The sequence below is a fragment of the Microtus oregoni genome, unplaced genomic scaffold (genome assembly GCF_018167655.1).
Source record: "Microtus oregoni isolate MIOR12 unplaced genomic scaffold, Mior012 000020F_ref0000438, whole genome shotgun sequence".
Taxonomy (NCBI): domain Eukaryota; kingdom Metazoa; phylum Chordata; class Mammalia; order Rodentia; family Cricetidae; genus Microtus; species Microtus oregoni.
In genome coordinates, this window is record NW_024543079.1 from 23478778 (window position 1) to 23550866 (window position 72089).

Here is a 72089-nt window from a genome sequence, read left to right on the forward strand (position 1 = left end):
GTGGTTATTTCGAATCTGAGCTGCCAGGAATGAATGAGCAGCCTCCACCAACAGATTGGTGCCCAACATGATCAACTATATCCATGGAAAACCTGGGAAAACTTAAAAAGAAATTCTAGACACAAAAGAACAGAGATGAACATGGCTGATTGGTAGCAGCATTTTCTCAGGTGGGCTCTGTTTGCTAGACACAAGCAGAGGCACAATTCTTTTAAGAGAAGTCTTCCTGACTCAGCGGTAGCAGCAAAAACTATGTGACTCCTTTAAAAACTCTTCCTGGTTCATACTAGTTGCACAAACAACTCTGATTCTTTCGGGAGGTCCTGATACAGAGCGTTTAATTCAGGTTTTGAGTAGCATGTTACAAACTGCTTAATGGTGTGGCATAGATCTGCTGCATACCTGGAACTAGGGTGGTCTGCATGGCTCACAGAGGCGGTGAACAGACCTCTGCCATGTTGGACTGGGCGGAGCCAAAAGGCAAAGCAGTCTTAGTCCTGGTCACACCACACAGCATTTGAAGAAGCCATCCTGAACAGAAAAGGATTACAGATACACAATAAAGACAAATTCAGATGAAAAATACCTCTAAATGGGTCACAGTGTGTTTTTAAAATGTATGTAGGCTTGGGAGAGAGAAGAAAAAGAGTAAAGAAAGTTATAAAAAGAAGTAAATGGCTTTTTCAAAAATAGAATAAAGTCTTTAAATAGAGTAAACTTGTAGAAAAGGTAATAGAATAACAAAAATAAGCCACATAAAGATAGAAAATACATAGAAAGTCTTTATTATGTATATTATTGTGTTAAATTTGAATTTTTTGACTGTGAATGAACTAAGTACAGAGAGACATTTTATTGTGTGGGCTACTAAGCTAAACCAACATATATATTAAAGGTATCTTAACTTCAAAATTTGTTGCTTTGGAAAAGAGGCTCTTCTTTTGTTTCCACAGAGGATGAGAACTTATGGATTCCTTCCAGACTAATGTAGTTTTTTGATGGACCAAGACTCCCCCCAAAGTTTGCTGTGAACACCCCCAAAAATTACGTTATCCAACAAAAAGCAGGAAGCAGTTTGAAGAGAACTAGGCCCAAATTCCCAAATATTGTTTTTAAATGTTTGTTTACATTTAAAAGAGGATATGCTATGAGATTTACATTGGTATGGATCTTGGTTTATTGATACAAATTTAAGGTCAATTTTATATGGCTTATTATATATATGCTCTTGATTAAGGCATTGTGTTTGTGCAGCTTATTTTAAAATGTAATGTATAATTTAAAAATATAGGTCAATATATCATTATCTATAATAGTCAAGTTTATAGTCATGTTAGGTTTTCTAGATGTGTATTACTCATTTAATCTATGGCTGTCTGTACTCTGTCTCTTTAAAGACGTTGTTTTATTTTTAAAGCATGTACTTCCCTTTATAACTCTCTGTATTCTTTTTCTTCCCTCTCCCAAGCCTATGTACATTTATTCAACACTGTGACACATTCAGAGTTCTTTTCCACCTGAATTTGTCTTTATAGCTATAATCCTTTTCTGACCAGGACAACTTCTTAAAATGCTAAACAGCATGGCTAGGACTAAGGCTGCTTTGCCTTTTGGCTCCACCCAGTCCAACATGGCAGAGGTACATTCAGCACCAGCTCCGCAAACCATACTCACAGCCCCATTTTTAGGCACACAATGGATCTATGTTGCCATTAAGAAAGTTGTAGCACTCTGCTCACAAACCCCATTTAAGTGCTTGGTCTCCTGAAAGAGTCAAGAACAGTTCACAAAGTTTTTGCTGCTACTGCTCAGTCAGGAAGACTTCTTAAAGGAGTCGAGGCACCCCTGCTTGCCACCAGCAAACAGAACCTATCTGAAAATATGTGGCTACCAAGAAGCTATGCTTAACTCTGTTCTTTTAAGTCTAGAATTTCTTCCCAAGCTCTCTTGGGTTTTATTTGTATGTAGTCAGCTCACATGCAGCACCATTCTGTAAGCGGAGGCTGCTCATTCATTTCCCAGCCACCTAGACCTGAAATAATCACACAGAAACTGCATTAATTAAAACACTGCTCAGCCTATTAGCTCAGGCTTTTTGTTAAATAACTCTTACACCTTAAATTAGCTCATTTCTATTATTTTGTATTTTACCACAGGGCTCATAGTTTGCTGGTAAGGTTATGTCCAGCATCTTTTCTCCTTTGGTTGCTACATGGTGTCTCTCTGACTCTTTTCTCCTCTATCTCTACTTGGAATTCCTACCTTGCTCTATTCTACACTGCAATAGGCCCAATGCAGCTTCTTTATTAACCAATGATAATAAAAACACATTCACAACATACAAAGGGGAATCCCACATCACAGAAATACTGTGAAATATCCTGTTTCTAGTCAATAGTGCCAAGGACTGTTGGCTTGGACTCAAAAAAAAAAAAACCTTCAATAATGAAAAATTAAGATTAGCAAGTTTCATTTTTCACCAAGATATCCCCTTCCTCTGTAGTTCTCTCTCCTTTGCTGCTCTAAGAAATGTTTATAAATAGTGTCTTATCTGGGGTCATGGTTTATAGGGTGGCTGTATATTTCATCCACCAAGAACTCTTCGTAGCTCAAAGCAAAATTTGCTGGTAAACAACTGAAGGAGACAGCAACTTTTTTCCAGATTGCCACTGTGGTAAATCTGCTTTGGATTTTGCAACCCGTAAGTTATCTAATAAAAAGTAAGAAAACTGTGGCGTGAAGACATGGAGGTGTTTCAATGCTTCAAAGGTATTTTCATGTGTTTTGTTACTCTAGCAACAATGTAGAACTATTTATAAAAAAAATTAGTATTTTCCTGTCTTAGGACTTTTGGCTTGCCTCCAAACCTCCCCAAGTCTTCTTCAGAGTCACTGAAACTTCTGTAGTTAATACAGTCAGGGAAATCAAAACAAATCAGAGGTTTTTTTTCTATAGACAAGAACCCAGACAGTTATGCTGATAGGCATGATGGTTTGTCTCAGTTTATACACATCTTTGGTGCCCAGCACAGCCCCCAAATCTCTGTCCTCTCCATTTTGAGTAGTATTCTTTCCATGTGGTACCTTAGCCTGATTTCAGATATTTGATATGAGATCATGCATTTTCTGAAACAGAAGTTGGTTTGGTTTTCACTTATGGAGTCAGGAAGTCCAAGAGCATGGTGCTTGTGTCTGGTTGGTATGGGGTGAGGACAATCTTCCTACATCAAAACACAGTGGGAGATCAAATGACATGCATGCCACAGCTAGTTCAGTTCTCTTGATCTTATAAAGCCATCATAAAAGGCTACTTCATCCAATCAGAAATGCTTCCTAAAGGACTTCCAGATGCATTAACATATTAATATGAGAATTAAGTTTCCCAAGTATGAACTTCTGAGGGACAAAGTCAAACTGTATTAAATGGATAGTAAAGCTGTCGCTTTGGTCTACAACTATCAATAAGTTACTGTCAATGTGGGTCCATCAAGCCAAAGCTAGTCACTAGCCTCTCATAACCCACTGTGGATTCTTTAGCAAAGCATCTGTCCTGAACACCACAACCCACATCTGCTGGTGTGGGTAATTGATGGAGGAAGGTCATTGGCTAATAAAAACACTGCCCTGGCCCATTTTATTGGTTAGAGGATAGGTGGGAGGAGTAAACAGAACAAAATGCTGGGAGGAAGAGGAAGTGAGCTGAGAGACTACTTGACAGCTCTCCTCTAGGGAGCAGATGCCTGAGAGAGACGCCATGTCCCGCTCCCGGCATGAAGCTCCGACCCAGGATGGACTAGGCTAGAATCTTCCCGGTAAGACCGGTTCTCACAGATTATTAGAGATGGGTTGATCGGGATGTGAGAATTAGCCTGTAAGTGCTAGAGCTAAAGGGCCAAGCAGTGCTTAAATGAATACAGTTTGTGTGTTGTTATTTCGGAGCATAAGCTAGCCAGGCAGGCGGCCGGGGTGCTGGGAACGCAGCCCCGCCACCCTTATTACTACATATGGCGCCCCAACGTGATGGACTAAACCCACTTAAAAAACCCGAGAAGGCTTAAAAATAAGGGAGAGAGAGTTTAACACAGATTTTGTTTGTTGGTGGCGTGCTGTAGAGAGATTCCCTGATTCGGCAACAGTAGCAGAAAAAACGCTGTGTCATATTAAAGCGTGACTTCCTGGGGCTGTGTCGCCATTGAGATCTCTGTCTGGCTCCTGCGGGAGACAGAGCTTTTGACTAGAGCATTTGGAGTAAAGTGCTACGATTTGTTTGATGGCATCTAGACTCGCTGTGTTCTCGGGTCTGCTCTGCTTGTTAGAGGCAAGCAAGCGCCTCATCTAAGAGAAGCTTCCTGACTCAGCTTCAGCTGCAAAACCCTGCAGCTCATTAAGAGTTCCTGCCACGAAACACTTAAATGGCGTTGACGAAAAGCTGAACGCATGCTTTTCGGTTTTCAGTAGTAGCAGGAAAAAACTGCGCCATTTAAAAATGCCGGCTTTCTGGGCTGTCCTGCCAGGACAAACTCTGACTCTTTTATGCAGGCGGTTTGTGCGGTTTACAAGCACAGGCTGCTGAAGCTCGCTTGCTGGCTACAGCCAGTACCTCAGCCATGAGGCTGGAAAGCTAAGGAATGGGCTGGATCCAGCTGGCAAAGCCACGCCTTTAATCCTACTGATATTGCTTGGTAAATTAAAGACTCATGTGGTCAGAAAAAGAGAGATATACAGTAAAGAGAGATTCAAAGACAAAGAAAATTTCTAAATGGTTTGAATTGTGTTAAAAATATATGCAGACTAAAATTTAAAGTTCTTAAAGTAAAAAAAAAAAGGAAGAGAGTTGTTGTGTGTGGTAACACATACCTTTAATCCCAGTGCCTAGAAGGCAGAGACAAACAGATCTCTGTGAGTTCAAGGTGTAGTAGTGTACACCTTTAATCCCGAATGCCTGGGAGGCAGAGACAGGCGGATCTCTGAGAGTTCAAAGACAGCCTGGTCTACAGAGTTACTTCAGGTCAAAGATACAGAGAACCTGTCTCAAAAAGCAAAGAGTTAAAAGTAAAAATAAATGAAATAGAGATTAAAACAAAGCTGTACAAAGATGGAAAATAGACAGAGAATTTTGACACTGTATGCTATTATGCTCTCTTTGAATTATTTGAATGCTGAGGAAGGAGCAACAGCTGCTAAAAGATATTTGTTTATAAATGCTGCTGAACTAATCCAACATAGATATTTTGAATTTGTATCTAAGGATATGATACTTTGGAAAAGAGATTCTTATTTGGTTTTCACAGAGGATGAGACGCTGTTCACTTATTCTATTCCGATGTGGTATGATAGACCACGTCCTCCTGAATGGTTCCTGTGCACGCCTTCAAAAAATTGCGTCGCTCAACTGCCAACTGAGATGAAACTAGCACACAGGTTATACCATGAAAGACCTAATTAACGACGCTCCCATTCAGCAGGAAGCAGTTTGGAGAGAAAAAACTGCGCCCATGTTCCCAAATATGGTTTATAAACGTTCTTTTACATTTAAAGGGGGATATGATATAGATATGAATAATTTGCATTAGTATAGATTTTGCTTTATTGATAGAGATTTAAGGTCAATTTTGTTATATATATAAGTGTTTCTGATTTTGATTAAGGTATTGTGATTGTGTAGTTCATTTAAATATGTACTGTATAATTAAGAAATATAGGTTGTTAATGGATAATCATCGATAATAGTAAAGCTTGTAGTCATGTTAGTTAGATTTTCTAGATATATAGAGATATATTTTAGATAGACATTCTTCATGTCTTTCAAAGATTACAGAATAGGACATTTAATGTTTTAATAACTGAGGACTTTTCATGACAATGAGACACTCTGCTCCTGGCAGCACCAATCTACTTCAAGAGGAAGATGGGCATCGAAGAGGCTCGTTATGGAGTTTGATAGCCATTTGGGCAAGAAACTGCTCTTGCCTGGACTATTGCATAAACTGGACACAGAGAACCCGCAGAGAGAGGACTACTGAACTTGCCTAAGGTGAGATGATCTTTCGGGGTTCCTGATTCATGAAAGAGTCTGCATGACATTCTGCAGGACACAACAGATAGTGACTGAACTGACTTTGAATTTTCCTGCTTTATGGAAATGTCTGCTGGATACCATGGGCCTGAAGGCTGAAGATGGATGCCCCAACGGTACAAAAGAACTTTGGGTGTCTGTCCAGGCAGCGAGATGTCTCTGTCATTTCTAGAGTTTTAAAAGTTGCTTTTTTCTTGCTTACTTAGGTAATATTATATCTTTCTGGAGTCGTTGATGGAGTTAAGAATAGTTAGTTATAGTTATAGTTTTCCTTAGTTATGATAAAGATTATTGTAACTTTTACTTGATAACTGTTTTGTTATATGTAATTTTGCTATGTTAAAGCCTTTTTTTTTTTTTGTTTAAACCGAAAAAGGGGAAATGATGGAGGAAGGTCATTGGCTAATAAAGGCACTGCCCTGGCCCATTTTATTGGTTAGAGGATAGGTGGGAGGAGTAAACAGAACAAAATGCTGGGAGGAAGAGGAAGTGAGCTCAGAGACTTGACAGCTCTCCTCTAGGGAGCAGACGCCTGAGAGAGACGCCATGCCCCGCTCCCGGCATGAAGCTCCGACCCAGGATGGACTAGGCTAGAATCTTCCCGGTAAGACCGGTTCTCACAGATTATTAGAGATGGGTTGATCGGGATGTGAGAATTAGCCTGTAAGTGCTAGAGCTAAAGGGCCAAGCAGTGCTTAAATGAATACATTTTGTGTGTTGTTATTTCGGAGCATAAGCTAGCCAGGCAGGCGGCCGGGGTGCTGGGAACGCAGCCCCGCCACCCTTATTACTACAGGTAATAAGCCATTCTCTGGAGAGAATTAAGCTAATGCATTGTCTTATATTCATAGCTATCCCTCGAACTATATATGGCACTGTTTCCACAATATTAATTGCCCTAACCTTCTGCAAACATAAAACAAATTAAAGTTTTCCCCACTGAGTGGCTATAAAGGCAAAATTTGTTCAGTTGAAATCCGTTTAATTGAGGTGCAGGAATAAAAGCTATGAGAACTTTTAACAAAATTGTTTATTAATTTAAATGCATTACATATATAAATATATATTCCTAAATATATAAATGCAATCTGCTCAGTCCATATAATATTACTGCATATGTATGATTTCAGGGTGATCATGTAGCAGGCTTTTCCCCAGGGAAGATTTTCTCCTGCTCTATTCTTTTACTACATACAATGAAGAACACGGGTTACAAGTAAGCTTTTCCAGAGTTTGGGGAGGTTGACTTTGTGGTAAAACACAGTCCCGAAAACTGTGGCATCACCTGCATTTCAGCTAAATATGAGTTTGCTCTCATTGCAATTTGGTTCATTTGAATTAGGGCGTCATCCCTGGGGTCAGCCATCCAAAGACAGGAGCTAAAGAGCTTCTGTCCTCTGTCTCCTAAATGTAATCACTTGGCTTTGATTAGTATGAAACTCACTTACAGAGCCTCCAGTACTTTAGGAGATACAAAGGTATCTTATAGAATCACATAAAAGCTATGGTTTCCAGTCCAAGTAAAATGCATATGCATGGAGACACTAAATTACAATTTTAGGAGCTCCATGGATCCTGGTAATATCTAAATACATACTATCCAACATCCGTTCACAGTCTACCATAACAGCAATCCAGGGACTAAGGCAAGTGAATTCTCTACAAAATATCCCACATAAAGACTATTTTTTCTTTCTTAAATCTCAATTAAAACATAATTATATTGCTATCACTTTCCTTCCTTTAAGCTCTTCAATGTCCATCCTCATTCTTTCTCAAATTGATAACCCCTTTTCTTTTTTTTTATTTTTTTTTAATAATTTTTTTATTAAGAAAAGAAGAAAAAAAACATAAACAAAAAACAAGTTTCCACCTCCTCCCAGCCTCCCATTTCCCTCCCCCTCCTCCCACCCTTCTCCCCCTCCTCCCACCCTTCTACCCCTCCCCCCACTCCTCTCCCCCTCCCTCTCCAGTCCACAGAGCAGTCCAGGTTCCCTGCCCTGTGGTAAGTCCTAGGTCCTCCCCCCTCCGTCCATATCTAGGAAGGTGAACATCCAAACTGGCTAGGCTTCCACAAAGCCAGCACATTAAGTAGGATCAAAACCCCGTGCCATTGTCCTTGGCGTCTCATCAGCCCTCATTGTTCGCCATGTTCAGAGAGTCCGGTTTTATCCCATGCTTTTTCGGTCACAGTCCAGCTGGCCTTGGTGAGCTCCCAGTAGATCAGCTCCACTGTCTCAGTGGGTGGGTGCACGCCTCGTGGTCCCGACTTCTTTGCTCATGTTCTCCCTCCTTCTGCTCCTCATTGGGACCTTGGGAGCTCAGTCCAGTGCTCCAGTGTGGGTCTCTGTCTCTGTCTCCATCCATCACCAGATGAAGGTTCTATGATGATATGCAAGATATTCGTCAGTATTGCTCTCGGATAGGGTCATTTCAGGTTCCCAATCCTCAGCTACCCAAGGAACTAACTGGGAACCTCATGTTGGGCACTTGGGAGCCCCTCTAGGGTCAAATCTCTTGCTCACCCTAAAGTGGTTCCCTTAACTAAGAATTGTGGTTCCGTGCTCCCCTATCCACCTTTCCTTTATCCCAATTCTCCTGATTCCCCAAATCCCCCCTCCTTCCCTTCTACCTTTTCTCTCCCCATCTCCCCTTACCCCCATCCCACCCCATCCCCAAGATCCTAATTTTCTCCCTGGCAATTGGGTCTACTTCCCTTAGCCAAGAGGATAACTATATGTTTTTCCTTGGGTTCACCTTCTTACTTAGCTTCTTTAGGTTCACCTATTGTAGACTCCGTGGCCCTAATTTATGGCTAGAAACCAATTATGAGCGAGTACATCCCATGTTCATCTTTTTGGGTCTGGGACACCTCACTCAGGATAGTGTTTTCTATTTCCATCCATTTGCCTGCAAAATTCGAGAAGTCATTGTTTTTTACCGCAGCGTAGTACTCTAGCGTGTATATATTCCATACAAGATCAACTCCAAAAAATCAGTCGCCCTCTTATACACAAAGGATATGGAAGCAGAGAGGGAAATCAGAGAAGCTTCACCATTCACAATAGCCAAAAACAGCATAAAATATCTTGGGGTACATCTAACCAAGGAAGTGAAAGATCTATTTGACAAGAACTTTAAGGCATTGAAGAAAGAAATTGAAGAGGATACCAAAAAATGGATGGACCTCCCTTGCTCTTGGATTGGGAGGATCAACATAGTAAAAATGGCAATTCTACCAAAGGCTATTTATAGATTCAATGCAATCCCCATCAAGATCCCATCAAAATTCTTCACAGATCTGGAGAGGACAATAATCAACTTTATATGGAAAAACAAAAAACCCAGGATAGCCAAAACAATCCTATACAATAAAGGATCTTCTGGAGGCATTACCATCCCTGACTTCAAACTCTATTACAGAGCTACAGTAATGAAAACAGTGTGGTACTGGCATAAAAACAGAGAAGTCGACCAATGGAATCGTATAGAAGACCCGGATTTTATCCCACAAACCTATGAACACCTGATTTTCGATAAAGGAGCTAAAAGTATAAAATGGAAGAAAGAAAGCATCTTCAACAAATGGTGCTGGCACAACTGGATGTCATCTTGTAGAAGAATGAAAATAGACCCTTATCTATCACCGTGCACAAAACTCAAGTCCAAATGGATTAAAGACCTCAATATCAGCCCGAACACACTGAACCTGATAGAAGAGAAAGTGGGAAGTACCCTACAGGAGCTGGGCACAGGAGATCGCTTCCTATGTATAACCCCAGAAGCACAGACATTAAGGGCAACATTGAATAAATGGGACCTACTTAAACTGAGAAGCTTCTGTAAAGCAAAGGACATAGTCAATAAGACACAAAGGCAACCTACTGATTGGGAGAAGATCTTCACCAACCCCACAACAGACAAAGGTCTGATCTCCAAAATATATAAAGAACTCAAGAAACTAGACTTTAAAATGCTAATTAACCCAATTAAAAAATGGGGCACTGAACTGAACAGAGAATTCTCAGCAGAGGAAGTTCAAATGGCCAAAAGACACTTAAAGTCGTGCTCAACTTCCTTAGCAATCAGGGAAATGCAAATCAAAACAACTTTGAGATATCATCTTACACCTGTCAGAATGGCTAAAGTCAAAAACACCAAGGATAACCTTTGCTGGAGAGGCTGTGGAGGAACGGGTACCCTCATCCATTGCTGGTGGGAATGCCATCTTGTGCAACCACTGTGGAAGTCAGTGTTTCGGTTTCTCAGGAAATTCGGGATCAACTTACCCCTGGACCCAGCAATACCACTCCTGGGAATATACCCAAGAGATGCTCTATCATATGACAAAAGCATTTGTTCAACTATGTTCATAGCAGTATTATTTGTAATAGCCAGAACCTGGAAACAACCTAGATGCCCTTCAATGGAAGAATGGATGAAGAAAGTATGGAATATATACCCCTTTTCTTTATTATTGTTACATATATGGAACACACACACACAATCTGCTGAATCCGTTTAGTGTTGCTATGTGTATATGATTTCTGAGTTGAACAATTTGTATTGGATAACCAAGTAGAGAGGTCATCCTTGGGATAGACTAACTTTCCCGCCTCAGAAGACTCATGATCTGTAATACTTTGTCTAGGGATAGGACCCCATGAGATTATTTCCCCTTCTTTGTTAGCCTATGCATTGCTATTGTCATTGTTCAGGTCTTGTTTAGACAGCCATATTGTTCATTTTGTAGCTTCCCTGTCATTTACAGGGTACATAATCTCATAGAAGACTTACAAGTTGTCTGGCTCTTATAATCTTTCTGCCCCCTGCCCCATGATGTTCCCTGAGTTTTGGTGCAGAAGTTGTATAATGGATATATGTATCTATTGGGGCTGAGTACCCCACAATCAATTGATCTCTACCTTATGATCAGTTTTGGTTTTCTGTACTGATCTCTGCTGTGAAAAGGATTTGCTTTGATATAGAGTGATAGCTTCGCTTATTTGTGGCTATAAAGATAAATGAAGTTATGTCACTTGGGCTGACAATGCTTCCTACAAGAGTCATAGATTATCTAACAAAAACTCCAATACAAAGCATGAGACATCTCCAAGTTTTTGCTCAGGGTAGTCCAAGTGACTCCTGAGACACTCTAAGCTATTGCTGTTGTCTCTGGATGCCTCTAGGGAACTGTGGAAGGCATTAAACAATTTAGACATGGGACTCAGAAGATTCAAACTGAATCTAACCTGAAATCCCCCTTCCTGCAGTCTAGCTAGCTCTCTTAGTGCCAGAAGGTACTATGAAAGTTGCCCAAGGAGGGAAGCAATCAATAGCCCTATCTAGCTGTGACTCCTATAAATCACACCAATGATCAGTATGACAGGACATCCCTAAGGTGAAATTATGGCACTCCTATCTTGGCAGTAGCCAAGTCAAATTGGACTTAAGTTCTGCTCAATAGGAGGGAAATCATGCCTAGTACTAGAAATCTAATCAACCATCAGAGGTTGGTGGGATCATGGATCTTCAAGGAGAATCTACCACTGCCCCTTTACTGGACCAGCAAAACTCCTAACTGAAAGAACAAGTTTAAAAAAAAACAGCTTTTGCCTTAAAATCTAATTAATTCATGGTATTTTCAGAATATATTTCCATCTTAAACTCCAGATAGCGTTGGGTAAGTTTTGGATATCTGTCTTTTCTCAGTCACACTACTCAGGAGAGGGCTTCTTCTCCCTTCAGGTTAGGAACCAGGAAGTTGTTTTTCTTATCTGTCTCCATATTACTTTTAGAATGCATAAATGAACAGAAAAATAGTTTCTCACACTCTGCCTCCCCCAGATACAACACACTTTGCTTGCTATTATACCTTTCTTGTCATTATTTTCTGCACTTGAACTCAGCTGAGATAAAATCATAGATGCCAGTCCTTATCCTGTGTGCTTTTATGAAGGAATTTTTCTGTGTCATTAAAAATACAACATAAATATTATTCTTACATATCACAAAATATTCCTCTATATGAATGCTGTGTGATTTATTTACCTATAAAGGCTTATATTTAAATTGTCAACTTTCTGCCTTTATAAATAACTTTGAAACAGCCTTTAGATAGTAGGTCATAAATCTAGACTCTGTTTAGGATTATTTTTTTATATATACTGGAGATAAAACCCTGGGCCTCACGCATACTGGGGCAGGTATCATACCACCGAGCTATACCCCAGTCAAAGATTCTATCTCTAGGAGAGAGTCTTAGGAGATTGTTGCAAAGAGGGGTCGCTTGTTTGTCCCAGCCACCTAGAACAAAAATAACCACACAGAAACTATATTAATTAAAACACTGCTTGTCCCATTAGCTCTAGCTTTTTATTGGATTACTTGCATATTAATTTAACCCATTTCTATTAATCTGTATATGGCCACTTGGCAGTGGCTTACTGGCAGAGATTTGGCATGTCAGCTCCATGGCTTCTCACCAACTCTGCCTTCTTCCTTCCAGCATTCAGTTCCATCTTCCCCACCTACCTAAGTTCTGTCCTATCAACAGGCCAAGGCAGTTTTTTTGTTCATTAATGCTAATCACAGCACACAGAGGGGACTGCCACATCAGGAGATTTATAAGGTCAAAGAAAATTGACATGTTAAAGTCCCCTAATATGTCCAATGAACCTGCAGAGACACTTGCTCAGCAGGCAGCCCTTTCAAGTACTGTGAACAATTTCGGCTTTGGAAAGCTTACTTGGGTATCTTATCCAGCCTCCCTACCATCCATAAAAGGTAAGTAAGTTTGACATAGAAATTATTCTCAAAATTAGAAGGCATAAATATACTTTCTCATGTTTTCCAAGTTTTACCTAGAAATGTTACCTTCAGAAAAAGTGGTTTTGAAATTTTTGAAGCAGAATAATGATGAGACCCTGGCTCATTGCTTCTCAAGCAGTCACAGGAAACACACATTTGTCCTCACTTCACGATTTAGACAGCTGAGAGAGTCCCTCACGAGTAGTTCCTCACCCGAAGCCCACATGGCTTCCATGGGGCCACGCTAACAGCGTTATGACTATTTTACTAGGAAAAAGGCCACGATTCTTCAAAGAGCAAGTACTTTCGAGAAGGCGCAAACCTGAAGCCATGGTTCCTTGGAGTGTAAGTACTTTAGGGAGGGCACGGACCTGAAGCCATTGTTCCTCAGAGAGTAAGTTCTTTAGGGAGGGCATGAACCTGAAGCCACCATGGCTACTAGATCTGAAAGATTCATTATTATGCTTTCTCCTTTAGCTGGTATTTTTTTCTCTTGCTCTTGTTTACATGAAGCACACAGGCTGCTATGGAAACCATTATCATAGGAAACTAGAGAGAAAGAAGTGATCACTGCCTAATGTCCCACTTGAGCATTGCCTGGTGAGGGACCAGCTGTGTTCCCGAGACTTTCCTGAGAGCTGGAATAACATCAGGCAGAAGCTGATTTGGGCAGTTCGCTGTTCTGCCTCCTGAGTGAGAAACAATTGTGGGTTAATGCCACCTGTGGTGGTTCCCATGCAGGTACTCAGATTTGCCCAGCTGTGGGCTAGCGGCATATCATCATCCACTATCTATGGAGACCCTGACTGGTGATGAAGAGTTCCATCCCCTTAGGTTTTGTCTCTGATAGGAGAAATCATGATACAGCTGTAGAGCTTAGATGGACAGAATATACCTAAGAAATGCATCATTACAAGATTTTGTCATTCTGTCAACATCATAGAATATAATTACTTGAATAGATGTTACAGTCTACTGCCAAACACCTGGACATAGAATACAATCTGTTGCTTCTAGGCTATAAACACGTACATGTTTCTGTATTGTCTATTGTAGGCAACTGCAACACAGTAACATTTGTGTAACTAAACATACAGGAAAAATATTACATCAGTAGACTTTTCAGCTCCATTATGAATCTAATGGGATTGTGGTAGCTGTGGTACATTGCTGGCTGGCATTTCTCTATGTGTTGTAGGATTGCACCTAAAACTTTATAGTCCTTTCAAAACCTTTAAAGATGAGAGGATTTCTTCTATTTTAATTTATAGAACAACCTAAGGAGACTGATATTGTTGTCTCTGTCCACAGCAAAGAAACTGAGACATTGGGTGACAGAGACAGGCTAGTTGCTAATCAATCTGGTTTCCTCTCCTTAGGTACCAACATAGACTACACTTCCCAGACTTCCTTGCAGTTAGAAAAAAGCTCTAAATTTGAGCCTTAATTAGTGGATTGTGCACAAGTGATGTAGCTCACTTGAAACCACACTACACAAATTCTTTTCAGTTCCTCTATCCTCTATTCATCCTAGCTGGACACAACTCAACTAGGACTGTGGGACAAAACTCAAACTATGGCATCTCCATGTGGTCTATTTTATTACAGTAGAGTCTGGGTTTCGTGAACGAACAGCTCCCAAAGAACCAGCTAGAAGTCGTAAGCCTCGGAATACATTTTTATCGCAGAGATCAGCTAAACTATAGAAATACAGAAGACTCGGAGGACCCTCAAAGATAAAGACAGTCATCACATGGTAGGAAACTGCATCACAGAGCCACAGTTTGGAGGGAAGTCTCTAGACCTTTGTTGAACAATAATGTAAGAAATAAAATGAACGATGTAGTTGCATGTTGTGAAGATCTGTTTGCTAGTGTGGCACTGCACAGGCTAGTCTAATACAAAGTAACAGGTTCAAGATCTCCATCCTTCCATTAACCCCTTCACCTATCCTCAGATTAAAACACGAAATTCTGTCACCAGTTTCATTGTGTATAGGAAAAGGAAAGCTCCAGAAGTTCACTGAAATTAAGGGATACCAGACAGATTCAAAAGAAGAAAAATATATACAGATTTATTAACAGCATCCCAAAAAAGCCATTATCCAATAGTCCAATGAGATTCAGAAACTTATAGACCTTTCTTCATAGAGGAGAAGAAAATGGAGAGGGGTGCAATCAATCTTGATAGACAATAAAATGGTTTGTGAATAAGCCGGAGACCAGTCAATAGCTGGGGACAAAGCTGTTCTAGGTCCTGGGGGAGTTAGAGAAAGGCGAATGTCATGCATATGCATATGGAATATCCCAGGGGTGAGCTCTCAAAGCTGCCTCAGAAGAATAGATGAAAAGTCTGTCTGGCTGTGGAGACTTTCTGTCTCTTCTGTGGATAACCTTTCCTGGAAGGAGTTTAAAACAATTGCATTTCTTTTAGAAGACATTTCCTAAGTCAGATAAGGGAACTTCAAAGGCAATCCCTCCCGGCACTTAGGTTGGGGAAACAAGAGAAGGTCAGGAAGCCCTTGCTTCTAAGACAGCTTCAAAGGTCTTCCTCAGCTCCTTTAATGTACCAGTGCTTACCATGTGAAGGACCCATCGTTTGGGGTATTGTTTGTGAGACCCACAGTGGCTCATCTCTGCTTCCTGTCGGAGCAGCCTGAATGATGAAGGCTGAAATCACCCAAAGTTCACTTCCTGGAATTTCTAGAAAATGATGCTGGCGGTTGGGTGCAACTCAGCCAGCGCTGTTGGATGAAACCCTAAATAGGGCATCTTTGTGTGGTCTGCTTTCTTACAGCATAGACTGGGTTTCATGAGCAAACATCTCCTAAAGGACCAGCTGGAAGCTTACACAACTTTATGATCAAGCCTCGGAATACCTACTGCGTCACTCCCAATATTGTCACAAGGCCACCTAGACTGAAGGGAAAGGACTGTAACTCCCACCACCCAGTGGAAAGGGGTCTAATCAGGTGGCATTGCAGATGCCAAGGTCAAAATACAACTTGCAAGTGTGGCTAATCAAGGACACCATGATAAGAAAAGATGGGGAGAAAGCTTTGAACATGTTAGTTTTGATGAAGATATGTGTAGTGGGTATGTGAAAGTTTTCTGAAAAGGTTCACAGGACAGAGTTGGCAGTGTCCCCCAGGGAGTGAAACTGCACATCCACTGTGGAAGGAAGACTCTCTTGCCGCTGCACACTTCGCTCTGTGGATTGTTTGCCCCATGCTAGCATTGTTTCCTTAATACTAAAGAGAAATTTGAAGTGGTAAATGAGAATTTTGAAGCGAATATACATATATTCCTTTTTTTCTTTGTTGAAAACACTACCTTTTTGGAAGTCAAGCAAATGACATCAATGAGAATTTTTTATTTTCGATTGAGATGCCAACTTCATCTTGAGCTTGCTAAATAATAATTTGGCAAAAACAGAACCATATTTGTACACACAAGAAAATTTTAATTTCTCGCTATCAGTTGTCACTCACCCTGACCACTGGTTTGAACCACTGGACGGGTTATATTAGAAGCAAAGCTCTTGGTGAGCATTTCTGATCTACTAAATTACAACTTATGAGGTGGATGCCCGAGAATATGTCTCTGGTTCACTGATGGCTCAGCCCCTGAGGTTTTGAATTGGCTTTGTAAAGAAAACAATTGACTAACCTATCCATGCGGATCCACATGGTCCCCAGCCTTGTGATCAGGTACAGGTCATGGACCAACAACACCAGCATCACTTGCTAAAGTGATGGCATCATTGTGTTGAGATAAGTCAGTCTCCTAAAAATCAGGAATTACATATCTTTTCTTGTGTCTAGAATTTAGAGGAAGGAAAGGTTATGAAATCAAAAAGAAGACACTGTGGGTATAAAGGAGAAAGGAGAGAGAACAGAGAGAGTACAATTAGAGGGCGCAGACGCGCTCGAAGTATATTGTGTACATGTTTGGGAGGGTAGTATCGAAATTCATCATTTCCTTCTCTTAAGACACACTGTTAAAAGATCCCCAGCTGATTCCTGGGCACAATCAAGTCTGAGAAATGCTGAGCTAACGAATATACCCCAAAGAGCAAAGGAGAAAATGGACAGCATTCTCCCCTTTCAAAAGCGGAAGCATGTGTAACACTAGCAAGACTGACTGGGGAAAGGTGGTAGGTAAAACTAATGATTCCAACAGCAACCAGTGCATTGGTTCTTTCTGCTTAAGAACTGGCATATGAGGTGTGGGTAGGGGTGCAAAGAGGCAAGGAGTGAGGGATAGGTTTGCTCCATGAGTAGGGAACTCGGGGAAGACTGACGATGTTGCACTGATAAGGCAACATTTGAAGGAAGTGTCTCCCACAGGTTCCTGTTGTCAAATCTGTCTTCAGCTGTGGTACTGTGTTTGACCTGTAGGGCCTTTCGGAAGGCTTAGCCTAGCTAGGTGGGCCTTTGAGGGCTATACCTGCCTCCTTTCCTGCCTGCTTTCTCTATATCCTGTCTGCCTCATGGGAAAAGTCTCTACTTCATGCTCTGCCAAGGCCGACACAGCCCCTGCCGTCACCATGCCTTTCTTCCCCTCACTTGTTTCTGTTTGTATTTTGGTTACAGTGAAGGAAAATTCTACAACCTAAAGTAGGTTGGGGAGGGGGGGGGGTTCCTGTGGAAAGCTCCTAAAGAATATTCTCTACAGTGCCAAGGTCCTTTGAAGAAGTTTGGGCCAGGAGAAGGGAGAGAAAAAGTCAAGAGCGCCAGCTTGAGCCCACTTGGCACTGGACTTTATCTCCTTCTCTGAGTACGTGGGGACAGTGACATGATCTGACTTTGATTTCAAAGGGTCCCACTGACTGATGAATTGGAAATACGCATGGCCAAAGTCGGCACAGGGAACCAAGTTTAACCCCAGGGAGAAATAATGGGTTAGCAAGATGGCTGCAGACAAGGCTGCCAGATGAGCTGCTGGCATCCTGCTGTACCCTCTGTCTGTGTGTGATGCCCCGTCACCACCTCCGTGAGAATAAGACAAAGCTGGTACTATTATCTATGATTCTTCCAAAGCGTCCCTCAGGTCACAGGGAAGGAGCTATACAAAGACTTTGTCGCACGTTTGCATCAGAGCCTGCTGCTTGCGTAGGCATGATCTGACTGTGTCATCCGCAAAGGTTAATGTGCTATGTTGTTTCACTGTGCTATATAAAGCGCTGTGATGGTCGCCGGTGGGGGAAATTAGTCTCTGCAGAGCATGGGAGTCATAAAACCATGGCTTAGCTTCCGGGGAGGTTTAGAAGTCTGTGGATGACTCACCGGCAATTTCTCCTTTCGCTCACTATGGAGCTGAATGACTGTCATCTGTCTTTATTAGCAAAGACAATTAAACAGCTTGGTTTTGGTGGGAAGCTGACCAGGGGGAGAAGGTGGGGGAAAGAGAGGGAAGAGGGACCACCGCCATTAAGTCCTACCTATCTGCATACAGCTATCACACTGCCCACACAAATTCATCACAACGCTCCTTCCCTCAGGTTAATCCTTTCACATTCAAAACCTTCTGACCACCGTAGTTCATACAGGTAGACACTAGCACCCACCAACTTAGGAGCCCAGGGTTGGAGGGATGGGACAACAGGAAAAATTCTACCAGACAGAACTGAGTGAAGAGATGGCAAAAAGATAGACTTCCTCTCGGATGAATGGAAAGACACATGCACTGACCCAGCTGCAATCGTGTTAAGACTGCCCAAGACCAGAGGAAAGCCAATCTATGGAGAGATGGCTCCGTGGTTAAGAACACTGCCTGTTCTTCCAAAGGTCCTGAGTTCAATTCCCAGAAACCACATGGAGGCTCACAACCATCTATAATGAGATTTGGCACCCTCTTGAGGAAGAGACCTGGTCAGTCATCCTCATCAAACTAGACCATGAAACCCAATATGGACAAGTTCAACAGAACCGCCATATATGGGCATGCCCATGCATGCTTCAGCATTGCCAGGGCATAAATTTGATTGATTGATTGATTGATTGATTGATTGATTTGATTTGACATAAGACAGAGGTGCTTATGAATAGGACAATGCCACACTTTCATTTATTCCACTGAGGAGTAAGTGAAGTCCAGACACAAGAGTGGCTTGTTCAAGGCTGTCTAACTAATCGGTTCAGACCAACATATTAAATCTAGCACCAAGTTCCTTTCCTATGTCTTAATAATTTAAATGCAGCCTTCTTTGGAGTATAGGCTTTTTATGCTATCAATTGCAATATGTAAAACTTCTTTGGGGAACCAGAAAAACCTAATCCCAATATTTAATACTGTACCCTGACAGGAATGATGGCATATCACCCCATCACAACACCTTGGCATTTAAGAAGTGACCAAAGAAAATTGGTCTTTGCCCCGTTCCCACAAGCTCCCTGAAGTGGGTCATGAACGAGCTTGCTGGCTTTCCTCCCAAGTGGTTCAGAAGGGGTTTCTCTGGGGAAGAAAAGAGCCAGACACGGCCATGCCGAGAAGATCCTGAATAGACAGGCCTTGCTTCTCACCGCTCCTGTTTATCCATTCATCACACCTCTGTCTACTCAGGCTTCTGGATGGCTGTTGCCCATTTTTCAACGCTCAGGTGTCAGTGTCCCCTGTAAGCATCAGTTCCAAAAGCTCCTATGCCTTTCTCTCGCTAGCCAGGTTGTTTGTATATTGGTGAGGAAGGAAATCAATTATTTTCTCCCTTTTTTATCAAGAGGTAATATGGTTCTCAACCTTCCTAATGCTGTGACCCTTTAATACAGCTCCTCATGTTGTGGTGACCCCCAACTATAAAAATCATCACTACTTCATAACTGTAATCTTGCTACTGCTATGAATCATAGTATAAATAATCTGATGTGCAGGATATCTGAGGTCCCGACCCATGGGTTGAGAACCACTGTATTATGAGCAGGACCATGAGAGAATTATGTATCTAATATTCCTATTATCAGTTTTTCTTCCAACACAATGTTTTCTTTTTCTCTCAATGGGAAGATTTTCCTTATACTCAATTTTCTTTACCTTCCTTAAGATAGCTTAATTGGGCATGGTAGTGCACACCTGTAATCCTAGCTCTTTATGCTGAGGCAGGAGAATCATGAATCTGAAGTCAACCTAGGCTATAGAGAGACCTTGTCACTTTTTTAAAAAAAATGGCTTGCTATTTCTTGCTATTTTAGTTCATATTTCCTATTTTTCTTTGTATAATATGATACTATAATATTAAATAGAGAGATAGGTCAAAGAGTGATGGTCTTCCATAAATAAATACATTGTTTGTTTCTATTGCTTTGATCAAAGATTGTCCTTGGATAAACTGTGGGCAGATTCCTCTGAGTCCTCCTCTATACCAGACCTGCACAATACAATATTCACATATAAAACGCAATTTAGAAATAATCCTCATATCTGATCTGCCCTGGCCTCCTTTTAACAAGATCCTAAGTCAGTTCATCAAGAATTATGTGTTAGTCAGTTTCCCATTACTATAATGCAATAGCTGAGGCAATTAAATTATAAACACAGAAGGTTTCTGGTTGACTCATAGCTCCATAATCAGGCAGACCCATTATTTTGGAATTCTCGTGGGGTACTGATGGGAACAAGGAGGGAACACGTCATGGAGCAAACCACTAATGTTATGAGACAAGAAGCAAAGGGAAGTACGACTAAACCAAAGTACCATCCTCTCAAGGGCCCAAAGACTCCCCAGTAGGACACACTTCTTTAAAAGATTCCCATTACCTAACAATAGTACCACCCTGAAGCCCAAGACTCCACGGCATGCACCTTTAGAGGACACAAGTCCAAACTACAGCACCCTGCTACCTTTGATGTCTCTTCCCAGTAATTTTCCATCTACTGACTCCCTTTTCTAAGAATCCCCCTTGGTCTTATACTATCAGTTGAGTCTGTTCTTTGTCCCTGGCCATGACTGTCAATATCCTTGACAGCCATCATAATAGCCATGGGTAAAGTCTTCATCACCATTGTTCCCATGTCAGAGAAATTCTTTACTAACATACGTACAGAGAGAAGGGAGAATGGAAGAAAATATACTAACTACAAACAAAGATTATTTCTCAATAATAGTTGACTAGGCTTTGAGTAAAAATGACACTTGATGTTATGCTTCGAGGCAATTTTCAAATTCTGTTATACTTCAATGAAGTCATTTGCATAATCCAAAAGTGAAATAAATCTAGGTTTGGTGGTCCACATCCATAATCCCACTGCCTGGGAAGCTGAGTCCAGCCTTGAACTTGTAATTCTCCTCCACACCTTCACACTTACTCATTGACATGCTTGTGTCTCTTTCTCTGGAGGATATGCCTGTAAAATGGATATGCCTATTCAAATACACTTAAAGTTTCTGTAGACACAGCAATCATATGTCACCAATTTCCAATTTACCATTTCAACGTTGATAGACAGGAATCTCTATCTCCCCATGCAGCATACTAACCAGTAAAGGCTCCAATACCGTTCAATGTTTTCCATCCATGTGCTTATGAAGTTGAGCGTTATTTTTTATTTATTGGTCACTCACAGCTCTTGGAATTACCTTTTAGTACTATAACAGGCTACGTCAATCTTTGAGGTTATACCTTGTCAGAATAAAATGTGGAAGACCAGGAGAAAGAAATGCCTGGATATTACTTTAGCAGAGTGATGAGCACTTGGTGGTGGAAGGCACTCTGAAGGAATCATCTAAATTTACAGATGTGTACAGTGGGGGTGCACTTGCTTCATTGTGTGTGTGTGTGTTTTAACATTTTATTAACAAGGATATGTTATACGTACTGAGATATCTGTTATTTTGAAGACAAACTACTAGTAACAATAGAAATGTTTTACCTTGGATAATACAACTCCCTGTAACCCAAATTCTGGTTTGACTCTCTTTCAACAATGGGCTGGCTCCTTCAATAATTAATAAGTTAAATAAAATCTTTGATGCTTCTTCACTTTAATTTTGTGGAACAAGCCACTTTCTGGCTTCTTGAGAACAATAACTTCTCAGTCTTTTCCTAATTGACCAGAGGAATTCAAATACCCTTGTAGTTGGAGACTAGGACGGGAGTTTAAAATTATCTGTAGCGGTGATTCCAAGAATTAAGGCTCAGCTTCTGACATTCAAAGTAGGGATTGAACTCACAGTAAGATAATGGGCTCTCAGTCTAGTCTTTGAAGCTAGAAGGAGATTTTCTAAATTCTTCTGTCTCTTGTTTTTCAAAGATTCCGGAAGAGCTAAGGCACGGCCAGCCTGACAGGAAAGAAGGACAGAGTTCCTGTGTCCATCATCAATGTGGTGTCTTAGCTTAATTGCTCTGGGTTGAAGGAGGTAAAGCAGTGGATTTAAGTGAGAGCCCCAGTCTCACTTCCCAACCAAAGCATGGGAAGAGCTACTTTTTGCTCATCCCTCTACCTGTCCATTGTGGCTCACACATGCCGCAGCCTCTCCCCACCCCTAGTTGTATCTCGGAGAAGTAAAAAGCAACACTAATGGGAGAATTGGCCTAAAGAGACTGCTTACCATAGTGTACCACAGTAAGCTCACTAGAGTAGAGAGACTGATAGATGCCTAGGAGAGGCATTCAAGAGGAGGGAAACAAAACAGATGTTTCAGTTGTACTTATAATTCAGACATGTTCATTTTTACAGCCCTTAAACTCACTGTGACACTTTGAAAGAAAATGGCTCCTATAGGGAGTGACACTATTAGGAGGTGTGGCTTTTTAGAGTAGGTGTGGCCTTGTTAGAGGAAGTGTGTCACTGTGGGGGTGGGTTTTGAGGTCTCCTTTGCTCAGACTACACCCAGTGACAAGGCTCACTTCCTGTTGCCTGCAGATGAAGATGTCGAACTCTCAGCTCCTTCTCCAGCACCATGTCTGCCTGCACGCCACCATGTCCCACCATGATGATAAGGGACTGAACCTCTGAAACTGACAGTACCATGATTAAATGTTTTCTTCATAAGAGTTATCATGGCCATGGTGTCTCTTCACAGCAACAGAAACCCTAACTAAGACATATGTTACAATTATCCGTGCTCAGTTAAACACATTAAAGATCATTTCAGAGGCACCAAAGTGTGTCCATGTCACTTTAAGGAATGAAAGCATAGCTCTTCCTCTTAGATTAGTTTGACCAACAGTCAGCCCTAGTGTGAATTGTCCACTCTCCCTACCCACCATGTCTTCTTCTATCTGTCAGTGGCTTGGTTACTGGCCTGTCTATAATCTATCTGTTGTAGATCTGACCTGACTATGTTCCTATTGCTGTCTGGCTATCCCTTTGTCCCCAACAAGGGGCCTTTCTCTGTGTTTATTGACCACCAAACATCACATAGGAAAGGAATGAAAAATTCTTTACAGAAATATTTAATGGAGTTTTACAGCAGATGTTACTGACCCCAACTGACCCAGATATCACACAGTTCTTCATATATCCACGTTGTTTTTTAACATTTATACTGGATATTTGTTGTATAAGATTGCTTCCAACCTGTCGACTGCTTTCAGGAAATGAGTATCACAACATGCATATATCATCCTGAGTCGGGGGCATGGGAGAGTTCATAATTTAAGATTATAGGTGTGTGTTAGCTTAGGACTTAAAAATTGATTACATGGAAAGTCCAAGGCAAATCAGGAAAGTTGTTACAATGTTCTCTTAAAGGCGTGTTAACCAAACAAGCTGAGTAAACAGCAGGCTGTCATGCTAAGCCTTAAGTGATGACAAAGTGTATTGCGAACTCAGCTGTGAAGTCCAGCAAGAGTCCCATTTTTTTTTAATGTAATGGATATTTTCAGAAAATCGGATCCCTACAAATATGTTCTGGTTATTTGTGTTACAATGATTTTTATATAACCATGTGTTATATAGAAGACATCGTTTTGATACAAACCTGTCAAAAATTTGTCAGATATGCCTTCTGCATGTTGTATTATACAAAGAAAAATTTTCTCCCCCAAGATTATCAACAATGTGTTTCTACTATCCTGCTTTATAGTAAGACTGTGTGCATCTGTTTGTGTGTTGTACAGTTGTATATGACCTCGTGGTTTACGTTTAGACCTGCTAAGGCAAGAATTCTACATTGCTCATCTTTAAAAGGAAACTGGCCAATTTATTCTGCTTATGATGTGCTTTAAAGAAATATCAATGACATTTTATGGCTGATTTAGTGAAAATTAAGAGACACATTGTTTAGAGGCACAGCTCAGCTCTTCAATTGCTGGGAACTCTGCACTGAGGAGGAGGATTCATCATTGTTTCCTACACACCTTAAACATCAGCTGTTATACTTATTATCAGGCATTTTAGAGTTCTATGGCTAAGGGATCCTATTGTATATTACATTTTTCTCACCCACTATTGCTGATGTTTGAGAAATCTTTTGACTTTTCCTGGTGGATTTTCTATCAGATCTCTTTTAGAAATCTAAATTCTAATAACTTGTCACTTGGTTATCTTAGCTTTCCCTAACTAGTCCTTTTGTCACCCATTGGTTACAATGATAAGTAGCAATACAATGGTAAGTAGCAATAGCAGTGTGCTGCCTTCACCTTGTCAGCAGACTGGAGGGAGATTCTGTTGTGTTTGTTAGCAATTTGGTACCAAGATGTTACCTTAGATGTATCAGTAGCTAATCAAACCGCTATGTCGGCTGCTAACTGGTATACTGCTCTACCTCTTTCCCAAGTAATTCTGCTTACTGTTCCCACCTAAAATGTCTCTGCTTACTGTTGTTTAGCACAAGATGGTGACACACCCTCTGGCAGTATGTCATCAATGTGGACAGAGAGACCAAGCTGCCCCGTCATTTGCCACCCCCACTGCGCCATCCTGCCTTCTGAATATCTTGCCTGCACATGCTGTGATTGGTGGGTTCTACTTTCACCTCACTTTCCTCTCCCTCTGGCTTTCACACCATCGTTATTTTATCTCAAAGAAAGTTCCAGTTTCCAAGAACTACAATAAAAATGTCTTGTCTTGCTTACATAGAAGTTCCAAAGAACTATCTAGAGGAAGATGTGTTTGCAGGACAGCTCAATCTGACATCTTTATCCAGTCCCTTTCCTTTCCCTTTTCCATCACTCCGTCAAAGGCTTTAACCAATCCACAGAGGGACTCCCTCATCTCTGATGTTAACCATGGCTACTGGAGTAGAGCGCCTTCTCTGGGCCCCCCTCAGGTCTCTGGGATGGAAAAGGCTGTCAAGACTCACGTGATGGTTATGAAAGCTTGTTACTTATGCTATGGCTGTCCTTGGCCCTCGAAGTCACCTGCTTGATAAGCACTGCTCCAGAGAGAACATGAAAAGAAACAGTGAAGATTCCCCTCTGATGGCTGTGGTCACAAAGGTCCACTTTACACCCTCGCAAGCTGAGATTTGAGCTTCGCAGTAGCCTGACAAAGAAGCTTCTGAACATGAGTGGGACTGACATTGCCTAAGCAAACTGCTCCCACTGGCCTCTTACCAGTCAACGGTGCTACCCAAAGGACAAGAACTGTACATTTGCAGCTATTTAGAACTTCTTCTCGTAATTCAAAATCCATAATTATATCCTGCTTGACATTTTGATGTCTTATTAGGTGTGTGATTACCCCTCTGGTCTGAGCAGAGTTACTAAGATCACTTATTAGAAACCATGTCAGTCATATCAGCCTCCAACTCCAGGGAACCCCAGTCAGGTAAGGTTCAGATAGTCAAGAAAAGAATTACAGTTACCTTTACAGACATGCGCTAAAAATGACTGCTATCAGTAGTTTCCTTTCAGGGTGTGGCCCTGGTTGTCACCTACACTCCCGTGGATGGCCCCACACCTAGGAGCATATTGTCAGTAAAAATTAGTGGATTTTTTAAAGAGATGCATAGTTGGGAGAGTGTTGTTGGAACATGGGGGTGGATCTGGGAGGAGCCAATGTAAGGACTATGAGTTAAATATGACCAAAATAGATTACACAAAATTCTCAAATAATTAACAAAAATATTTTTACATAACTTTTTTGAATTGGGCCCACAGGAGAATTTCTGATATTTGTGAGGCATGTCTTTGTCAGCTTTAAGTGTTCAAACCTATGAAAGTGGTTTCAGAAGCAACGTAACAACAGAAGGAACCGATTCAATGGTGGAGACACTGGCTAGTTGGAAAATAGCCATGGCTTGAAAGAGAGATTCAGATCTCCAGAGGAAGGGGCTGAGATTCACCTCCAGCATTGAAGTCAAGAGTGTGTAGTTCCAACAGACATGATCAGGATTCTGCTGCCACCTCCCCTGTACCCTTAAACCTGGCACCACTTCAAAATGCCAAAAACGCAGCTGTGGCCAGCATCTGAGCTACTAAGCGTGTAAATCTGACTCTTAAGAGCGCATCCCTGCATCTTCCAGTGGATGGGATGCAGATCCTATGACAACATTCAAAGATGGGCAGTGAGAGCCAAGACATGCATGGAACTAGGAGACAGCACACAACATGTCGGCTATGCTCCATAGACTCGGAGAGCTCCCTGCCCAGACGGCAGAGGAGAGAAGTTCCTGGTCTGAAGGGCAGTAATGTAAACTTGTTCTGTGCTAAAGGAGACTGTCTAGATATAGAATCGCAGAGAGTCAGTGTCATAGTTTGCTTCCTATTGCTTGATAAGCATCATAGCCTACAGCAAACTGTGAAGAACGGGCCTATTTCATCTTAGAGCCTACAGTCCCTCCCAAAGGGAAGGCAGGGCAGAAACTTAACCTGGAGGCAAGAACTGAGACAGAGGCCATGGTGGCAGGCTACTTACTGACTTGTTCTCCATAACTTGCTCAGTTTGCCTTCTTGTACCACTCCGGACCATCTGTGCCATGGGTTGGGCCCTCCCACATCAACCATTAACCAAAAATATACCACAGTGACTTTACTGCAGACAAATCGGACGGAGACATTTTCTCAGTTGAGGTCCCTCTTCAAATGACTCTAGCTTGTATCAAATTGGCAAAAACCAACCAGCACAATTATGATCTATTTTCTTACATTGAGGTGCTAAAAAAAAAAGACTGGATAGAAGTTGAATGTGAAGAGTTTATGGAAGAAGTGACACCCAGAAGCGCCTTGAGAGTCACGTGAGTGTGAGAAGTGAGGGAAGACAGGGTTGGGATCAGTTGTGCTAGCCATTAGGGAGCTCTAAGGATCAGCCACACTGGAGACACAAGGAGACAGCACATAGCACAGGCCAGGGTTGTTCCCACCTTGGGGTGTGGACAAAGAGCTGAGCATATTTTTCCACCAAATTCCATAAATCATTAGGGACAATAACTAGCCTGTCTAACTTCAACCCAACAGACCAAAGAGTGTCCTCAGGTACTGAGGTACTTGTAGCAGGAAGCGCTTGGCATGATCTGTGTGCCCGGGACAGTGGTACAGGACACCATCCACATGTGCAGCCCTGCCCTTTCTCTATTTGGAGATTTGATGGGAGATTTTTGTGAGCCCTCTTGTTTGCATATCTTCTTTTCTTTTTCCTTGGATAGATACAGCTCAATATAATCTCTTGGACCCTGCTTGGATCTGAGCAAGGATTTGTTCAAGCTAGGTTCACTCTCTAATCTGTAGCTTCCTCAGCCAGTCCCTCTATCCTTTTATTTCTATAACTTTGTCTCTAGTGTTCTATGAATCCCTCTCAGCTCTTGGAACTTTTATGAAACAATATTTTGCATGCATCCCTCCTAACTTCAAAATTTCATGTGGCTTACTTTGTATGAAGAGTGACATGAAACCCGCATAATCTTTTAGGTTTCCACAATCTAGCCTGCATTCCTAGTGCAGGGGTGTAGCCAATTCAGTCACCGAGAGAGTAATAGCTGTGCGCTTTCATGGCCATGTATGCACAGGGCCCATCTCTGTACATGCTGGACCAGCTACCCTCACCTTAGAGCACTCTGCCTGTATCTTTGTATTCAGAAATAATTTCTCATTGAAGAGAGAAGTCCAGAATTATCTCCTTCATGAAGCCTTTCCTTAGACTCCAGCTCAAAAACCCTTTCTCTCTTTGGAGTCACAGACAGACTTTATCAGTACCACCCACAGGACTGTGGCTATGCCACTTTTGCTAGAACATACTGTTTTATGGGCACTTCCCTAGCCCAGTGTGAGCATGGATACCACCTCACACTTCTGTTTGCCTTTTGGTGCTTCTGGCAGATGGAAGGCAGGCATGCACGGTTGTGTTGATGCTTCTGGAGGAAATGGGATTCTATGGATACATCTAGGAGAAACTCCTCTCTAATATGTGGCACTTACTTGACTGGTTATTGCCCAGGACACATTCTATGTACTTGATAATCACTTGTCTGTCTAGTAAATTAATTGATTCACCACTCAGAGGCTATCCTTGGCACTGGGAAAATCATTACTAGGTTACTGTATCTAAGGTTGTCGTTACGTTTCCTCTTAGACTCACATGTTTCTGTCTTTATTTGGGTCTCTCCAACTTGCTTTAAAAGTCACTATGCCTTCAAATCTGCTTATAACAGAATTGTGTGTCTTTGTTATTATTTTTTCTCCAATAAAAAATGACCTTTGAAGAGAGAAAATAAATTTGGGTAGATTTCTTTTCCTTCCTTATTTGGAACTAAAAGAGTTGAATCTTAGTACACAGAGGAGCTGGGATCCATGGTTGCCATGGTACCTGGTGAGGAGACAGAGATCCTCCCATGATGCAGTTCTCTGTAGACTACTGGGGCTTGGACAGATGAGGGAACACTCACAGCATTCTGTCTCCCTAGAGCCTGCGGGGGACTAGCAGAAACATGGGAGGGTAGGCTCAGGTATCCTCTTACTGCCCATTTTACATTTCCAAATCAGGAGGTAGGATTCATCAAGCCAGCAATTCTGCAAGCCACAATGTGTTGGAAAATAACAAGGACAGGATCAGATGCCTTATATAACACAGAATCCCTTCTTAGTCTCTAGAAAGACCTCAACAAGAACAGCAGACAAAACCCAGGAAGGGCCAGAGGTAAAGGATGCTCTCCTAGTCCCGGGCCCCTGCTCTGCATGTTGTTCGCATCCTTCTCTTCTAGCTCTCTGGTCCTCCCTGGGGGACTCCACCCTGAGACAAAGGCTGTCTTCAAGTTCATCATCAACTCCCTTTCCTACAATCCAGCTAAACACAACCAGAAAGGTGGGATCCCATTCTGCAAACAAGTTGCAGCTAACTCCTGTGGGTAAGGAAGAAGAATTTAGGAGAATCTCTACCAACTGTCATGCATCTCTTATTAAACAGCTACCTGCCAAGGAATATGTAAGAAACCACCTTAGGACAAATAAATAAACAAATAAAACTCTAGAATATGAGATGACATATTGCAAAGCCCTGAATTCTAAAAGGAAAAGCCAACAAACAACTATCATACAGCACATTTATAAGAGGAAAGCAATCCAAACTATTGGGCTCTTGGTGGCCACAGTAGTAATGGTTCGCATCTAAAACTACACATTTCTAGGTGCAGCCACTCAGCAATCTTAATTTCCCTTACTGTGTGACAAATGTCCTCTACACCTGCCTTTCAGTCCTAGACCCTTGACGAAAGCAGCCCTGAGCCAAGCAGGAAACTGTAAAGTATATATATACATAAACACTATGCATCAGCTTTCCTTTTGGAGCAGGCACTGGAGACTGACAAAGGTGTGGTAGACTCCCCAGTATAGAGTTATAGAGTCTTTTTCTCTTGGCTTAAGTATAGAGTGATCAAACAGAGCTAAAGAAACTTCTAGAATAAAGAAATTTATTTTAAAATTAAGAACAAGAACTCCTAGGCAGGCTAGAATGAATGAGTCAGTTGCCCTGCTTAAGACCTTTGCTGTGATCATCAGGATGGAGGAAGAAAAGCTGATTCTGCTGAGCAGATAGCTCTATCCCCAGAGGAACAAGGGAGGTCCCAGAGCCACAACTATCACACAAGATGCCTCCTTCAAAAGGAAAGCTGAGACAAGCTCATGGCTAAGCAAGAGTTCTCTGTTCAAGTAAAACCACTTCTTAAGAGTCCTCTTGGGGCCGCCTGCAAGTGAGCAACTTCCCCTTCCCATCCTTAGAAGGCAGCCCTTTTGATCAAAAGCCTCCTACCTATCACCCCGGAAACCTAACTAGCTATTACCTCCCAGCTCAAAATAAGTGCATGAAAGAGGAAAACCTATTCCAGTGCAGCCACTCAGCAATCTTAATTAAGATAAGCCTGCTCATAAATATTCAACCAGTCAAGAAAGTTCCACAGGCTTCGCTTATGGAGCTGCCTAATTACAAGGGCTGAGTCTCAAGTTCCTGTGGGTGTCTTAGGCTGCTGTAAATACCATTAACCCCAAGAAAAAGGCTGCATTCTCAGCAGTCAGAGGAGGAATTCTTAAATCCAGCAGGAGAAAACAACCACACACACTTTCAGGCCAAAAAGAAAAAAAAAGGAAAAGGAAATAAAGAAGATACATCAAAGGCAGATCTCTGTGAGTTCGAGGCCAGCCTGGTCTACAAGAGCTAGTTCCAGGACAGGCACCAAAAACTACAGAGAAACCCTGTCTCGAAAAAATCCAAAAAAAAAAAAAAAAAAAGAAGATACATCAAAAGAAAGACATAGCTTTGCCCCTGCCGAGCTGGAAGCCCAGCTCTACCATGAAGAACCTGGTTTCCATGGAGGTGTTTTATCTGTAGCAGCCTCAGTTTTCCCCATCTGTGAAGTTATGGGCAAAGCCCTTTCAGCAGCCCCTTCAACTGTAATAGAGTCCCCAGTTCCAAAGAACGGCTAAGGACTGAAAACCTGGCCATGGCAACGTGTGCAAGTACAGATCAGACACAGGGAACCCTCACTGTGAGATCACAGTGTGAAGTGGTCACTATAGACGGTTCAGTGGAACCATTACCAGGAGCCAGCATGTGTTCATTCTGACACTGTTAGACTTCTATCCAAATGGCCTCATCTTTTTACATCTTTTATGTGTATATTACAAATTGTGTCTTTCTAAAATCTGTGAGTGGAGGGTCAAACTCAGCCTTTAAACATCTGGTAAATGTTCAGTGAGGCTGGTAGGATGGCCCCTTATGCATTTTGTTCAGCATCTTTATGAGCGGGAAAGAAACAAGGAAGATGTGTGCTCAGAAGGAGGGGTGGCAAATGAGGATGCTATGGGACGCAGTCAAGTGTGACTTGAAAGAGTGCTCACAAAACCACTCTTACTGGAACCTTGATCTCATTCTTGCATCCTTCTCAACTTTGAGCAGTAAACTATGCTGTTTCAATCTCCTAAACTATGTCATTTGCTATGGCAACACAATCAAATTGATGCACTATTTCTGGATGTCAATACCGCTTCTCACTGCTGCTGCTCAAACCTGCAACTTATCTCAGAGCCAGTGTACCCCAAGAAGCACTACTTGGTGAAAAGAAATTGAGGAATACCTTGACATTTGTGTACCTGCCCTTGTCTACTACAGAGCAGGAAAGCCCCACTTCCTGACATGAGATGGAACAAGACCACGGTGTGAGTCACGCTCCATCACGTTTCATGGTCTAAGCTGAGATTGGAACTTGACAGGAATTCCTACCCTGGCTGCGCTCTCCACTATGCTCCTTTACTCCTTCTCCATTCTCTCTTGAGACATACATTAATAAAACACGCACAGGTTTTCATCTGAGGTTCTGCTTCCCAGGAGCCCTACTTGAGGAGTTGCCTCAAAGGATATGTGCACCCCAATGCCATGACGTAAAGCCAGCTTCATATTCTACATCCACTTTATTACTTCTGCAGACCCACCATATTGACTTCTGACATTTCATAGACCCTGTTCTGACACATACGCATGTTCTCAACCATGGTTTGTCATGTATCTAAAGGCCCAGTCTCAGGCCTGCTCCTTGGAGCTCCTTGGCTGTGGGAACTCTCTGAGAACTCAGGTTCTGTCCTAGCCTGCTCAGACTCAAGCTGCACACTCTGTCCATCTGGGGGGACAGTGGTTGACACACAGAGAAGAAACAAGAATTAAGAGAAAACACAAATACACTTTTTTAAGAAAGTTTGGTATGAATCGGTGATTCTAATACTTTATTTAGAAGGGATAGAAGTCAATGCATGCTTCTGCCCTGAGGGGTGCCATGGCTATGCAGTTATTATGGTCACAGAGGGACAGATCGGGTGGCAGTAGTCATCCGGGTTGTCAGATGTTGGCCCGGAAGGGCTGAAGGTGTATGAATGAGGCGCGGGCAGATCTAACTCATGAAGGAAGGCTTTTCAGAGCTACCGCTGCTGAGGGAGGATGAGTGGCTGGGTGTAGTCTGGAGTGAAGAATTGCTATCTTGAGTCTCACTGTCGTCATGAGCAGACAAGGTGCTCCTCTTCTCAGAACATCCACGTCTCTATAAAATGTGAGGTAAACATCGCAACCATGGTGAAAGTTTGAGCAATAGGATGTTTGTTTTGTCTCAAAATCCCTCCCTCTTCAGATGTTATAAACAGTGACATGGCGAGGGGGAAGCGCCACCCGACCAAGCAATCATCTAGCCCCTCTAGAACACCGTAAATCAATAGACCGTGCTTGCGCGCGTCATGCGCAGAGAAGATGGGGCCTTTCCATCTAACCCTGCCAAAATTGCACAACTGAATCTAATCACAGGGAGACGGCAGACAAAGTCAAATAAAGAGACAGTCTACAACGTAATTGGCCTGAACACCTCAAAAAGTGTCAAGGTGATGAAAGACAAAGTCTGAGGTTGCTGTTTCTGATTGCAGGAGTCTTAAGGAGATGTGACAGCTAAGCGCAGTGTGTGAGCCAAGACCTGCTTGGGGTTTTGTTTTGTTTTCAGTCCGGTCACAAAGAACCAACATCTAAATAATGTCTGTGGGTTATAAAATAATATTCTATAAATATCCCACTCCCTGGTTTTTATAGCTATACAGTAGTTATAAAAAAAAGACTTACATTAAATAACAAAACAGGGAAGAGGTAGGGATGGGGGCTTTGTCTTTGTCTGCAATGGTTACTGTTCGAATGCCATAGTTGAAGTGGTTTGTAAACAACATGCCCCTCACGCTTCTAGAAATTGCAAGTCCAAGATCAAGGTGCTGGAAGCCCTGCTGCCTGCTTGGCTCTCCTGTCAGGATCGCTCGCTTTTTTAATCTCATGTAGTTAACTTACAAGGGACAGGGCCATCAGGCCACTAGCAGCATTCACAGGACCTGATCCTCCTGACCTACCCACTTCTTAAGAGCCCCATCTCCCAATACCATCACACAAGGACTAGGATTCAAAAACAAATTCTGGGGAGGGTACATGCATTCAGTCTACAAACAGGTATCATGTCTGCAACTCACTCTAATCAGAAAAACAAACAAATTTCTTGCATGAGGGTTTCCTAAATATTTTTTAACATGGGCTTGTCCTGTAGTTCCAGCACCATTTGTTTGTTTTTAAAAATCCATTTTCCTCTCCTTTGTCTTAGGTCATTTCACTATTTATGAGGTCATTTCACTGCAAATAACCACACGTATTACAATCTACCCCAAACAACACATGTGTACAGTAAACACATGAAGTGACTTTATGAATAGAAGACAAAATGTATTACAGTTGGCTTCAGCGTTGGGTCAATCTGCTGGTACACTGAAGGCAGACAAACCTATAGATGGCATTGCTTCTTACTGCATCACACATGCTCTGGAAGAGGCGGGGGTGGGGGGCTGGGTACTGAGGAGAGATGACCAGCTCCGGAAAGTTCATCTTTCCACGACATCTGCATGAACTGTGCATTTCTGCATTACTGCTTTCCCTTGTCTTCCACTTTCTAGTCTCATTTTAAGGGCAACGTCTTTATCTTTTCTTTTTAACATGATATCAATGCAAAAGAGAAAATCCAGTGTTTTCCAAATAAATTCCATAATTTTTAAAACTAAGTATTTCATTTAAGAAGTTATTAATATAATAATGATAATATGTGCTTAATTTTAAATTTTCCTGATTATTGCAACTATATAAGCAGGGGTTCTAACCATGTCTCCTTCAACCTTGCTATAGTATCCATCCAGTGTGTTTTTCTTGATATCTTTTACTGAATATAGATAATCACTTATCCATGGTCAAAGGTAGTTTGGTTTCTTTCTTCCAGTCTGGATCCTTCTGATTTTCCTTTCTTGTCTTATCGCATATGCTTGGATTTCTAATATGCTGAAATGAGTATATGAGAGAATAACGCGCTTGTCTTATTACTGCCCAGTAGGACAACCTTCCATTATTCCTGATCCTCCTTCACTTTGTCACAAGGCTTCACTGAAGCACTGATTTTCATAGAACTTTCTGGCAATGGCAAATCAATTGGTATTATGATTCAGCACTGCTCTTGAGTTAGCCAAACAGAAGACTTCAAGGCTTAGCCCTTCCATGAGCTAGTTGTAAGGCAGTGGACAAGTCTCAGCTTATTGCTTCTTCATGAGGGGAAATGTCCTGAACCCACAGGGTTGTCCTGAAGAACTCTTGAATTCTTGAAGAATGAGGCTGCTTTAGTCCATTTTGAGATGTGATAGTCGAGCTCCAGAGACTGGGTCATTAACAAAGAAAATAGGTGTACTTCTCACACAGCCTCTGATGACAACTCTATCATAACATAGGGGAAGAGGCCACAAAGGCAAGACAAAAGCAGCAAAGTAGAGCATCAACTCCATTTGTTTTTAGCATTAATCTTCTCATGAGGCCAAAACTGTTGAACTAATCACATATCAAATTTCCACCCTCTTAATATTGTTGCATCAGGCGTTAAATTCTACATGCTACCTGGAAACATATTCAAATTATAGAAAAGATGCTATTCAATGGTTGGTATTAGTAAGTGCTCGATAAATACTGATGATTATATTTATCGTTATTACTATTACACAGACTAATATGCTTAAGACTTTAGCAGCACAGCAGGAGGCAGAATCAACTGGCACAAATCGATAGTTTCTCTACATAGCACCAACAAATACATAGAGAAGATCGATCGTGGAAATACTCACATTCACAAGAGCCTCGAAGAAAATAAAATATCTAGAAAGAAATGTAAGCAAGAAAATGAAAGACATGTCCAATGAAAACTTCAAATATCTGAAGGAAGAGATAGAGACACTAGAAAGTGAAAAGATACCCCATGTTCATGGTTTGGTTGGATTAACATCCCAAAATTTACCAAAAGTTATTTACAGATCCAATGCAATGGAAACCAATATCCCCATCTCACTCTATGCTGAATATATATTCTAAAATGCATATGGAACCACAAAAGACCCTGGATAGCCAAAACAATTCTGAGCAAAAAGAATAATGCTAGAGGGATCATAATTCCAGATCTGAAGATATATTACAGATTCCGGCCAGGGAACCAGAGCCCAACAACCCTACTACAGCAGGCCCTGAATATTCCAAAATTGCTGAAGCAGAAGAAAAGGACCTTAAAACAGTCTGTATGAAGAAATACAGGTCCTTAAAGAGGAAATGAATAAATCCCTTAAATCAGTCCAGGAAAACACAAACAAACAATGGGAAGGAATAAACAAAAGTGTTTAAGACTTGAAAATGGAAATAGAATCAATACAGAAAACTCAAACTGAGGGAATTCTGGAAATGAAGACTTAGAAATGCAGACGGGAAGTACAAGCTTCACCAACAGAAGTCAAGAGACGGAAGAGAGAGTCTCAGACACCGAGGGTAAAATAGAAGAAAGGGATATATCGCTCAAAGATGTTAAATCTAAAATCTCCTGACACAACCCATCCCGCAAATCCGGGACACTGTGTTAAGATCAAATCTAAGAATAATAGCGATAGAAGAAGGAGAAGAAACCCAGACCAAAGGCCCAGTAAATACTTTCAACAAAATCATTGAACAAATTTCCTAACCTGAAGAAGGAGATGCCTATAAAGACACAAGAACCACACAGAACACCAAATATACATAACAAAGAAACAATGTTAAAAGATGCAAGGGGGGAAAAGCACTTCAAGTAACATATGAAGGCAGAACTATTAGAAGTACACATGACTTCTCAATGGATGCTGGAAAAGCCAGAAGGGCCTGGACAGATGTGCTATAGACTCTGAGACACCACAGATGTCAACCCAGACTGTAATACCCAGGAAATCTTTCAATCACCACAGATGGATAAAATAAGATATTCTATGATAAGACCAGATTTAAGCAATATTTATCTACAAATCCAGTCCTACAGAAAGTGCTAGGAGGAACACTCTAACCCAAGGAGATTAGAAGCCTGCTCTTTTCTAATGAGAGTGGTTCTGGATGGGAGATGAGGAGGGGAGGAATTGGGAGGAGTAGAGGGAGGAAAAACTGTAATCACAATATAGTCTATGAGAATGAGAAAAGTCTATTTTCAATAAAAAAGGGAAATTCTTTTTTAAAAAATATATATTACAGAACCATAGTAATAAAAGCAATATGATATGGGCACAGAAACAAACATGGAATGAAATTGAAGACCCATAAGTACATGAGTACTCATAAATTTAGCCATTTGATATTTGAAAAAGATGCCAAAAACATAAACTGTAGAAAAGAAATCATCTTCAATTAATTATGGGGGCAAACTGGATGTTTGCTTGCTGAGTAATGAAATTAGACCTGTATCGATCATCCTGCACAAAAATAGCTCCAAAGCAATCAAAGACCTACAAGTTCAAGCTGAAACTGGCGGGGAAAGCATAGGCAGTACTCTATCCGATACGGGGATAGGAAAGGACTTTCCCAACCGGACTCCATTTGTCTAAGAATTAAGGCCAACAATTGGCAGGTGGGACTTCAAAAAACCAAAAAGTTTCTGCACAGCTAAAGAAACAATCAACCAAGCAAAGAGGAAGTGCACAGAATGAGAGGACCCTTGTCCAGCTATACGCCTGCCACAGGATTAATTTCCAGAATATACAAAGAACTCATGGAGGATGTGATCAAACTGGACTCTCTGAATGTGGCTGACAGTGGAGGCTGACTGAGAAGCCAAGGACAATGGCACTGGGTTTTGATTCTACTGCATGGACAGGCTTTGTGGGAAGCTAGTCTGTTTGGATGCTTACCTTCCTGGACCTGGGGGGAGCAGGGAGGACCTTAGACTTCCCATAGGGTAGGGAAACCTGACTGTTCCTTGGACTGGAGAGGGAGGAGAGGGGGAGGGGGGAGGAGGGAAGTGGGAGGAGGGGAGGAGGTGGAAATTTTCAATAAAAAAAAAATACAATGGAGAGAAACCAAGGAAGAAAAAAAAGAACTCAAAAAACAAAGAGACAAAAATATGACCCGTTCAAAAAATGGGCATGGAACCTGAACAGAGAGTGCTCAACAGAATAGGAAAAAAATGGCTAGGAAATATGACAAAAATGTGTTAATTGTCCCTAGAAATTAGAGAAATGAAGAATCAAAACAACACTAATATTTCATCTCATCCCAATGGAACAGCAAAGTCAAACAACTGACAGCAAATGCCGGAGTGCATGCAGGGAAAGGAAACCCTCACTCACTGTTGTTGGGATGGCAAAATGGTGCAGCCATGGCCGTCAGTGTGGAGAATTCTCAAAAGGTGAAAAATAAATCTACCGTACGACACAGTTATACCACTCCATAGCCTGTCCAAAGGACTCGATCTCCCACTCCAGACACTTGTTCAGCCATGTTTGCTGCTGTTCTATTCACAATGGCTAGGAACTGCAAGCAACCTCAATGTCCTTCAATCAATGATAATGAAAATATGGTACACATACACTATGGAATGCTATTCAGCTGTAACAAAAATGAAATCATGAATTTTTCAGGTAAATAGATGGAGCTAGAAAAGTACACACTGAGTGAGATAACCCAGACCCAGAAAGAAAACATCACATTTTCTCTCATTGGAAGCTTCTAGTGCCGGATCTTCAGCTGTGAGTACACAGGATGGAATACCAGGGAAGGAAAACTGGGCCACTGCCAGGATACAGGAGTTGGAAAGCAAAAGAGAGGAGAAAAATCGGGTGCAAGTGATCCGATCAGGGAAATGATGGAGGGGGGCTCTTTAGGGAAGGGGAGGGAGGGCAAATAAAGGAGAAGAAGAACAAGGGATAAGAATAAGATTATATTAAGGATGAAAAACCATAAGGAATCATGCTATTAATATTTACCTTTAAAAAACTATAATAGCTGCAATTCTGTAACACATACATATGTTATTTTAATAAACCTTTCTCATCTAGGCTGATAATGCTCCCTTCCAAAGCTAAAGACCGCCTAACAAAAACCCGAATACCAGACATGAGAATTCCTCTTTTGAGTTGTTTGCCAAGGCTGTCCAAGAGACTCCCAAATGTGCCGCCTATTGCTATTGCCCTCAGTTGCCCAGCAGAGGGTGAAAGTAATTTCCTATTGCTGAAGACACCATACACTGTAGAAAAAGATCCCAGATACCCCTGCGATGGAACTGCATGAATGTCTCTTTCCTAAGGACTAGCTTTTGTGGTACCAGAAGGTGCCATGCAAGCTTTCAAAGAGGGAGGCAACTGAGAGCCCTACCTAGCTATGACTCTTATGAATCACACCAATGGCCAGCATAGCACAGACACCCTAAGGTTACAGGAGTGGCACGCATAATCCACCACTCTCTCACTGGACCTAAAACCCTCTCAGCAGAGAAAAAAACATATCTGATCCTGCATGCTCAGTGCTAGTGAGATCATGGATATTGGATGAGAACCCACAACCACTGCTTGATTAAACCAGCATAATCCCTAACAATAACCTAAACATTTATCCTTGTGCACGAAGATAAGTGTATCCTTCACCCCCCATCAAGGAAACTTCTCTTTGCGACAGATATAGACTACTACAGAAAACCATAGACAATCAAAGTACAGAGTTATGGAACCCAGGGCCATCGGATCCATCTACAAAACACTCCCATACATGAGGCTTGGGGAACATTGGGGAAGAGGGGTAAGATTGTAAGATACAGAAGATAAGAGAGCTTGTTGTAAAACTGAGTCTCCCAGGAACGCCAGAAGCTATATCCATAAAATCTCATCAACGTGAATGCCCAAACAGGAGTAAAGCTACTACAGCATCAATAGGCATGCCAAAGAGCACAGGGGAAAGATCACGAGGCCTCAGTCCTACACAAAGAATTACCAGTGACTAAGGAATGCTGAGAGTGGAAGAAATAATAGGAGAAAGAGTACACCAACTGGTCAAACAATTCCCGATGGTCAGCCCAGAAAAGATATGTGTGATCAACATCATATAGACTGAGCAGGTCATATGCAGGAATATGTGTGTGTGTGCTTGCATGCCAGCACATTCTTGTGTGTGTATACATACAAATATATGCATGCAATAACAATTAATAAAAAAGAAGTAAATTTGAAAACGGGCCAGGAGAGGTATATGAGGAGGTCTGGAGGGAGAAAAGGGAAGGGAGAAATATAATTATATTATAATCTCATCATTTTAAAATTTTTCAGAAGGAGGCATCCTGCTACAAAGAATGGTCTGGGGCAGATCATTTAACTATCACTTTATCCATTTGGCAGAAGTCTTGGGCAGACTCTTACAGCTAAGAGAAATCAATAGACACTGCCGTATAGCCATGGTAAAGACCGAGATTGATACTTCAATCTCACCCTGAGTCGCCAACAGAGGGCCTCATCATGTATGTGGTCTGAGGTCCCTGGGGGCAGCAGTGAGCTGAAAAGGCATGCAGAGTCGCTACAAACCAGGGCACTCACTCATTTGTATCTGTAACAAAGGACAATTCCTAAGATTCCATAATTAGGGATCTGCCAAACATGAATTAGAAATGAACTATATAATGAGTTATTTGGTTTTGATTTGAGTTTTTTTTAAATAGTTTTACAGATGTCATTTTATTTTTTTTAATTCAATCACATCCCTAGATGAGACCACAACAGAATTAACTCTTTTTTATATCACCTAGACAAGGTATGAAGATAAATACAGGATTTCAGGTCTCAAACCTTAGCGTGTATCAGAATCACCTAGAAGGCTCATTGAAATGCAGCAGAGCTTCGCATTAAGAGCACTGGCTTCTCTTGCAAAGGACTTAGTTTCGGTTCCCAGAACCCACATGGAGATCCACAACTTCCTGTAACTGTAGTTCCAGAGGATCCAGTGCCCTCTCAAGCCTTCTCCAGACACACGCACAAACATGATGTGCATACATGCAGGAAAAACCCTCATACACATAAAAACAAGTTCATTAAAGCAAAACTTAAGAAAAAACAACAGTTTTTCTTTTTTTTTTCTTTTTTTTTTTCTTTTTTTTTATTTTTCGAGACAGGGTTTCTCCGTAGCTTTTGGTTCCTGTCCTGGAACTAGCTCTTGTAGACCAGGCTGGCCTCGAACTCACAGAGATCCGCCTGCCTCTGCCTCCCGAGTGCTGGGATTAAAGGCGTGCGCCACCACTGCCCGGCCCAACAGTTTTTCTTAAGCATCATCTCAAGGGGCTCTGAATCTGTATCTCTGTATGGCATATTGTTATATTTCTAAACATATAGGAAGTTTTAATTTCATCTGCACAGGTAAATTTTTTAGTAGTCTGTATTTAGCCATAAACATTCCCTAGGATATTCTTATACTGAAAAATCCTTGTTCATGTGCAGCTGAATTTCACTGAGCATCCTGTATGTCATCTGACCTGATTGGAGTGGTCCCAGGAGCTGCTAGAAGCTGCTGGCCCAAGTTCTTTGCTTTGAGAATCACTGGGTATTACAGACCTTCTGCTTTGGCCATCTCCAATTCTAGACTGAGTACTAAAGCTTGGGGTGTTGTACACTGTGTGAAGATGTATTGCTATGATTGGTATCATAAAAGCTGAATGGCAGGCAGTAAGTATAGGTGCGACTTCTAGGCAGAGAGAGGACTCTGGGAAGAAGAAAGGTGTGATGGAGGAAGGTCATTGGCTAATAAAGGAACTGCCTTGGCCCATTTTATTGGTTAGGACATAGGTAGGTGGAGTAAACAGAACAGAACGCTGGGAGGAAGAGGAAGTGAGCTCAGACTCGACAGCTCTCCTCTTGGGAGCAGACGCCTCAGAGAGACGCCATGCCCCAGCTCCCAGGCAGACGCACACTATGAAGCTCCGACCCAGGATGGACAGAGGCTGGAATCTTCCCGGTAAGCATACCTAGGGGCGCTACACAGATGATTAGAAATGGGCTAAATTAATATGTGAGAATTAGCCTAGATAGAAATGGGCCAAACAGTGATTAAATGAATACAGTTTGTGTGTTGTTATTTTGGGGCAAAAGCTAGCCGAGCAGGCGGCGGGGGTGTTGGGGACGCAGCCCCGCCGCCCTTATTACTACAAAGGTGTCATCACCAGCCAGGTACAGAGGAAGCAGGATGTGGAGTACACGTCAAGGTAACAGAGACATATAGAAGAATGTAGATTAAAAGGTATGGGTTAATTTATCAGAGCTAGTTAGGAACAAGCCTAAGCTAAGGCTGAGCTTTCATAATTAGTAATAAGCCTCCATGTCATTATTTGTGAGCTGGCAGCCCAAAGAAAAATCTGCCTACATCGGAGATAGTTGGCAAATACTCAGATCGTTTCAAGAGACGTTTGAAGGTCAGGAAACATGGAGAATGCTGGCACATCGCGGTGAATGGGAGGTGGCTCTTAAAAACTCTCTGCTCAACTTGAGTGGTTATAATCATTGCAACAACCAAAAAGTCTGAAGAGACTGGAAGCTGTTTCCTTGGCTAAGTTTGTGCAGATGGCCGTGGAAACTGGCCCTGCTGTATCTGTGAGCAGGAGATGCTGAGTTACGGATGCCCAAGGGCTGTCATTTGCACCTGGCAATCAATCCCCGTATTTGTTTCCCTGTGTGAGTTTCTCAGTCCTGCAGAGCTTTCTCCTCGCATTTGCTTAAGATCACAGGTGATGAGAAATTCATGTGTGCTTGCTAAGTAATCCTCTTTCTCTTTCCCAACCTCTCACTTAGCTTTCCCCCGCCCCCCAAGCCTAGCCTGTGAATGAGTTCCGACTTGGTGGTAGTCCCTGCCATTTATACTCCAGTAAAGAGAGTGCTGTCCAGCTGGTGGTGTTTTATAAGCATGGATCATACATAGAGCGAAACGGAATATACAGAGACAGGCAAGAGCACAATCAAGACAAATTGATATTTGCTGAGTGACAGCAGTATTGCATACATAGATTCCTGGCTATTAATACCCTATCCTGTCTTTGCATTTTCATCAGTGGTAACGAGTGTCAGTTGTGGTTTCCGGCCACACGAGAAGTTCCAAGGCGCCCAACTACCAGCAATTATGATTTCCTCGATGTGGGTATGTCTTAAAAATAAAGGCAAATACACATATTAGAGTACTACTCAGCAGTAAAAAACAATGACTTCGCGAATTTTGCATGCAAATGGACGGAAATAGAAAACACTATCCTGAGTGAGGTAAGCCAGACCCAAAAAGAGGAACATGGGATGTACTCACTCATATTTGGTTTCTAGACATAAATAAAGGACATTGAGCCTATAATTCGTGATCCTAGAGAAGCTAAATAAGAAGGTGAACCCAAAGAAAAACATATGGACATCCTCCTGGATATTAACCTTCATCAGGCCATGAAAGGAGACAGAGACCCACATTGGAGCACCAGACTACAACCCCAAGGTCCAAATCAGGAGCACAAGGAGAGAGAGCACGAGCAAGGAACTCAGGACCACGAGGGGTGCACCCACACACTGAGACAATGGGGATGTTCTACTGGGAACTCACCAAGACCAGCTGGATTGGGTCTGAAAAAGCATGGGATAAAATCGGACTCACTGAACATAGCGGACAATGAGGACTGCTGAGAAGTCAAGAACAATGGCACTGGGTTTTGATCCTACTGCACGTACTGGCTTTGTGGGAGCCAGTAAGGCTGTTCACCTTACTAGACCAGGAAGGAGGTGGGAGGTCCTTGAACTCCCCACAGGGCAGGGAACCTGGTCTGCTCTCCGGGCTGATGAGAGAGGAGGAGTTGATTGGGGGAGGGGGAGGGATATGGGAGGCGGTGGCAGGGAAGAGATAGAAATCTTCAATAAATAAATAAATAAAAATAAAGGCAAATTTAGGAGCTCCTGGGATAGGACAATGGCCTGAGCAAACTGCTGAATTTATAGTTGATTCTTATTATTCATAGTGCTTGTGTTCTGTAAAGTCACTTTGGATAATGAATTTGAAAATACTGAACCATTGTTCCTTCGGGAAGCATGGGTTTTGGTTTCTTCTAGCTTCTAGCAGTAATATTTTGGTCAACCAGTCATAAATAACTGTCTCGTATATGTTTTTGCAATTCATGCCTGGACATAACTTATCTAGCTTAACATACATTTTCTCTGCAGTAATATCCCAGCCTTCTCGCTGGTGGAAACACCACTCAGGGTCTTAATAGAAACTGCATGTGGGGACCTTCTAAACTGCAGAGTCATCAGAAAATGGCACAGGTGACAGGAACCGCACTGGAAGGGACCCTGCTTACAATTCAAGTGCTGGAGCGTGACAAAGGGCTGCCTTGATCAACCGCAGCTGAGGAATTTTAAGGAACTCAAATTTCCACCCCTCTGCACATGTCCACAAATGACCACAAAAGTGCCACAGGTACCGATGGAGGGGCTGCAAACCCGTGTTAGCAAATGGGTAAATTTAGAAATATAAAATCGTGTATCATGAGGAGTAACTGTCGCTTAGACCCAGCAAGTCTGCTCCTACAGAAAAAATAGGAGTCTTAGTTAGCATGCCTATTCACTGTGATAAAGCATCAATAAACCATAAATAACTTTGGAAGGAAGTATATTTCCCTTATACTTCCACATTACAGTTCATCAGCAAGGAAATCAGGGCAGGAACACAAGCACGGCAAGAACCTGGGAGGCAGATGGTACGGAGGCCACAGAGGAATAATGCTTACTGCCCTTCTCCCAGTGGCTTGCTCAGCCTGCTTCCTTATGGTATCCAGGATCACCAACCAAGGGGTAGTGTTGCCAGTGGTGAGCTGGGCCCTCCCCCATAATCACCAGTCCATAAAATGCACCAGGGCTTTGTCCACAGGCCAGTCTAGTGGGGGCACTTTCTCAGTTGAGGTTCCCTCTGCAAAATGGCTCTCATCAAATTAGCTAGCACAGCGTGTTCACCAAAGACAAGCAGCAGGCTATGCAGAGTACGTTGCCTCACAGTAGGTCAAATCCGGAAATAACTAACACTCTTCGACAGAAGGGTGAAGAGTGGTATACTTGAGCACACAATTAAATAATAACCATCAGTATAAAAAGCTAATCAATAAAGCACACGATAACACAGGACTCTAAAAAATACCAGGATGAGAAAAAGTTACTAGACATAAAACATTTTATACAGTATGACAGTGGTCATCTGAGGCTGGGAAGTGAAGAGAGAGTTTGGAGAAGGAATAGTTAATGGGTACAGAGTGTAGCCGAAATAACGTCTAATGTCCTGTAGCATGAAGGGATAACTGTGACTATGGTTTGACAATAAATTGTATGTTTCAAAATAACTTGTAGAGAGGACTTTAGTGTCTTCCCAAAGAGAAGTAATCAATGATTGAAGTAATAAATATGCTAATTACCCTGATCACTGTGCACTGTATCCATACACTGAAATACCCACTGTACTCCATAAATACGTATTTTGTATTAATTAAAATGTTCTTCAAATATCTTTAGAAAAATGTCCATTTATGTAAAATTCAAAATTAGACTAATAGAATGCAAACATGGTAGATTCTAATCTAATTCTGTTGATAATTACCTTGAATGTCCATGTGATCTAAGTATGTTAATTAAAGGACAAAATTGGATAAAATGGATCAAAAATAAAGACCCATCTGCATGCTGTCTACAAAAATCCCACTCAGGTGTAAGTATATAACTATCTGTATTTATAAGTATATAAACTGAGAACATTATCATGCTAACACTGATTAAAAGAAAGATGGAATAACTATATTAATTTCAAAGAAAGCAGACTTTCAATGAGCCAAGAATATATAATAATCCTTAACATGTGTGTGCCTAACAATAGACTATCACAACATGAGGCAGAAGCTGGTAGAACTGCAAGGAAAAACAGAAGAATCCACTGTGTCACTGGAGAAGTCGACACTCCTCTTTGCAGAAGTGCCCAGATCCAGCCGGCAGAAAGTCAGTAGGGACATAATTGAACTCAACAGCACCATCAATCAGCTGGATGCAATTGACATCTGTAGAGTAGTTCATCCAACAAGGACAGAATACATATTCTCTAGCTCACATGGGACGTAGATCACATTTGGGGCTATAAAAAAAATCTTGACACGTTTAAGAAAATATAAGTCACACATCTTCTCTCAGATCACAATAGGATCCAACTGAAACCCAATAACAAAAAGATGGATAAAATTCCCGAAATGACTGGCTCATATCTGGTTCCAGTTCCACATTTTTAGGAGTCCCCAATGGTAAAGGATAATGCTAAGCATCAACACCACTGGACTGTAGTGCCCACTTGTTTATTAAATCACTAATCTAGATGCTATTTGCTCTGGAGGCATATTTTAGATATCATTAACCTTTGGAGAAATAGATTCTAAGTAGAAGAAATTTTCTTTCACGAAGGAGAGGGCCTAGTCCAATAAGCTGAATGCCTTGAGCATACACTGAAGTTTCCCAAGGAGCAGAAATTTGACCTAACATCAGCAGCACAGAAGTCCTTTCTGAAGTTCCAGCCCAATGTCTTGTTCTCTGCGATTTGGGTTCATGAAGGTAACCTCAACTCCTGCCTGAATTTCCAGTCTTTTGACTTAGTTAGACTTTACACAGTTGCATAAGCCAGTTCCTTAAAATTGCTTCTCTCCATTTCTCTTTCTCCCTTCCTTACCAACACCCCACAATGCACAGGTAAGATGGAGAAGGACCCATGGATCTGTAAAGCACTGGGTAGAAGCATTACAGTATCAACCATACAGAAGACGAGAGTATCTTTCTACAGGACAGTCTTCTGAAAGACCAGAACAGGGTTAGAGTGAGAGACTTAAGAGCCTGCCATCCTTTAGGGTCTATCAGCCACTTGAGTACTTAATGGGCCTCTATAGACAAAAGGCCACAGTAGGCAAGCTATCTAGGTGTCTTAGGGTTTCCATTGCTGTTATAAAAGCCATGACCTCCCAACACTGGAAGGAAAGGATTTATTTTCCCTACTCTTCCATATCACAGTACGTCACTAAAGGCATCCAAGACAGGAACTTGGAGGCAGAAGCTGATGCAGAGGCCATGAAGGAGTTGCTTCTCAAGGTTTGATCAGCCAGCTTTCTTAAAAAGTCCAGGACCACTAGGCCAGGGGTGATCCCACCCACAAAGAGATGGGACCTTCCCACATCAGTCACTAATCAAGACAGTACCTCACAGGTTTATCTACAATTAGATCTTACAGAGTCATTTTCTCAATTGAGGTCACACTCCTCTCAGATGGCTTAGCTTGTGTAAAGTTGACATAAAAAACAGCCAATATTGTTGACCCCCCTCAACTTGACGTACAAACACACTACTTATTAAAACTTAAACGTTTTGTTTCTGTTGTTCCCAATCTCTCATGTTAATTTTAATATCAATAATAATATTTCAACATAAAACATATTACAAACTTTAAAAGTCCCACTGCCTAAAATTTCAGACACGTTAGAAGTTCAGTCTCTTAACCATGGGCTCCTGTAAATTCACAAACAAATGAAATTCTTTCTTATTCCAAGAGGGAAGAAGCAGGGCACAGTCATAACCAAAGCAAAGCAAAACCAAATTTTAACAGTGTAAATAACTCAGTGTCCAATGTCTAAGATGCACTCATAATTTTATTGGCCCATCTCAGGGGCTTGGGTAGCATCTCTGGCTTCACCCTCTTCAGCCCACAGAGCTGGTCTCCGAGGCTCAGACCGGCTCCAGTCCACAGGTGTTGCTCTTCTAGGCAGTCGTCCCACGGTCCTGGCTACTCCAAAATGCTGGGCTCTTCTCCTGCAACAGGGCTGCACGCTCACTAATAGCCTCACCTGAACTCAACTCAGAGACTCCAGCCCTGCCACACAGTACCAAGCCTCAGCCGCTCCCCGTGACCCCTTCATGCCTTCAAAACCAGTACCACCTGGTTTTTACACTACCAAGTTTGGCTGCCAGCAGGAGGCACAACCTTGGCTACTTCTGGCACCTTCTGGGCGCTAACCCTGAGGAAACACTTCCCAACAGAGTCTTCCTCGATGATACGGGTCTCATCTTAATCACAGAGTTTCTCCAACCCCAGCTGACCAGCACCCACTGCCCCAGCAAAGCACAAGTTTTATTTCAGTGGTTCTATCTCTTGTTAATCACAGCTGATTCTTCAGCTCTAGCTGACCAGAAACCAGATTCTGAACGCAAAATATTATACAATTATCCCAGTATAATAGCCACTTCCTTCTGAAATTTCACAAGCCAGGCCGCCATTGTTTGCCCTGCTCTCAGGTTTATCTTCTGAAGTCATTTAACTCTGAATATTCAATGGCTTTTCCAACCCAAATTCCCAAGTCCTTCCAGTCCTCCCCAAAACAACATGCTCAGGTCTTTCACAGAAATGCCCCAGGATCTTACCAATTTCTGTCTTAACTGGGGTTATTATTGCTGTGACAAAGCACCACGATCAAAAACAACTTCAGAGGGTAAGTTTATTTTACTTACTCTTTCTTGTCACAGGTCATCATCAATGAAGGAAGTGAGGGCAGGAACTCAAACAGGGCAGGAACTTGGAGGCGGGAGCTCATGCAGTGGCCATGGAGGGGAATGGCTTACTGGCTTGCTCCTTCATGGCTTGCTCAGCCTACTACTGTCGTATAAAATCTAAGACTACCAGGCCAGGGGTGTGACCCTACCCACAATGAGCTGGGCCCTCTCCCATCAATCACTAATTAAGAGAATGCCCTACAGGAGACAAGAAAGAACCAGACAATACACACCCTTCCCAAAAGGGCACCTGTGTTTGGGGAATTAGCAGGCTTCCCAATTTTTCTATAAATGGAATTGAAACTGGAAAGATTTTTTTCATTTATTTTACATATCAACCACAGTTTTCCCTTCCTCCTCTCCTCCTGTTCCCTCCCCCCACCTCTTTTCTACCACCCCATCCACTCCTCAGAAAGGGGAAAGCCTCCCATGGGAGTCAACAAAGCTTGGCATATCAAGTTGAAGCAGGACAAGGCTCTCCTCTTGCCCCCGCCTGGCTGCACCAAGGGTTCAGGCATCCCAGCATCTTAAAATTTTAGTGAATAGTGTAAATGTCTGAAAACACTGAGAAGGCCCAATAAAATACAGGGGTCCCTCTCGACCCACAGAGGAGTGACTATGGGACCCTATGAATTCCACAATCTGCATATAAAATAGCAGATATGGTATTTGTGATAACCTTCTGTACACAACTTTGCCTATCCTTTAAATCATCTCTACATTATTTATAATATCTAAAAACTAATGCAAACACTGGATAACTAGTAGACAAATAACCGCTATATACCGTTTTTATCCCTTTTGTTTGGTTTTGGGGCTTTTGCTTTTTTTTTTCCTTTTTAGTTTTTCTTTTCTTTTCACAGTATCAAGGATTGCCCCTAAAACCTCCCATGTGCTAAGCATCACGCTACTGCTAACCTATGCCCCAAGTCCTGTTCTCACTTTTTGTCGAGAAACAGTCTCACAATGTTGCCCAGGCTACCCTTGAACTCACCCCATACCCCAGACAGGAAATTGCTCCACCATAGCCTGCCACGTAGTTGAGCTTACAAGCTTGCCTCGCCATACCCAGCTGTCATTTATTCTTCAAGCTGAAGTTGGCTCAGTCAAATCTGAAGCCCGAGAGTACAATGGGGGGCAACTGTACAACTGTGAGTCATGTAAGAAAATTCAACTGTCAGTTTTTGATCCACAGGCTAATCCAACTCTTGCCCCTCCTACTTTATTTAAATTCTACTCATGACCCAGAGCTTAGTGAAGGGTTTGCCGCATTCATGAGAGCCCCTTAGACCTACGCTGAGCTATGCAAGTTCCTAGCGAATCCAGTCTACTTTACTCCCGTTCCTCTTTGTGTGCCTCTATCTGAGAATGAACCCCACTATTATCTGGATGTCTGATTGCTTGAGATATATCAGTCCCTCAATTAGTTATGTGTCTCTACGTTCATCACTGCCCACTGCAAAATAAGCTCCTCTGGCCAAGGCGGAGAGAAACACTAATATATGAATATGATAACAGATATTAAGAAGGGAATTTGACAGCATGAGAAGTTAACAAAGCAACAGTAAGAGTGTCCCCTCTAAAGCTGACATCCTCCCCATTATTATTTTGTGCAGTATCTTTCCGCAATTTTGCATCCACCCTCTGCTGCATGGATCTTCTGAAGACAGATGTCAGGAGCAAACTCCTGCAGGCCAGCTCATAGCTCCTGCCCAGTAGGGCCCAGTGGGCAGCTCTGGGGCTGTGAATGTGTCTGAGGGACAGGCCTAGATAGCCCCTTGTTCACCTCTCACCAAAAAATAAATAAGAGGATGAGAAGCTCCCTCTGCCAATGGATATGATACAAAGCCAACTGTCTCCCCTGCTTCATCATCATCTTGTCAATCCTTTCATGCTAATCTTTGTCTGGGTTTGGAGGAACTGCTGCTTGTGGAAGTCCCCTACAGTTTGATGCTAAAGTTTCTGATCCTGACTGCCACTTGCTGGTGCCCTCTTTGGCATGTGAACAGTTGCATTTATGGGAATGTGGTGTATGTGCTCATCTCTTGCAACTGCTTAAAGTGAAAGGTGAAGTATTATTTTCCTGGAAAACTCAAACTTCCTTCTTCCATATGAGGAATGGCTGGCTACTGCTTCATCCGAGGAAAGGGACACATTGTGGAGGCCCAAAACATTTCAAAACTCCTGTTGCAGGGGGGCGACTCAGCTAGCTTAGATGCAAAATAATCACACAGAAACTATATTACTTAAAACACTGTTTTGCCTATTAGCTCTAACTTCTTATGAGCTAGCTCTTACATTTTAATTTAACCCATCTCCTTTAATCTGTGTATCACCATGTGGCAGTGGCTTATCAGCAAAGTTTCAACATGTCTGACTCTGGCCGTGGCTCCATGGCATCTCTCTCTCCACCTTCCTTCTCCCAGCATTCAGTACAGTTTTCTCCGCCTACCTAAGTTCTGCCCTATCAACAGGACAAGGCAGTTTCTTTATTCATTAATCAATACAATCAACACATAGACAAAAGGACCTCCCACACCAAACTCCCCTTAGCATAAAAGAGTGGATTCGGTCGCTCTCATCACTATGGGGCAGGTGACCCAGGCTCCTGCTCTGTGTAATTTCATTTTTCTTGGCTGCTGCTTAAGAAAATAAGGTTCTAGTTACTGATTGCTATTGTGACCTTATTGACACTATACCTGAGCCGGAATCTCAACAAGGCCTATGACTATATATGAGCTTCTTAGGGACAGCTTAAGTCCCTTAGAGACATGGCTTGAAGTATCTAAATAAAAGGAATAGACCTCAATGCCTTGGGGGACAGGCGTAGAATCTTTATGGGCTTCAATTTAACTTCCAGACTTTGTTTTGAATATCAAACACCATGGAGGAGTTTCCTTGAATCTCTGGGATAGACTTCATTCAGTCAGCTACTTCAAGTCACTCTCTATTTCCTTCTTCTTCTTCTTCTTCTTCTTCTTCTTCTTCTTCTTCTTCTCCTTCCTCTTTTTCCCTGGAACTGGAGATAATTAATAGGAAAGAGTGAGAAAGTCCAAAAGTACCACCTGCTCTAATGTTCACTTGGTTAAGAGGCAAACAAGGAAAAGCACAGTGCTTCCAATAATGGAATAATCCTCAATCATAAGAAGGTAAAACTAAAAATACACACAGCAACTTGGATGAATCTTGAAGTCATGCTAAGTAAGAGAAGCCAGAAACATTGGAGTATATGTGGCAGGATTCTGTTCATATATGATCATAGAAGAGGCCATGCAAAGCTGTGGGGATGGAAATCAGAACAGGGATTTCCCCAAGGGAGCATATAAGATTACCCAGGGAATAAAAGAGCAAAAATATTGTTCTGAAGTGAGGGTATATTTCCTATCATGAGGAGGGTGTTCACACAAGCCTATATATTTGTCAAAACCCATGAAACTATGTTAAAATCTATGTGTGTTACTCTATATAAATAATACGCCAATGCAAAGGGAAACCAAAGCTCTCACATGCTGAACAGAGGAGTCACTGGGAAATGAGAGCTGGCATCACTCTGAACCTTGCATGCTTTGTGAGGCTGTCACTCAGGGGCTATTGCACAGAAAACTCTGGTCTTTAAATCTAGGTGTTTTATACAGCAAGAGTCCACCAGTTGTGGTATGCTGCTAATACACATTGTTATCTTACCTGCAATGCCGGGTCCCTCATGAGGAAGAGCCAGGGATTAAGATTAGTTTGTGGGAGACATTCCTGGAGGTGTTCTTAGGGACTGAGTTTGTGGAAGGAAGGGAGGGAAGCAGAAGCGGACAAAAAGCCATAAACTTTCTCAACAAGGGTCCCTCCTTGCCTCTGGCCCAAATGGCAAACAAACCCAAAGAAGATGAATGGTTCTGTGGAAAACACTCTAGAGTTGATGCCTTTGACTGATCATGGGCCAGAGAATTAAGAAACTGATAATGTTTGCAAAGATCACTAATGTTCTTGTGAAATGGACCAGGGAACTAAAAGAATTATTTACTGATTAATTAATAACCAACACACACTCATGCTAGGAGAAATGAAGGTGTTATTTAGGCTTAGGCTCCAAAGGGGATCCTGTCCGCCTTCTTAGTCAGTGGCATCTATTCTCATTGTTGGGCATCCTTCAGATGCTGGGCATCCCTGAGGCAGATGGCTTACTTGGGGAATCCTATGAAGACTGAATAAAAGAAGGAAGTGAAGCAGAGAAAAAGGGAAGCTGATAACATGCATTTGACAGAGCAAATCATATATCTGTACACAACTGCAAGTCGGTATCACAAGAGATCCCCTACGGACCCGCATAAAGCCGACTTCAGAACTGTCCTGTGCTGCCTAAAGGTTCCCCTGGTAGTCTGACAGCCCCACACTAGTGGCGACACTTAAGTATAGCTTGAGCTACCTCCTGAGACATCAGAGAACAGGACCCAACATGCCACAGACGTGAGATGCAACACAGGACACGCTGCACCATGTCTGCCATATAGTGAGCTAACAGGAGGGCTACCTTCAGTGATGGACAAGTGCTACATATGGTCACCCTGGGCTCCATAAGCAAAAGAGCCCACACTTGGCTTCTCAACGCTGCTGTCATCACTATACCATTGTTAAGTTCTTGAACAAAATACCCTTGTTTTCCTTTTACATAAGGCCCTGCAAACTGTATCACTGCCCTGTTGAGAATCACTCACTGTTGCCGCACAGCATCTACCATGACTGTCAAGACAAGTCATATTCTTCTCAGGGAAGTGCTGGCCAATGTCTGAGACGGCAGTGATATGGTATAGGAAAGTCCGAGACCTTGGACTTTCCACAGGGCAGGGAACCCTGACTGCTCTTTGGACTGGAGAGGGAGGGGGAGAGGAGTGGGGGGGAGGGGGAGAAGGGTGGGAGGAGGGGGAGGGAAATGGGAGGCTGGGAGGAGGCGGAAACTTTTTTTTTCTTTTTCTCAATAAAAAAAAATTTAAAAAAAAGGAACATCCTAGAATCTCCATCTAATGTGAGGATGCTTTTGTGGGCAGCCTTGGCCAGTACAGATTTCATGGGGTCTTCTCCAGGATCTCACAGCTTTGCCTACCCAATCCTCTTCCTGTTTTTTCCCTTTAGACACGCATTACCAAGAAGTCTTCCCCATCCTCACTCTGACTGAGCATCTTTTTCCAGAAGATCACATCTGAAGTCTGAGTTGGAGCAAGGGTGTAGGATGTGAGGTGACAGGAACACTATAGTGTTGAGTTTTACTGTCATCCAGTCTTGTGAGAACCCCATCCCTACCACCAGCAATGTGACAGATAAATTAAGAAAATATTTTTCTCAAGTCACCTGCAACAAGGTTGAAATGATGTCCCCAAAGTCTTTGTCCTTACACACACATACACACACACAAAAATGCCTTTCCTATTGCTTAAATTCTACCCTTGAATTGAACATTAACAACTGGTTGCCCATCAGTGTCCTAAGTTGGTCTTATCCACCAATGCAATTGCGACAACTAGTTTCTTGTTAATCAATACAGTTACAACAATTAGTTTGCTATTAACTAATGCAATTGCAACAACTAGTTTGTTGTTAATCAATACAATTGCAACAACTGGTTTGCTATTAACTAATGCAATTACAACAACTAGTCTGTTGTTAACCAAAACAATTTCAACAACTAGTTTGCTGTTAACCAATGTAATTGCAACAACTAGTTTCCTGTCAACTCCTTCTTTGCTCTTTTGTTTTCCATCTATAAAAACTGAAGTCCTCAGACAATGCCATTTGGGGACCACTAACTCTAGACAGCTAGAATCTGTCACCCTGAATTACCCATCATCATACTCAGTGCACCTCAACTTGCCTTCTACACAGCTAGATGGCAGACCTGGAAAGTCCTACTTGGAGGAAACTCAGCATCGTAATATCCACCAACCTTCACCTAGGTTTGTTCCCACAGCTATAGACAGCTGTACTTTAGCCTCAGTTTTCCCTTTGGTACTTCAATTCAGTTGTAACAAGGGCTGTGCTAGAGCCCTGAATAATTCTTGCTAGCTCCTTCACTAGGTGATTTAGGGAGTGTTGATAGAAAAGACTAAGTATATGAGCCAGCAGATCTGGACAGGTGAAAAGCCACAGTGCAACGCTTCTGTCCTGCTCAGCCCTGCAAACCCTTCACCACTGGAACCTTGTTGATGTTCCCCTTAGAACAATCACCTGCACATCTTCAGGTCCAGCCTGACCTGTCTTGAGCTACTTTCTACAGAAAAATAAAATCTCAAGTTTCCCTGCACAAGATACATCATGCGCGACAAGACAATGATGTCACTAGGCACCATATGCCTAGTGAATCCACGTGCAAAGTCTGCCCTACACTGGTTTAAAGGTGAAATGGGTCTAAATAGTCTTTCCAAAGTTAGCTTTAAAAATAATCGCTATGTTTGTGCATACTCTATGTAAATGTGCTTATAGTATGCAGAGAAGAAACTAAATTTCTTCGTTTTTGTAGCATAGTTCACTGTTGTCCCCATTGCGCCCTTAACTAACCTCTTCGGTTTACTGCCAATCACCCTGAAGAGCTCCCAAGTGCAATGAAAGCATGCATGCATACACACCCAAAGCATCTTCATCTTGCAAGTTCTCTAAAAACTTTCTCTAGGACCAGGGAACTTTTCTCAACCCACGCATAAGACAGCTGTGGGTATTCAGGATTACGTGGTGCCAAATAACCTCAATCAATAAGAGAGGAGAGTTGGTGAATGATCAGCCCATCAAATTTTAAAGTTTTTCAATGGGAAAAGTGCCATAATAGCCTCAAAATTAAAAGACAAGTTCAATCCAGGGAAAACTGTATACAATTTATGGGAAAAACAGTCACTATTTTTTTTAAGGATAACTCAACTGACCAGTGTCCTACTAATTAATACTGTCATTTGGATATATCAAGAGCATAAAAACAGCAGCTACATCATACTTTTAATACCCCTAAAGAAAAAAAGAACAAGTGATCAACCCACAAACTCAAAACACAGATAAAAAATTTAGCCTGTTAACTATTTCTGGTAAGCAAAAAAGTGAGCTAACGTGACATGCAGCTTTCAATAGTCATGTCCATGTTACTCCAGGTACTGAGATGGAGGTGAGAAAATGAACACACTTGGGCACACCTGTGAGGACAAGAGTTGGTCCATTTCTCTGAAGAGCAATCTGAGTCAGGTCAAAAGCCTAATCAATTCATTGAATACACAGTGGTTCCTCATTTCATCCCAGGCCAACTCAGATAAAACTCCTGTGTTAGGTCTCACCTCTAAATTCCTGTTAGCATATTCATAATTATCTTCTAAGGAGTCTAATTCTAACTTTGAAAAGTCATGATGTTCAGGACTACACACACACCAAAACTCACCAAAAAGAGACCTCTTTCCTAGGTGGTGTCCAAAGCCCACTTCTCTCTGTGGAAACTGTGATTGCACCCCGCCCCCGTTTTAGGACTGAGGTTAAAATAGATTTGCATGAGAATAGTCTAGTAGACATTATGTCCCCCCTGGGAAACAACAGCCTAGCTCGTCACCCTGGTTCTTGCATTCACAGAAGAATGCCCTGCAGACATAGGTGGTATGGGAAGTCCTTTGATATATATGTTGCTTTTATTGGTTAATGAATAAAGCTGCTTCTGGTCAATGGCTTAACAGCGTAAAGTCAGGCTGAAAGAGATATAGAGAGAGAGTAGGCAGAGTCAGAGAGAAGCCATGTAGCCACCAGAAGAGACAGATCCTGGAACCTTGCTGGTAGGCCATGACCTCGTCGTGATGCACAGATTAATGGAGATGGGTTAGTTTAGGATATATGAGCTAGCTAGAAATACGCTTAAGCTATTGGCCAAACAGTATTGCAGATAATATAGTTTCTGTGTGGCTATTTGGTTCTGAGCAGCCAGGGATTTAACGAGCAGCCTCTGCTAACAGCCATGAACTTGGGAGATGATGGCAGGCCTTTTGGGAGTCAACCAAGGTCAGCACCATCCCGGTATTGAAATCAGAGGCCTGTGAAGTTCAAAGCATGTGGATCTGAAGGCTCCGTGAGTTCAGCCAATTCTATGTCTGGGAATGGGGTGCATGACAGCCAGTGACAAGTATTTGATAAACACAATCAGCTTAGGAGCCGGGAGGAGAGGACAGCGGGGAAGGAACAGCAATATAGAAGCGGTTCTGGGTGTCGCCCAAGGAGCTCTCATTTCCCTCCATTCATCACCTGCCATTGTCCCTGATTACGGTTTTTGCTCCCGTCCATCTCTCATCCTTACATTAATCCTTCCAATTCGGGGCAATTTCATTGCATTGTGTTTGCTAATTTCCCATTTAGAGCAACATGGAGGCAGGTTTCCACTGCTTCCTGAATGGCTCAGAAGCCAGCTGAGCAGCTAAGACACGCGAATTCTCCGCTTCTAGAGTCTGCCTTTTGTGCAACAGTATCAGCTTTGAAATACAGGCACCCAAAGCAGAGGAGCAGATGCTTCTGTAAAAAAAAAATGCAAAAGGTGGGAGTCGGAACGGAGGAAAATACAGTTGAGGGAGGAGTGCCAAGGCAGGGCACTGGTGTGGGCTCTTAGCTCAGAGAGACCTGCAGGCAGATGGGCTCCTTTCCTCCTTCCCTCTTTCTCTTAAGCTATTTATTTATTTATTTTTGCCTCCTATAAGAAATCAGGTTAGTGATGGCCGTTTGTGAATAGCCTGGTGTGGCTACCACAACCACCCATCCACTATGCCTTTGGAATAAATTGCTCCCACCCAAATGGCAGTATCATGTAAGTAACTGTAGGTAACTACAGCTCTGTGCTACAGTCTGGCTAAGGGTCCTGTTGACACCTACTTGCTAGAGGATTGTTTCTAGGCTGTGGCATGATTGGGAAGTGATGGAGCCTTTAAGAGGAGTAGCAGAAAGTGAGGTCGCTGGGGGAAAGCCTTTGAAGGGACTGTTGGGGCTCTTGCCTCTTCCGCCTCCCTGCATCCTGGCCATGATGAGAACAGCATTGCTCTATCATACGTCCCTGACATGATAAGCAGCCTCACCGCTGCCCTAAAGGTAAGAGGGCCAAGCAACCCCAGGCTGCTGAAACCTCCAGCACCATGAACCAAAGCTTTTGTTTTACTTCTCTTTGTTGCTGTTTTTTGTTTGTTTGTTTTATTTTGTTTTGGTTTTTGAAACAGGGTTTCTCTGTAGCTTTGGAGCCTATCCTAAACTAGCTCTTATAGACCAGGCTGGCCTCAGACTCACAGAGATCCGCCTGTCTCTGCCTCCTGAGTGCTGGGATTAAAGGTGTGTACCACCACTAACCGGCTTTTGTTTTACATTTAAGTCAACTCTAGGGTTTTGCCACAGTAACAAAAAAAAAAAAAAGATGAATATACATATTCCTCTAAAACAATCACAGCCTACCTAGCTCACAATCCTATGAATCAGGAGTTCAGGCTATGCTCCCAGGGCTATTTTTCTTTTCATCTTTATTGGTTAGCTCATGTGTCTTCAAGTTGGTTTTGCTGTGTTTCTCATGTATAGGTCTCAACAAGGATGCAATGATTAGCTACTTGGCACAGTAGAAAGCAGCCTCAATGAGGAATTGTCTGGATTAGGTTAGCCTGTAGGTGTGCCGGTTAGAGACTGGGTTCACTGAAATGGGAAGAGCATCCTCAGTGTGAGCAGCAGCAGTCAAGGACTGGGTGCTACATTAGTGGGAAGGACGATAAGCTCAGCACCGTCATCATGTGTGCATCCTTTGCCCTCTGTTTCTTGACTATGGATGCAATGTGACCAGCTGTCTCAAACTTTGGACGAGTGCCCAGCAATGATGGGCTATAACTCAGAACTGTGAACTGAAATACCCCGTTCTCACTTAAGTTTATTTTGTTAGGGTATTTCATCACATTCACGAAGAGAAAACTAAGATAAGTCCCTGTCTGATGGGGAAAGCCTTGTCAACCAATAATCTTTAAGAGTGGTGCTCAGGTTTTTATTTCCCGGTCCCAGGAAGCCATGCCTAAACTAGGTTCCACCTCTTAAAGATTATTGGTTAACAAGGCTTTCCCCGTCACCTGTCTCTGACAAACTGACTCTGCCACCCTTCCAAAGGCTAGCCTGGCACACTGACATGGTGGAGGCAGAGTCCTAAAGAGAGCAAGGCAGGGCATGCGCTGCCCCAGGAGCCAGACTGGATAGCCAGACTCAGAGGAATAGATAGAGACAATGCAACACCCCATGTCTTTATTGCTGGGAGAAGTCACACAGTCACGTGGTAAGACATGGTCTCAGCCAAGACTGTAGTCATTTTTGCTGCAATGAAACACCATGACCAAAGCTACCTGGGGAGGAAAGGGTTTATTTTGTTTGCATACCACAGTCCAAGGGAAGGAAAGTCAAGGCAGGAATTCAAACAGGGCAGGATTCTGGAGGCAAGAGCTGATGCAGAGGCCCTGGGAGGCATGCTGCTTCCTGGTTTACTCATTACAACTTACTCAGCTTGCTTTCTTATAGGACCCAAGACAACCAGCCTAGGAGCAGCCCACCCACAATGGGCACATCAATCACTCATAAAAAAATACCCCCAGGCTTACCTACAACTCAATTTTATGAAGGCAGTTTTTCAGTTTAAGTTCCTTCCTCTCAAAAAAAAAAAAAAAATGGAGTACAGACCTAAACAGAGAACTCTAAACAGAAAAATCTAAAATGACTGAAAGACACTTAAGGAAATGTTCGACATCCTTAGTCATCAGAGAAATGCAAATCAAAACAACTCTGAGATTCCATCTTACACCTGTAAGAATGGCCAAGATCAAAAACACTGATGACAACTTATGCTGGAGAGGTTGTGGGGTAAAGGGAACACTCCTGCATTGCCGGTGGGAATGCAAGCTGGTACAGCCCCTTTGGATGTCAGTGTGGTGATTTCTCAGAAAATTAGGAAACAATCTTCCTCAAAACCCAGTAATCCCACTTTTGGGTATATATCCAAAGGATGCTCAATCATGCCACAAGGACATGCGCTCAACTATATTCATAGCAGCATTGTTTGTCATAGCCAGAACCTGAAAACAACCTAAATGCTCCTCCACCGAAGATTGGATAAGGAAAATGTGGTACATTTACACAATGGAGTGCTGCACAGCAGAAAAAAATAACAACATCTTGAAATTTGCAGGCAAATGGATGGAGCTAGAAAACATCATTTTGAGTGAGGTAACCCAGACACAGAAAGACAATTATCACATGTACTCACACATAAGTGGTTTTTAAACATAAAGCAAAGAAAATCAGCCCACAAATCACAATCCCAGAGAACCTAGATAACAATGAGGACACTAAGAGAGACATACATAGATCTAATCTACATGGGTAGTAAAAAAAGACAAGATCTCCTGAGTAAATTGGGAGAGGGTTGAAGGGGAAGGAAGAGGCAGGGAGGGGAGCAAACAAAAACGTAGAGCTCAACAAAAATCAATCAAAAAGAAGTTCCCTCCTCTCATATGACTACAACTTGTATCAAGTTGACATAAAACTAGCCAGCACAGTCAGTATCTAAACTCTGCATTCAGAAAGATGAATATTGGACATTCAGGTTCTCATGCTATTAAAAATAAAGTCCCCTGGGGTATTCCTTCAGAATGATCCTCTTGTCGAAAAAACAAAACAAATCCACTTTAGAGGGCTCTCTGGGGGCATCTCTTTAATGGAGGGCCAATGAAGATCTTGCATCTTGTCCCCCAGAGCTAAAAGTTATCCCTGGGTGGATAGAGGAAATTGAGCCTTGCTTGTGACTCCTCTTTCAGGCTCAGTCCTCATCAATCAAGAACTGCAGTACAGGTCCTAAAGAATAAGTGTGCCGAAGATGAGGAATAGAGACAATGGCAGCCTAGCATTTTCCCTTTCCAGGGCCTGTCTCAAGTTGAGTGGGCTTGTGACTCATGGACAGGGAACACATCCACAGTTATCTTGAGTCTGAATGCGGATACAGTTCTCTTTTTTTCTCTAGGTTAAATAAAACAAAAACTAGTCGTGTTTTACTTGCAAGGGAAGTGGGGAATGGATCAATGCTTTCCATTTACATACAAGGGTTTCATAAAGATGGAAGAAATTTAAGTATTTAAACACAGACTACTTCCTGTGTCAAGAAACAAGCTTCTGAAGGCTCTGGTCCTGAGACAGATTGTGTGTTAGTGAGAGGTGTAACCCTAAGCCCACTGAGCTTATAGTCGAAGCCTATAAACTCACTTAGGAATAAGAATGTCTTTAAGTGATAGGGCATATGCCTAGCAGGCATGGTCTTGCACTGATTCTGAAACATGCTCTTCTCCCATGCCTGCAGCTTTGAACTTGAGCTTCCTATTATCATCAAATGTTCCTTAGTTTCCATTGCCTATATATCCTTGAATATCAAAATACCAGCAACAAATCCTGACAGGTGGGTACCAATAGTGTGGATGGAAATTTGGAACTACCAACAATGAAGAAGGGAGTGGGAATCACTGTAACAGTGATGTGAAAGTGGACTCTGAGGATGGGATTCCAAGCCTGGAAGCTAGGATAGGAGAGGGAGGGTGTTCTTCACTCACAACTCTAGGAACCCGTAGGCCACATCAACAGAAACCTGGACCATCCAGTGCAGACCCATGGAGAATGAATTAGGACTTGCAAAAGAATTTTTCTTCTTTCCCTTACATCTCAAGCACAAGCTCTAAGCATTTGGAACAAAGGTAAACCCCAAATTGAGGAGATCCGTAAATGGGAAGCAAGTGTATTAACTACCTACGTAAGGCAGAGGGGACAAAGTGTGGTTGTAAGATTATGGTATATGTTTATTGGGCTTCCTCAACTTCCTCTTCATAACTTCCTCCTAAAACCAGCCATTCAAGCTTTAATATTTGTCCACCTTTAGCTGGCCACAAAGGAATTCTCCAGCCTATCTAACCTGTCTGGTGGTAGATCACTGGAGCCTGCTCATTCTGACAGCATCTGCCCAACTGCCCTGAAAGAGGGAATGCTGCCTCAAGAGCATGGATGGGCACTGTTGGTGAGCGAAGGGCTCTCCTCCTCACAGAAGCTTCTCTTTGCGATAGGAAGAGGTCAACACAGAGAAACACAGATGATCAAAGTGCAGAGAATAAGCGACAGTGGAGAGCTCAATCCCCAAGGATTGTATCAATCCCTGTATCCCGACTACTCCCGCAAAGGCCCAGAGAACATGGCAGAGGAGAGGAGGGAAAGACTGTAAGAGCCAGAGGTCCCCGAGGATTGTTGCAGCTCCATGCCTTCTGTATGTGACGGAAAATTTTTCTCATGAGCTCAGTAGCTGTAGTTGCTGCACAAGACCTGAACATGACCAATCTAGTCACCATTTCAACAGCTCCAATAGTTGGGAAGCTCATGAGGTCCTGCTCCTAGGTGAGAAGCCACAGGTAGTTGATGGCTGTTAAGGAAAGTCCTGGTAGGTTGTCCATGCTACAGTGTGCAACCCTACACCCACATGCATGCAGGAAACACTAAATGAACTCCATAAAAGAGAGAAGAAAGGGGGGAGAGAGAGAAACATAAAGTAGGGCAGGCAGGGAGGTGGGGGATCTAAGAAGAGTTAGGGAGGGGCAAGAAGCATCATCAAAACACACTGCATAAAACGTTTTTAGCTGAAAATAGGAAAAGAAACTAAAGCCTTGGTCTTTCAATTTGGGGATATTACATAATAAACTATCTCAAAACAGCATCTTTCCAATGATCATCTGCTTTGCTTACGAGCCTGGGAATAAGGACACCACCATGTCATCCTTTCCCAGGGTATTCTATGCATGTGTAGAATTGAGAGCCTGTGGCTGTCTTTGAGGCCTCCTCGCTGGTAGTCTTGACATCCCTGAACATCAGTCGGTTCCCTCCATGAGTTCTCCCCCTCATGGAGATGAGTCTGTATCTATGAGAACATAGAAGAATCCTGGGGAGTCCTGCACACCCCTTCTGCTACATCCTCCTTATCAAGGCAAAGACAAAGACACCCCTCAAGTTCCAAAAAAAGGAGTACCCACGTTTTAAAGAGAAAAATATCAAAGAATTTGTGCAGATTTCAAATCGCCACAGCTGGTGAATTATAACAATACAGCTGACAGTGATTGTGCCAGAATGTTCACTTTCACACCCCCCTCTTTCCATGAACTCTGTCGACTTTCTGTCAGCCACACCTGCTGAGAGGGCTGGGCAAACAATCTTACCTCTGGTATATGTTTCTGCAGCGGACAAGGACACACAGTCTGCTCTACAGGGACAGTCTGCCTACTTCTAGGACAAATCTTGTATAGCTGTACTCTCCTGCCCTTTAGGTCCTTTCAAAACTGCCTTTCAGGATTTAAAACCTTCCAGAGCCAGCCACTGGTGGTGCACACCTTTCATTCCAGCACTCGGGAGGCAGAAGCAGGTGGATCTCTGTGAGTTCAAGGTTAGCCTGGTCTACAAAGTAAGTTCCAGGACAGCCTGGGCTGTTACACAGAGTAATCTTGTCTTGAAAATAAACAAGCAAACAAACAAACAGAGCCTTTCAAAGCTCACTGACATAGAATGTGGCATTCAGTTCATTTTTTTCTCCCTAGGAATTCCACTTATCACAAATCTTGCCACATTTTCTTCCAAGAAACCTGGACTTTCCCTTTTGTATTCTACCCATACTCATCTATAACCCTCTTTCCTCCTCCTCCTCCCCTTCTTCTTCCTCCTTCTGAATCCTTTATCATCTTTACTTAATTTATATGCTGACATAAATCATTCAGATCTTCCAGAGTCCCATAAATTCACAGTTTACCTTGGGGTCAGCAAAACTACGCACTCCTCATACCAGTCCCAAGGTCCCTATTGAATCAACCTTCCGAAAAGATTGTTCTATCTGGCTTGATGAGAAGGACATCCAAAGCTGCCTCTCTCGTGCCCAGTCCTCTCCGTAATGCCTATCTTTCCTTTATTGTTTTCTAATTTCTGATAGCCACTAGCACCTCAGCCAGCAATAAACAATTGTCTCTAGTGGCTCATATGAGCTAGTCCATCAGGAAATGATTTTCCTCAAGTGTGGAGCCTTTGTCTCTAATAGCGATGAGCAGTTCTACTGCTAACTCTTCTGCTTTTATAACAGTTCGGCTGGTACCATCTGCCCCCATATACCACAACATTCTAAAAGTGAACATGAGGGATTTTATAATTCAAGGAATTCACATGTTGAATATTCCCTGATTATGATAATTTCCTGTGCTGAGCAATTATTAGGGCCTCTGTCTGCAGCATGCCTGCCTCTTATCTTCTTTTGTACTGAAGGCCAGCCTGAGGGGTCTTCTGTCATTTCTACTTCATCCCATTTTCAGTGTCTGATTCTTCCCAGGAGTTTCCAGTTTGGGGTTGGACTCTGTAGCACAGATATGACACTCACTCCCTTCTGTTGTAAGAAATGGAAAGCCAACACCTCCATCCCATTTTCTATTTTCCCTGACAAACCAGATTACTGCAAAGGATAACACCCATATGTCTTTTGTAAATTGTAATTTCTCCTTTGAACCAATAAGTTCTTTCTAGGCATCAACTGAACCTCAGTTCAATGTCTTCCCTCCTAAAACAAAGGCCGCACACAGCCTACTTGTGATCCTGTCTCACACATGCTACCTTCATCAGCCTCACCAATGAGGCATGTTGTCCAGTGTCACATAGATTCTTCCCAAAGATGATGCACTGTCCAATGGTTTGGACTTGATTAGTTTCCCTACCACCCATCCCAGCATGCAACTGTCACTACTGCAAAAGTGCACACCATCCCACACCACACTGGGAGAGGTAGCCATTTCAGGACTGACCCCATGGATGCTCCACCCTATGACAGACCAATTACAACTGAATTTCTCATCACTCATCACAAGGGCCATGCAACGGTTCTCCCCAAACTCATCCTTGGTTCTGTAGGTTGTTTCTCAGGTGCCTTCAAGTTGTATGAAATTTCCTGAGAATATATAAACAACATGTACCAAATGCAGCCCTTGGTTTCCGAGAGCACAGTCTCAAGGTTGCCTCCTTTAGCACTGTCCCTTCAGTGAAGTCACAGACTCCTTTCCATCATGACACTGATCCCCAGGGCTTGGGGGCGTCTAGGATCACAGGGATGGAGGCAGAACAAAAGAAGCTGAAGCCAGACTGGTTCTTTCAGCTTTGAGGGTCTTTGATCCAAGTTGGAGCAATCCACCCCTTACTCCAATGGTCTCCTCCAGAATACAAAATCGGGGTGAGGTTCAGAGCTTCGAGGGTGCTTCCTAGCCCAGACCATAAGAGGATAACTGCTGGTCATTTCCCCACACTGAGAGCCCATGCTCTTGCACCTCCCCAGCCTTCTGTTTCTTCTGCCTGTTACCTCCAGGATCATTCTTGTTACAGTGACAAAATACTCAACAGACTCTTAAGAGAGGAAGTTTTAGTTTGGCCTATGGTTTTATAGGTTCGGTCCACAGTAGCTTTGACACCACGGGCATGGAAAGAACATCAGGGCAATGGGAAGAAATGTGACAGTAGCATCTTCATCTTACCAAACAGAATGCAACCAGAGAGGGAATATAGGAAAGAGCCATTGCAAACTGTGATTCCCCAGGACATGCCCTCTGTGACCCCCACCACCAACCTCTCACCACCTCCTAATAATATTACCATATTGTGAATCAATAAAGGGATTGATTATTCGTTAGCTCTTGTGATCTTGTTGTCTCAGAAATACCATCACAGACACGCCCAGCTCTTTACTAATCTCCCAGGCATCTCAGCCTTATTAAACTGACAGTGATGCTTAGCCACCATGTCTCTATTCTCCAGCCCCACTGGCCTTTTCTTAGTTCTCAGAACTTATCCCTTGCCATGAACCACAAGACGATTCTGCATTCTGTCTCCTCTGCCTGTAATTTTGTCGTATTTGCCCCACCTTGGGTTATCTCCCTATCTTTTCTAGGACCCTATCCTTCAGGAAATCTGACCTGATTCCCTCATGGACTCGGAAGTGGACTGACCTCCAGGCTATTCATGAACCCTCACCACCATGTGTCGCCAGGAGCCGCAGAGAAAGTTCCCTGAGAGAGGGAAACGTTCCTTTTGCCCACTACTATACCCTTAGACACGGCAAAGGACAGATACATTAGGTAGTATGTGCTCAATAACGATCACAGAACACAAGGATGAGCAGGTGACTCCATGGTGAGGAGCTGGCGGGCATCAGTGACTTGTCCCTTTTCCTCAAGCGAAAGGTAAGATCTCAAAGAAAAATGGTGGCCCAAAGAAACATGGCTGTCCCTGGACTTCTGTCCTAACTCTAGGTTATTTAGTCTTCCCAGAGAGCACCCCTGAATCCCACCCTCTCTGGGCTCTTGTTTGATGGCCCAACAAGAGCTCCAATGTCTTCCCAGAGTCCCAAGCTTCAGTGGAGATCCCATCCTCCGTGTACTCACAACAGCAGACTCCAATCAGGTTTTGCAGACTGCCGGGTGTTCAGATTAGCAACTCACTCAGCTGAGAAGCTATGCCACCCCACTAAGTTAAAAACCACTTTACTAGTGATAGCAAGGGCCAGGATACCAGCCCTAACACCACCAGCTCAAACTTCTATCATAGAACTCATCTGAAGGCCTGTGACCATCTCCAGTGTCCATTTCTTCAGCCTCCTCAGAAAAAAAAAAACATCAACAAAAGAGACGCTTTGAGGTGAGGGTCGTCTAGCCTTTTCTCCTTAGGAAACAAGGTTATAGGCAAAATCACAGAAATAACCATGGTTCGTCCATCCACCCTGGAGGCGGCCAAGCAGCCCTCCAGCCTGGTGTTTTCCTCAGCCGTTTGGCATCGTCTCTGTAGCTGCTCCAACCATGAGCCTGTGGGAATGACTCACCAGAGCCCCCTTCCAGCCCATTGCCTGGGCCGCCTATAAATCTCATCTGGCCTTTGGGAGCCTCCAGCTGTTTTCAAGAGTTAACCAAACATCAATTTAATTACACTGCTAAACTATATAAATATTATGCTCCAGAAAATGGTACAAAACATATTTTTAGGCGGTCACAGATGTTTTGTGTGATTAACCAAGTCACAGGTCTGCAAGAACTTTTTTTTTCTTCTCCAACGAAAAGTAAATGAGAATCTTAAGCAGTCACTCATGGCACGTCCTGATGTAGGTCAGCCTGTGGCCTCTGTGTCTAGAGAACTCCTTCCTAGTTTTTCATCTCTGCACTGATACTTGCTGCACAGTCTCCCTCTGTAGCCCAGGCTGGCCAAAACCTCACTGTGTAGCCTAGGCTGGTCTGAACGTGCAGCATTCCTCCCGTCTCAGTGGCCTAAGTGCTGGTATTAGAGGCGTGGGCCACCATTTCTACTTCTGTTTATTTTGACTTTTTGTTGAAGGTTAATATCCACAAAGTACAAGTCCACTCAGCACACACTCACGTGATAGGTTCTAAAAATTAGGGCTCCCCAAAGTCTCACTTTTGCCCCTAAAAAAATCCAATAAGCAAATAAATACACAAAAGAAAGAAAAGAAGGAAGAAAGAAACAGGAATGGGGGAAGGGAGGGAGGGACAAAAGGACAGAGGGAGGGAAAGTGGGTGCAGTAGCTCATGCCTGAAATCCCAGCACTCGGGAGTTGGAGATAGGACTGTGAGTTCAAAACTAGCCGAGGCTACATGTGAAGACCTTGTTTTAAAAGACCAAAATAACAAAGATAGACGAGTAGGTAGGTAGATGGATGAATGGACACACATGTACACACACACACACACACACACACACACACATAGAGCTTGCCCAAGTCCCATAGCTAGGAAGTGGTCAGAGAAAGATCCAGCCTGAAGCCCTAGCCCAGAATCTAAGCTCTTACACTAGAGAACCTGCATGTCAGAGCTCTGCTGAGGTTTGGCCCTAACGCACCACTTGTTTTGATCCTTCTTTGGACTTCACCATCTGTCTTCCCCAGCCCTCTTCTACCTTCCTGGGCTTTCTCCGGGGCTTGAAGTCCACTCTGCATATGTGGCAGATCCCCCCAAAGCCAGTCAATCAGCAACTGTCTCAGAAGCCCCTAGCTGAAGACTTGTGAGAAGATGCAGAGGTGTCTTTATGCCAGGTCCTGTTATGGGACTAAGGCCCAGTGGCACCGTTCAGCAAAGAGCCCTGTGTCACCTGCCTTCACCCCCTATCATGTCAACTCCTGAACAAGTGCCTCTAAAAACACCTTCCAGATCACCTGCTGACAGTCAAGTCTTGGCCCAGGTACCATTTTCAAGATCATCAAATCCGAGGAGCTCCTGGTGTTGAAACATTCATTTACCACCATAACTGAAAACCATAGACTGAGTGATGGAATTTGATTCAGCTCACAGTTTTAGATGCTGGGAAGTCTGAGGAAGGGTCACCTCTAGTGAATTCCTTCTTGATGATGAGGACTTTGCAGAATGAGCTAGACAAGTCACTCCTTGGATACCCCACTAGTCATGAGAAGAGACCCAGTCACTTTATAAGGTCCCATCTGATTTTATTTTATATGTGAGATATATACTGAGATGGGGCAGGGTCTTACTATATGAACCATAGTTGTGAAGGAAGGAAGTAGCGTCTCTAGCAAAGTATTCTAAGTTCTGCTCTTCACTCATAGTTCACATGAATCTTTAACCTCTCTGAGCCTTGGCTTCCCTTTCCCTTCAGGGCTATGCTGCCACCTTGGGTAAGAAAAATGGATTTCAGCACCATCACATCCTACTGCCAACACAAACCTGGCACTGGAGGATTCATCGGTATTTGCTAAATGATTGATTCGATCAATAAAATGATGACAGTTCAATTGTAGATTGGATTAGGTTCTTGCAGTGTCCAGACCTCATCCTCCAAAAACGCTTCCCATGTCCTCTTGTCCTATTCATTGAATTGATGGTGCATGGTCTGTGGAAGGCAGAAAGCAACTGTATATAAAATCCCCAGCTAGGGGCGCTATTGGGGAAGATTACAACCTTTGGGAGGTGGAGCTTCATTGAAGGAAGTCCCTTACTGGAAGAGGGCTTTGAGGTTTTATAGCATGACCCTACTTGCTGTTGGCTTTCTGCTTCTTGTATGCGGGTGCACCATGAATAGATGGCTTCTTGTCCCTACTACCATGCCTGTTGCCATGTCTTCCCCACCATGATGGACTCTATTCCCCCAGAACTGTAAGCCAAAAGAAACCCTTTTTTCTTTAAGTTGGTGCTGTTGCTGGGGTATCTTATCACAGCAACAGAAAAGAAATTAGTACAAGCTAAAAACGGGTGATGAGGAGCTGTTTTCCAATGATGCACAACCAGATAAGCTGGTGCACAACACACACACACACACACACACACATACACACACACTTCTGAGCCTCTTGTTTCACACAGGGTAATCACCCAAGCCAAATTTCACTCCCGCCACCTCTCAGCAGAAGAAAAGAGAAAAACTGCCAAGTGAGAATCTTATTAACAGCTAACTGGGCAGATGGGGGAGGAGGTGGCTCCCAAGGAGCACCCTGTGCCTTTGACAGAGTGACAAAAATCCTTCATCAGAATAAAATCCCCTTTCTTTCCTGCTTTGGGCAAATAAACAGAATAGTCCTGGCCTGGGGAAACTCTGGATCCCGTGAATAGATCTAAGAACCAACTGCACGTTTTGCTGCTCCTAGCACAGTTTCTCACAGGGCAGATCCCAGATCCAATCGATTATTTAGTTCTACCTGCTAGCTCCTGCCTGCAGCCTGGGCTCCCACTCAGGCACAAGAACACTCTGAGGGCACCAGAAGGATGAACCAATGACTGACAGGAGCTTTCCACCACCCTCACCTGAAGCCTACCAGGCCACAGCATTCTCTGTTGACCTGTGGACAGGGGGGAACCCCGCAAAACAGAAGGAACAAAGACAGCACTGTCCCAGGCACCGACAAGGGATCCCATCCTTTTTCTACCCCTTAGCGGGCATCCTCTTCACATCCTGTGTCACAGAATACGGATGATGCAGAGAACATAATGAGAGAAAATAAATGCCAACCCCAAGCCAAAGGGCTGATCTTGCTCCTTGAGTTTGGAAGCTACACAGCATATTAGTGAACAGAAAGAAGTTCCCATATGGTCAAACCACCCCCCCCACTGACCCTCAAGGGGAGCAGTTTTAAAGGACGAGATGTGTGTGGTACTCTGTGAAATAAGTCAAAACACAAGGTAGGAAGGTAGGAAATATCATTTATTATCGGATTTTATTCTGGTGGAAGAAAACAAAACAAAACCAACAAAAGGAGGGCTGGACATACCCAATCTGCATGTTGGCTCTTGTGTGATTATATCTAGAAGCAGAGACAAGATACTTTGTGGAGAAGCATTGGGAGCTGTGAACCCCCAGATCCTGGATTTCTTGTAAACAACTTGTTTTCTTCTGCTCTGAGATGGCCTGCAGCTGCCCTGAGCACGCGACCCTCAGGAGTTCCTGATGGCAGGAGAGTGGTTTCTGGTGCGTTTGGCTGGGGCGTGGCTGTCCCTATATAAGCTGCCCCTGAACACAATAAAGGGGACATTCTTGTTTCAAGGATGACCCGTCTGTCTCTGTCTCTTTATGTGTTTCAATCTCCAGCCCCTTGCCCGATTCACAAACTGTATGGCGGCGCATAGAGCACAGATGGGCATGGTGCACCGCAGAGAAGGGCAAGGAGGAAGAGATGAAGTAAAAAGAACTAAATTTCCCCTAAATGTTTGTGGTGATTTGAATAGGAATGCCCCCATAGACTCACGTGTTTGAGCACTTGACCCCATAGGGAGTAGCACTATTAGAAGGTAAGGCCTTGTTGGAGGAAGTGTCACTGTAGACATAGGGTGTGAGGTCTCTTACGTGAAACTACGTGTAGTGTGACTTACAGTCTCCATCTGCTCTATGGATCAAGATATAGGACTCTCAGCTCCTTCCCCAGCGCCATGTCTGCCTTCACGCCATCATGTTTCCCACTGTGATAATAGTGGACTAAATCTCTGAAACTGTAAGCCAGCCTCCATTCAATGTTTTTCTTTAGAAGAGTTTCCATGGTCATGGGGTCTCTTCACATCAGTAGAAACCCTAACTATGACAATAGTTTTTAATGTAGTCAGAGCTTTTCATCAGGACCGGAGGTTCTCCAATAATGACGTGGAGATTTATTATTAATTATGAAAGCTCAGCCAATAACTTAGGCTTGTTTCTAACTATCTCTACTAACTTAAATTAACCAGTTTGTATTAATTTACTTCCTGCCACATGGCTTTATTATCTCATCCTCATAGCGCTCCTTCTGTTTGCTCTGAGTCTCCTCGTGTCTCACAATCTCCACCTTTCTTCCTAGCATCCTCTGTGCCTGGAAATCCTGCCTAGTGATTGGTCGTTCAGTTTTTTATTAAACCAATCAGAGTGACACTTCTTCACATTGTACAAAAAGATTCTTCCACAACTCTTTTATATTATTCAGGTTTTTTCTTTTATAAGTTTTATTTTTAATTGTGCTTGTGTGACTGTATGTGGGTTTGCGCACTTGAGTACAGTTCCTGTGGAGGGCAGAAGTACAGTTGGTTGTGAGTCACCCAACATGGGAGCTGGGACCCATACTCAGTCTTCCTGGAAGAGCAGCAAGCATCCTGAGCCACTGGGCCAGCCCCTATTTGGAATTTTTTGTGGACTTTTTAATATTAAAAAGTTTTAATATTAACTCAACAAACAGTTGTAAAATCTATAGTGTACACCAGACTCCCAGAGAATGAGGCAAAGTGAACCTGATTGGCTCTGCTCCCCACACCTCCCACCCCAATAGTGCAGCAGAGGCCTCATGACCTGACAAACTGAGACTTCTCTGAGGAAGGACAAACTGCTGACTGAATAGTAAGATGACAGTGTGACCCAGGTCTGTGCTGGCAAAGCCAGGGCGTGTGTTTGTCCCAAATGAGAAGAGCCACAGAAACTCAGAACACGGGGCTGGGGTTGGGGGAACACATACATTGTGGAAGAACAGGATAACTGAACGAGGGAGCATTTCACGAAGGTTTGGGTGAGGTTTAGATGGCGGAGTCAGAGGAAGTGGAATTATAGAACTGTGGGCGCCATAAACGCTCTGCATCTCAGCCTTGAGGGCTGTGGCCATGGTGAGGTTCACGGGTTACAAGCTGTATAACAAGACATGTGGACTGGATGGCTTAAGCAATAGCCGTCTCTCTTCAGAGTTCTGGAAGCTGATCTCCCTGCTTCTCACGAGAACACTTACCTCATATCAGCAACTCACCCCAGGGACCACTCAACATTAATGTCCCTCCCAGGATTGGTACTTTGATATAGGATATCTTTTCATGTGCCGTGACTCCGACGCAGCACCTTGGCATGCTGGGCTAGTGCTCTACCCTTGAACCATAACCCTAACCATATGCTTCCCATGAAATGGAGAGGGTCTGGATGAGTGTTATGACAGGCCAAAGGGATTCTAAGGATCTAACTGACTTTTCAGTGGAGGTTAAGAAAGGGAGATTATCCTGGAACCACAGCGGCGCAGTGTAACCAAGGAGCCCCATAAAGTAGACAAAGAAAACTGAGGTGGAAGGACCCAGTGAAGTTTGGAGCATGAGGGCTCCACACAGCACTTCTCATTCTGCAGATGAGGACCCCCCCCCCCCAAAAAAAAGCTGATCCTGTCCTAATCTCAATGAGTGTACTGTTAATTTTTCTATGGATCCTCACACAAGGCACAGCCTAGCCAATTCCCTGATGTCATTGTTGGGAGCTGAGCCCACCTGGACTTCTAGTCAGCAAGAATTGAGACTTAATGCATGGATATTGTTTTGAGTCATTAAATTTGCAGTATTTGTTATATGGCCATGGGGAAAAAAATGAGCAGAGTGTCTCAGTTAAAGGAAAAAATAAGGCACCTTACTGTATGGAGCTATGTTAGTAACTGAGCAAGATAGGGACCTACGAGGACAGACTCACTATATTAATGCCTCTTTAAAGGGCCATCTCCTTTATTTTCAGCTAAATTTTTATGGTGTAAATTGAGCATGGCCAAACACACAGGGCTGTCCACCATATTAACCTTAAACATGTCCCAGGGCCTTGAGTTAAGTGTGCCCCCAAAATGTAATGACTTGCTTTGGGTTTGGGTTTCTTTTTTCCTTTAGCAGCTGGAGAAGTGGTTCAGTTCCCAGAACCCATGCCAGGCAGTGCATAACACCCCTAAGTCCAGTTTCTAGGTGCCTGACACGCTGTTGGCTCCAAAAGCATGGCACTTATGTCCACAAACCCATACACACACACGCATACACACACACATTTTTTTTTTCTGGTCTTTTGAGACAGGGTTTCTCTGTAGTTTTGGTGCCTGTCCCGGAACTAGCTCTTGTAG